At 39.6% G+C, this 72,089-nt stretch overlaps 3 protein-coding genes and 1 long non-coding RNA gene across 4 annotated transcripts; 1 reads left to right on the forward strand and 3 right to left on the reverse strand.

Moving 5' to 3' along the window:
• Positions 1 to 2,268: 2,268 nt before the first annotated feature.
• Positions 2,269 to 2,799, forward strand: LOC138890093 (uncharacterized). Its single transcript, XM_070173448.1, has one exon. It carries the CDS (start codon positions 2,269 to 2,271, stop codon positions 2,797 to 2,799), a length of 531 nt encoding a protein of 176 aa, XP_070029549.1.
• A 17,144-nt stretch (positions 2,800 to 19,943) lies between these two features.
• LOC138890094 (putative F-box/LRR-repeat protein At5g02700) lies at positions 19,944 to 21,176 on the reverse strand. The gene is made up of 4 exons (XM_070173449.1): positions 21,171 to 21,176; positions 20,894 to 21,036; positions 20,463 to 20,650; positions 19,944 to 20,362 (listed from the first exon to the last, which is right to left on the reverse strand). Exons 1-4 carry the CDS (start codon positions 21,174 to 21,176, stop codon positions 19,944 to 19,946), a joined length of 756 nt encoding a protein of 251 aa, XP_070029550.1.
• Positions 21,177 to 31,727: 10,551 nt separating this feature from the next.
• LOC104240992 (uncharacterized) lies at positions 31,728 to 33,437 on the reverse strand. The gene is made up of 3 exons (XR_011406613.1): positions 33,252 to 33,437; positions 32,701 to 32,862; positions 31,728 to 32,306 (listed from the first exon to the last, which is right to left on the reverse strand). It is a non-coding gene; the product is annotated as an uncharacterized lncRNA (long non-coding RNA).
• A 5,004-nt stretch (positions 33,438 to 38,441) lies between these two features.
• Positions 38,442 to 39,547, reverse strand: LOC138890095 (putative F-box/LRR-repeat protein At5g02700). The gene is made up of 2 exons (XM_070173450.1): positions 39,365 to 39,547; positions 38,442 to 38,777 (listed from the first exon to the last, which is right to left on the reverse strand). Exons 1-2 carry the CDS (start codon positions 39,545 to 39,547, stop codon positions 38,442 to 38,444), a joined length of 519 nt encoding a protein of 172 aa, XP_070029551.1.
• Between the last annotated feature and the right edge of the window lie 32,542 nt (positions 39,548 to 72,089).

The following is a 72,089-nucleotide window of genomic DNA, read 5'->3' on the forward strand; positions in this document are numbered from 1 at the left end:
TTATAGTGAAGTTAGTGGGCAAACGTATGTTGCACCACTACTTGAAGAAGAAAATCCAGGATTTATGGAGGCCAACGGAAGATTTCCAAATGATTGATCTGGGAGACGACTACTACATAATAAAGTTTAAAAATAAAAAAAACATGGAGAAGGCTATTCAACAAGGGCCTTAGTTCATTAATGATCATTTCCTCGCCATCACTAAATGGAAACCAAATTTTGTGGCATCAAAAGAGAGACTAACAACAACGACAGTATGTGTTAGGCTCCCACAACTGCCTACAGAGTTTTATAATGGCAAATACTTGAAAAAATTGGCAATGCAATTGGTCGCTTATTAAGGATTGATGTTTGTACTTCAACCACACTAAGGGGTCGATATGCAAGACTTTGTGTTGAACTCCCTCTAGAAATCCCAGTCCAAACATTCCTATACGTTGGACAACATAAACAACACATTCACTATGAAGTAGATAACTTCCTATGCACTAACTGTGGCAGACTAGGCCGAACAACAAAACAATGTTCATTTATTAAACTGGATGCTAAGGCCAGTAAGGAAACAACAAAGGAACAAGCAACAACCTCAATACTGAAAACAAATTCTGTGATATCTTACTTACTTTACTTCACACGATTAGAAATCATGCCTATAGGAAATGCAATAATCTAGTTTAAGTTACAGCATACTCACATCTGTTTGCTTAGAAATCATGTCTATAGACTTAATCAATTTTCACAATCTCCTAGTTAATATGCATGTCTTTAGGAAGTAATAAACAAACCCAATCGCTAAAGGTAGAACTCACGCTTATAGGGATAACTGTCATTTGTGCCCAAGTGCTAAAACTAGAACCTGCCTAATGCCTTGTCAATTACCATTAGAAAGCATGACTATAGGAGTAAGTAAAAATTCTGAGCTTTTCTGTTGTCAACTGTCATTAGATAACCTGTCTATAGGTTCAAATGCTCTAATTGAGATCAATAGGCAATTACAGGATCACTTAGGAATTACTGTCAGCATGTTTACATTACAAAATTACCTAGAGATACTTTGCATAAACTGTCGGCATATTTAAAATCCAGAGTCACGTAGAAATCATATAGGATCTAATATCCTTAACTAATTAAACCGTCAATATGCTAACATGTTTTACGTGCATCTGTTGCCTTATGTGTGGAGGCTAAATTGAGCATTTATCTGCTTTTGAATGAAAAGTCCAATATGTTTTGTATGTCTCTTAGTTTTATAATTTTGAGCAACCTAGGTTGAGTCTAGAACCATCAAAAAATAGAGGTCCCAATGCCTCCAGTACCATAGGTAAGGGACAGGTAGTGCATGCACATGACACGAGTTAGAATTGATTAAAGCGCTTTAGGTAAAAACTCAAAGATAGTAATCGGGTAGAAGGAGATGATAGTCGGTGCCCACTAAATAATATGAGTAACACCTCTGGATCGGAAAAGTTACGAAGTATTATTTATGTTGCACGGGGTGATCCTATAGGCTAAAAAACTTAGGACCCCCACCCCTATTAAATAATTCCTCCGCTTTTCATTATTAGACTAATTCACATAAGTTAAGGTCGGGCAAGACCCACTGTTGTGGACCTTGAGGGGTGCCTAACACCTTCCCCTCGAGGTAATTTGATCCCTTAGCCTATCTCTGGTGATGCTAACTAGTATAATCTGAGTTATTTGCAATAGGTTCCCTAACACACATTAATCCGTTAGGTGGAGAATCTCCCAATAACCAACCCCTTTCCCTTCTCAAAAGAAGTTGTCAAATGTCGAAACCCGATTTCGCGAGAAAAAAGGGGCACGACACAAACATCTAATTAATTTGTTAACTTCCCACTCAAATCAATAATTAACCAATTATCCATACAACTAAGAATTATCCCAAATTACTTAAAATACTAATCACTTTTAACACATTTTATATACCTTACTATCATGGTCATGTGGTACCTTGTATGACACTATTCCATAAATACGAGGTATTATAGCTTGGACAGTATTTTATCTCAAAATATCAAACTTCGTCGAAACTCATATTTTTCGATTCGCTTACGTTCTCACCTTCACGAATTTACTTATCACTTGTTTGAAATAGTATAATACTTCTTATAACCTCAAAATAATCTCATTCCTGAGCTTACGTCGATTAAGTTACGACGAAACTTTAACGTACAAAAATGCGGGATGTAATATCTCATTTTCAAGCTTACATCAATTTACTTATGGCGTACTTTCACGTACGGAAACATGGGATGTAACAATAATAATTTTATTCCTTTCTCTATTCCACTTAGATGTCCACACATTAACCACCTAGCATATGTTGATGACATAGTAATCTTTTCTGGTGGTAATAGCAACTCTATTACTCTCATCATGAATATTCTTCATAGTTATGAAAAAAGCTTTGGTCAAAAGGTTAACAAGGATAAAGGTTTTTTCTTAACTACTACTAAAACTGTTGTTGTTATAATTAATATATTTAGAGAATGCACTGATTTTATGGACAAGGAATTTCCTTTCACCTATTTGGGATGCCCCATTTATATTGGAAGAAAAAAGACTGTCTACTTTAATGGCATGGTTAATAGTATTGTCAAGAAGCTTAATAGCTGGCATGGAAAATTGCTTTCATATGGAGGTAAAGTCATTCTCATCAAGAATGTGCTTCAAGTCCTCCCTACTTATTCTCTTTGTGCTATGTGTCCTCCAAAAGCCACTTTTAAACTTATTGACAAATATTTGCCTATTTCTTTTGGGGATAGGCAAAATACATAGTTTACCCATCAACCTTGCAGCAAAATTCCTGTTATACACCTCTCTTTTACGGTAAACCTTTTACACACTCAACCTTTCAAAAGTGTGTCTAAGATACACCACTTATTTGCGTGACCAATTTTTTAGACAACATGAAATTCACGCCCTAACAGGGTCACAACACGTGTCATTTACTTTAAAAAGGAAAAAAATAGTATAAATTAAAATTATAATCCATCTTCTTCATCTTTCCATTTTCTATCTTAAGTACCATTGTTGCTACCACCATGGTTGTTTGTGAAAAAGTTTCCAACAATACCAAAATTCAACTACACTATCTAAACAACTAGCCAAAAATAATCGTGCAACAAATTGAGTTCAACAACTCAATAATCAACAAGACCCAATTGAATTTTCAAGCTTTTTTCGATACCCCAATAATGGTGGATTCTAGATTTTTTTACCAAACCTTTAATACTAATGTTAAGGCTTTTATATCTTTCACAAATAAATAATTTTCACAATATTTGGACAATAAACCAACAAAATCCGCTCAATTTTAGATCAAAATCGATATTTTCTTTCAAAAATTCTATTTGGTGGGAAATGTTTGTAGGAAAAGGTTACCTCACTGAGGGCCTTTTCAAACTGAATGTAATGGTTGTTGAAAATAATAATCAAATTTCAACTCTGTCTTACTTAGTCAAATGAATTATGGCATATACGTTTGGGTCATGTTAATTATAAAACCTTGCGAAAAATGATTAATTTGGAAGTATTGCCTAAATTTGAATGCGACAAATCAAAATGTCAAATATGTGTGGAATCTAAGTATGTTAAACATCCTTATAAGTCAGTTGAAAGGAATTCAGATCCTTTAGGCTTAATTCACACAAATATTTGCGAAATAAAGTCAATACCATCTCGCGGTGGAAAGAAGTATTTCATAACTTTTATTGACGATAGTACTCAATATTGCTATGTTTACTTATATAATAGTAAAGATGAAGCAATAGACGCATTCAAGCAATATAAAAATGAAGTTAAAATGCAACTTAACAAGAAAATCAAAATGATAAGAAGTGATAGGGGTGGTGAATACAAATCTCCTTTTGAACAAATATGCTTAGATTATGGAATTATTCATCAAACAACGGCCCCTTACATGCCCCAATCCAATGGGATTACAGAAAGAAAGAATCGTTCATTAAAGGAGATGTTGAACGCATTATTGATAAGTTCTGGTTTGCCACAGAACTTGTGGGGGGAAGCCGTTCTTATGGCTAGCCGAATACTAAATCGAGTACCCTATAGAAAAACACAATCCATTCCATATGAAAAATGGAAAGGAAGGAAGCCCAACTTGAATTATTTTAAAGTGTGAGGGTGTTTTGCAAAAGTGCAAGTTCCTACACCCAAAAGGATAAAAATAGGACCAAAAACTATTGATTGTGTTTTCATGGGATATGCGACTAATAGTAAAGCATATCGATTTCTGGTTCATAAATCAGAAAATCCCGACATTTATAATAATACGGTTATAGAATCAGATAATGGTGAGTTCTTTGAAAATATATATCCGTATAAAAAGAAATGTGAGTCGATTGGTGAAGGATCAAAACGACCTCAGAAGAAACAAAAGAAGGTACAATTAATCATGAGGATTCAAGACGTAGTAAATGTCAAAGAACATCTACTTCATTTGGACCAGATTTTGTGACTTTCTTATTGGAAAATGAGCCTCAAACATTTAAAGAAGTGATGTATTCTTCGGAATTATTGTTTTTGAAAGAGGCAGTCAATAGTGAAATAGAATCCATACTTAACAGCCATACATGGGAATTGGTTGATCTTCCTCTTGGAAATAAACTGTTGGGTTCTAAATGGATCTTTAAGAGGAAAATGAAAGATGATGGTACTATTGACAAATTTAAGGCAAGACTTGTGGTCAAAGGGTATAGACAAAGAGAAGGTCTTGGCTATTTCAATACATACTCTCCAGTTACAAGAATTATGTCCATACGAACGTTAGTAGCGTTAGCTGAAATTTATGGTCTTGAAATTCATCAAATGGATGTTAAGACAGCCTTCTTAAATGGAGAGTTAGAGGAAGAAATTTACATGGAACAACCTGAAGGGTTTGTGGTTCCAGGTAAAGAAAAGAAGGTATGTAGACTTGTTAAGTCCCTTTACGGACTAAAACAAGCACCCAAACAATGGCATGCAAAATTTAACCAAATAATGTTGTCAAATGATTTTAAAATAAATGAATGTGATAAGTGTGTGTACATTAAAAGTGTTCCAAATCACATAGTCATTGTTTGCTTATATGTAGATGATATGCTGATAATGAGTAATGACATTGCCAACATAAATGCGACTAAGCGCATGTTAACTGGCAAGTTTGATATGAAAGATTTGGGAGTTGCTGATTTAATTCTGGAAATTAAGATCCATAAGACTTCTCAAGGTCTGGCATTGTCACAATCTCATTATATTAAGATGGTACTTGAAAAATTCAAGCACTTGGGCTTTAAAGTTGCAAAGACTCCAATTGACGTAAATCTTGCATTAGCAAAGAACAAAGTCCAAAGCATATCACAATTGGATTATGCTCGCGTGTTGGGTTTCTTAATGTACATCATGAATTGTACACGACCAGATATAGCTTGTGCTATAAGTAAATTGAGTCGATATATGAGCAATCCATGTCAATCTCATTGGATGGCTATGAAACGAGTTTTGGGGTATTTAGTACATACCCAGGACTTTGCTTTGCACTGCAGTAAATATCCTGAGGTCATTGAGGGATACTATGATGCAATTTGGATCACCGGATCAACTGATTTCAAGTCCACAAGTGGATATGTATTCACTATTGGTGGATGAGCGGTAACTTGGAAGTCGTCCAAACAAACTTGTATTGCCCGTTCTACAATAGAGGTTGAATTTATAGCCTTAGGTAAAGTCGGTGAAGAAGTTGAATGGCTCCAAAATTTCTTGGAAGATATTCCATTTTGGCTAAACCGTTGGCACCGATATGCATACATTGCGATAGTCAAGTGACAATTGGAAGGGCTAGGAGCGTTATGTATAATGGTAAATCTCGTCATATACAACGAAGACATAAAACCGTTAGGCAATTACTCTCTATTGGAATTATCACGATTGATTATGTAAAGTCAAGTGATAATGTGTCGGATCCACTTACAAAAGGCCTAACTAAAGGTAGTTGAGAAATCATCAAGGGGAATAGGACTGTGGCCGAGAACAAGTCATAGTGGCGGTAACTCTACCTAGAAGACTGGAGATCCTATAATCTAGGTTCAAGGAGATCAAACAAAGTCATTAATGACGGTTCAATATTGTCAACTAAACTTTTGGTCCATTCTCATGATGAGACAATGTTCAAGTACCAAGGATAAAACATTAAGGCTTTTTAATGATTTCTAAATTTGATACGGGGTATATCAAATAATGTATCTACGGGATGACACGTTTAGGAATCACCTATGTAAGTGTGAAGTGTTAGTCGCTTCAAGGAGAACTTTGTAAGGCCAGTTCTCTACGCACTTATGAAACCAGGCAGTGTTCATAGCTGAAATAGATACAACAATGAGAAACAAAGACGGTTAAGGGTTGGTTGTGTGACTTATAGTTGTCTAGGTATACACCAAAGTTCGACAGTTCAAAGATATCAAATCTACCGATTGACTGAGTATATCTGACATAAATTCACTACGGAAAGTTCAAAGGGAAACCTACTTATCCAGATGCAATTAATCCTTGCTTGCGAATCACACAGTTTTTCATGCATATTTCCGTGATATAGCCATTCCTCATTCATGTGGGGGATTGTTGGGATTTTAAGTATGTTAATACTTAAAAAAAGGTGAATGGGAAATGGAGGGAAAATGAACTATTTGAGTTTCATTTGAGATTCCCTCCATGATGAAGGAACATTGTCCCATATTGGAAGAGGAAGAGGTTTTTTTATGAGAATATAAGAAATTGCTCTTCTTCTAGATCTTAAAGAGTTGAGAAGAAGGCAAGCTTTGTGCCATCGTCGTCGTCACTCGCTCGGCTTAGCTTCAGATTCGGATTCGGATTCGGATTTGGATTTAATTTTGATTTGGATTTGGTCAAATGATCGATTGATTGATTAATTTTTTAGACCAAATTTATTTGTTAATAGTAAAATATTAACAAAAATATTATTAAATATTAATTTTAATAACAGAATATTAATATTAAATCCAATCTATTTTTCAATTGTGTAACTGAAAATTAAACTACCCTCTTCAATTTTCCCTCTTTTTCCTCTTTATTGTTGAGTAAATAGCCATTTATGTTATGGCATTTATGTTGTGGCCATTTTGTATAAACAGCCATTCTGAAGAGTTACACCTCTTCAGATTTCAGCCAAACTTTGGCTATAAATACACGACTATGCTGCTCAAAATTTCCATATAATTTTCTGAGTTTCTCCTCCTTCTTCTGCATACTTTAACATCAAACAAAGCAACAGTAAGTGTGATTTGCTACCGAACTTTGTGTTCGCTGAAACACTGGGGTTTGAAGTACCACTACACTAGTGTGTAATTCGTTCTATCCTGGGAGTAAATAATCTACAACTTTGGGTACTAGAATTGTATTAAATTCCTTAAGGAAATACTGTGAATTCAGTGAGCTCAAATTGATTTTTATTTCTTTACATTTTCTATTTATATATTATTCTTCTTTGTTTTTCCAGAATTATTTTACAAATACAGTATATTAACAGTTATTAGTTACATAGACAAGTTCAAGATTTTCACCAGAAGTAAATTAAAACAAAATATAAGGTAACATTTTCGATATACTGCAACAGAAACTACATTTCATCTAGTCACGGAAAGCTCCCGCCTGGCTAATAATCACAGAATTCGTAGAGGATCTTGGGCAACCTACCAATTTCTCGGTCAATCGAAATAAATATTGAGACACACAGTTCATTGAACAACTCTTGCACTTTCTTCTACTTGATATAATTACGAACTACTCCAAAACCATTGCATTCGTGAGTAGAAATTCTGAAAGTTTGAAAAGTTCATCATCCTCCCAATCATAATCCCATTCAAGATGCCCTTTCAAACACATCCCTGAGGAGCTAACAACCTTAATATTCTTGAGGTTGGGAAACTCGCAGCTTGATAACAAATGAATATTATCTCCTTTGGCCAAATATCCTCTCTCAAAGCCGCAATGGTAATGATCCAACTGGAGACAGAATATAGTCGGGATCAAATGCAGGTCTCTACAATCTACAGTCAAATCAAACTTGTATTGCACAAAAGTCACAAAACATAAATGCTTGGTACAAAACAACTACTGACCATTCAGTCTTTAATGATTTCCTCTCAGGAAAAGCTAAAAATGAAAGTTTTTGAGTTGTTCAGCAATCCTTTTACTTTCCGAGACCGTTTACACACTAAAAAAGAGCAACACTAATCTTATTAACGTGAATTTTTTAGTGAAAAATGTTTCTTAGTGATAATCAAAGATAAAATTGCATCTCTTCAGAGAATTAGACTGTTTTAATGTAGGGAAAAGAAGGGGCCATGTAAAATCTTCATAAAATAAAAGTGCAAAAGTTGGAGGACGTTACATCGATAGTTGCCATAGTTATGTTGAGCATCTCCACATGAGGCGAGGCTCGCAACAAGATAGCTGCTCTACAAAAATAAAACCTTGTGATACGCAAATCTACAGTTAGACATTTACATTTCAGTTCTGGAAGCGGTCGCCCCCCTTCAAACTACAACATGACCTGATGCAGTAATCCCACTGAAACTAGTAAAGGATAGAGAAACCAACAACAATCAAAAAAGGAAGTAACCCTATGTAGACAGAAAATTTGACCATCTAATACTTTTGCTAAATGATGAAAGAAATACCCGACTTTAGAATAGTTTACATAAAGATTGCAAAAAGTCACAAGAGTTTATAGTTGAACCAGTAATCTTTCTATAATTATAAGATCCTTGTTGCATATAACAATGGGAAAGTATATGAAAGAACTACCAAGACAATATTTGATAGAGGAATAGCAAATAAATAATGGAAAAGAAAGGATCTAAGACCCAATTTGAATAACTATGACAATAATTAGTATATGAACCTTTCTAATGAAATAACATATGCTATTTTTAAGGACCAATGGGCAAAATAGGAAAAGTCTCAAACTTATTTTTCAAGAAAAATTATCAGAACATGTGTAACGACTCGATCGGTTGTTTTGAGCTCTAGCATATCGTTCAGCAGTTTGGCGCTATGAGCAGCTTCACTTCAGGTGTTATGACTTGTACGCATGGTCGGAATTGAATTCCGGGGAATTCGGAGTTGATTTGGAAAGGGAATTCTCATTTCGGAAGCTTTAAGTTGAAAGAATTGACTAAAATTGAATTTTAGAGTAAACGACCTCGGAATCGGGATCTGAAGGTTCCAATAGGTTCGTATGATGATTTCGGACTTGGGCGTATGTCCGGATCGGGTTTTGGATGACCCGAGAGTGTTTTGGCACCTATTGTGGAAGTTAGCATTTCGGAAGAAATTTCATAAGTTTGGGTTGAAGTGTATTTCAGTGTTATCGATGTCTGTTTGGGATTCTGAGTCTAGGAGTAGCTCTGTATGGTTATTATGGAGTTGGGAGTGCGATCAGAAGTGAATTCGGAGGTCCGTAGGTCATTTTGAAGTAATTTGGCTAAAGATAGAAATTTGAAGGTTTTTGAGAAGTTTGACCGAGAGTTTGACTTTTTGATATCGGGGTCGGATTCCAATTATGTAAGTTGGACCAGGTCCGTAATATCTATTATGACTTGTGTACAAAATTTGAGGTCAATCGGACGTGATTGGATGGGTTTCAGCATCGAATGTAAAAGTTTGAAGTTTCAAAGTTCATAAAGTTTGGATTAGAGTACGATTCATGATTTTGACGTTGTTTGATGTAATTTGAGGCCTCGAGCGAGTTTGTATCATGTTTTGGGACATGTTGGTATAATTGGTTAAGGTCCCGAGGGCCTCGGGTGGATTTCGGAAGGTTAACATAATGAATTTCGGACCAAAGAGTTGCTGAAATTTTCTGCAGAAAGCTGTTTTGACAACAACTAGTGCAATCACTGGGCTAAATTTGGAAGCTTATATCTCAAAATGTATAAGGAATCTGAAAATTTGCAAAACATAAAAGTTATTTTTCTTGCATTCGAATTTCCATAAAGTTAAACCATTCATGATTTGGACATTTTATCATAAAGTTATGATCGATTGAATACGGCTGGTGGAGCAGTTTGATAGAATTTTATGATGCATGGAGCCGACTTTAGAAGCTTATATCTCGGGATATATAAAGAGTTATATGGTGTGCAACCTATCAAAAGAAATATCTTTGAGTCTAGTTTCTAAATATTCAAACTGTTTTTCATTTGGATATTTTCACAAGGAGTTATGGGTATTTTAACAAAAGGTGTACAGCAGGGGGGAAATTGTAATAGGATATACAACCTGCACAGTGCAAGGTACAACTCGATAAAGCCTGGGCAGATTGTTTTAAACACGAGTTTTTGGCTCATTTCTTTCAATCCTTTCATTTGGCTTGGATGATTTTGGAGAGCTCAAGGACGAATTTTCACCAAGCAACACTAGGTAAGTGATTTCTTCCTATTTTTGAGTTAAATATGTGATCTTACATAGATTTAGACATGGAAAAATAGTATAAATTTGGAATTTTTGGGGAAGGCCTAGAATTTGGAATTTGGACTTTTACCTTGAATTTGAGCATGAAAATGATAGCAAATTATATATTTGAGTTAGCAAAGCTATGGGTAGAATTTATTTTCGAGAAATTTCAGAATCCGGGCACGTGGGCCCGAGGGCATTTTGGTCAACTTTTGGACCGGAGTTGGGAACTTATATAATTTGAATTTTTACAAGTATTAGAGTGAATTTTTGTTGGTTTTCCCGTTTTTTAATAGTTTTGGAGCATTGTGCATCAATTGGAGTCGTTGGAAGGGCTTGGAAGCCGGTTATGGAAATTTCGAAGCGAGGTGAGTCTCCTTTCTAACCTTGTAAGAGGGAATTGTCCCCATAGGTGAGTTAATTGTTTATGTGCTCCTATTTGTGGGGGTTACGTATACACGAGGTGACGAGAGTCCGTGCGTAGCTACTATTATGCTATTGTCCGGGTAGTCTAGGACACAAAAGTATGTTGTACTTGGAAATATTTGTAATCCTATTGACGGTTTGAATTGCCTAAATCACATCGGATTAGTAAGTGAATTTATAAAATATTGAGCTTCATTTTCTTGAATTGTAAAAAGAGAATTGGATTTTCCTTGGATAGTTGTTCCCTGATGAAGTCTTGACTAACTGTTTGAATATATGATTCTATGTGTACTGCGTCGCATATATGATTCGCGAGTAGGGTATTTGTTTATTTTATGTTGACCGCGTCGCATGGATGATTCGCAAGCGGGGTAATAGATGCATCTATAGTTAGGGTCGTTCGACCCTCGGTACTGCACATTTTACATTTCTATTGAATCGATCTGTACGACCTTGGCATGATATGCGCATGCTTGTATTGCTTGCCTGATTATTTTAAATGTTGATATTTGTCTTTCCTAGCCACATAAAAATTGATAAAGGTAATGAAAAGAAAATCCTTGGAAATCCTTTATTATTTGAGAAGTTGTTTACCTGTTTTCCGACTTTATGAGTTTAATTTTGCTCTATGAAATCCATGAATTTATCACACTTTTACTATATTATCATTGGACCACTAGTAAGTGTCGAAGTCGACCTATCGTCTCTACTTCTTCGAGATTAGACGGGATACTCATTGGGAAACACGTTGTTTTCGTACTCATACTACACTTGTTGTGCATTTTTGTTGCATAGGTTCATATGTGGCTGGTGGCTTAGCAGTATAGCGGCATGGTTGATACGGAGACTTAGGCGAGCTGCATTTATCGAGACGACCCCCAGCCAGCAGAGTCCCCTTTAGAGTATTTTACTATTTTTTTTCTTTGCTGTCCACTTTGTATCCCGTACAGTTACTGTATTTTATTTCATTCCCTAGTAAATGTTCATGCACTGGTGACACCGGATTCTGGGATGATTATGGGGTATCTTGTATTAATTTCTTAACATTCATGTGTGATTTGAAACGAATAACTTTGACTGGTGGAAATTGAAGGAAAAATCATAGTTTTCGAAATTATTAAAACGAGGATTTAATTAAGTATTTTGGTTGGCTTGCCTGACAGCGGTGTCTAGCGCCATCAAGACCCTTAGTGTATTGTGGGTCGTGACAACATGGTATTAGAGTACTAGGTTCCCTTAGGTCTCACGAGTCATGAGCAAGTCTAGTAGAGTCTCGCGAATCGGTATGGAGACGTCTGTACTTATCTTTCGGGAGGCTACAGGGCTTTTAGGAGCACTTCCCTTCTTGATTTCCTCATCGCGCGACTTGATTCCTTGAGGCTTATGCCCTTGTTTCCTTCCTACTCAATCTTACGCGACGCGAACCGCTTGTTATAAATCGAGAATTGAAGAATTGTAATGGTACTACAGATGTGATGCGGGATGTTTCTCCTAGTAAAATTTGGTGAGCTATTGTCGTCGCCTTGCAGAAGGATTTTTCTATCGCTTCAGCTCGATAATTGTGCTTCTAAGAGCTTGGAGGCTATTCACAGGTTGCTATGATGCTCGCGATTGGTTATCGCATAGTATTGACTTGATGGTAGGAGACTTGCTATGTGTTGGGGCGGTGAATGAGTTGAAAGGAAATCTACTCAGTGCACGATTCAGAGATATGATATTTCACTTCTAGTGGAGGAAAAGCGATTGGCCTATGAATGTCCAGATTTGGGGTGATGGAGTAATGAGACTTGGTAATTTCAAGCATGGTGGAATTTTTAACTGTGATGTAGTGTCATCGTCCTCGATTGTATGTGTTATGTTCGTCGGTGTTATGGTATTCTGCAATTCGCCCTTGCGGTAGGATATTGTGAAATAATATTGGAGAAACGACGGTTGGATATCATGGGGTGCGGTGGTTTAGGATTGAATCGGTGTTTCTAATGTCGACAGCTCGAGAAAGATGATCTTCGGAAAGGTTTAAAGTTAGTAGCGATTTGTGGGTTCAAGTGCTACGAAGATAAATTTTATTAAGGCAACAACTGAGTAGCAAAGGATGAGGAAGGACATGTGGGGAGTGTCAGGCGGTGGTTAAAATTTCTAAAAGGCTAGGTATAAGAAGCAAAGGTCGAGTGGTCACTTAGAGTGGTGAGTTCCGCCAAAGTGGGAGAGTGGAAGAGTTGCATATGGGCTTTGTGTTAGGATGAATACACACTTTAAGGAGAGTTTGGAACGACTTGGGAATTTTAGTGATTGATGATTGGGGTCTACGGATCTAATTTAAAGTATGGGCTATTATGCGGCAAGAGATTTGATATAACGGAAATGAGCTACTTGAAATAAAGAAGGATACAACGTAACTTTGAATTGGAAGGATGTTACCGCACGTTTAATTGATGTCCACGATGGGTGAATGGACTTGTGCAGTTAGAGAGTGAGCTCGGACTCAGGATGGATTATTGATGTTGTAGTGATTGTACCCCGTGCAGCAAGGTTGGAAGATGTCGGCATGTAAATTCCAAAGGCGGGTTATCTCCAGTGAGCATATCGACGGTCACATGGTTGGCGAAGCTTCTGCGAAGAATTCTATTGGTTATACAGCAAAGAGAACGATCGTGCGAATGTGGTTGATGATTCAGAGTATAAAAAGGGGTTTTACAAAAAGATTTCGAGAATTATAGCGGTTGATTGCGCAAGGTTATGTCAATAAGAGATAAAGAATCCTGATGAATTTCAGAGTTGTGTAATAGTGGCTTCAAGCTAAGTGGTAATTGGAGCAAAGGAATTGTTAAAGGTATGTGATGGTTGGCCTTATAGTCTTATGTTCAGACTTGGGGAAGGATTCAGGATTTATGCCTTATATAGATGCGGGTTTCAAGAGAAGTGATTTTGTTGGGTGCTTCGTCGAGAGGGTATTCATGTGCTAGAAGATTCATGGAGTTGATTAAATTCGGGGCCAAGTCAGAGCGAGTGGCTCTTAACAACGATCCTAGTGGATTTAAAGGGGCAAGGTGTGGTGCCTAATGATTGCGAGCCTATAGGTACGATTAAGAATCAAGCTTTGTAGCAACTTATGAGAAGAGGCACAGAATGTTCTATGATGTTTTGACTTGCAGTGTAGCATTTGGGAGGTATGAAATGGTTTGTGAAATTTGAGACAGCATGGTCTTGTGATTCAAGGTCACTCGGGATGAGTGCGGATGGAGTGTGTTATGTGTTGAATGGAGTTATTATTTTTTCTAAGGCAATTAAGAATTAATTTGGAAGAAGATAGATTGGTTAGCTATAGTTGAATTGGCATATTGGTGGTAGTGATCAGTTCCTTCAACATGATCAAGTTATGCAAGTGATTTGTGACGGCACGTGTGAGGCTTGTCGACCACCGTAATTGATGTTATTCAGAAGTATTCCATTGTTATGGCCTGCCATGTGTAGGTAGATCCCGGAAGGGCTATGGTTGCTTAGACCACTACTTAGAGATTAGCATATTCTACTATTATGAGAATTCACCTGTGTGTTGCGATGGTTCTTCTGAAATGAGTAAAGTGAAAAGTTTTTATATGATGTAGTGTTAATCTATTAGTGTTTCGTGAGTTATGATGAAAATCGTGTTCTGTCATATATTAGCATGTTGGGTGCAGTGAGTGGTATGTAATTTGAAGTGAGGATCAAGGTTGCAGTTCGGTGTTGCCAAGGATGTCACGAGCTCAGACGAGCAGGAAGGGAGTTTCGATATTTAAGGAAAGTTAGTATTGTCTTTGACGTCACCTGAGATCGGTGTTTTGTGAAAAGGGCTTTGCATCCTAGTTAAGGATTCTTGATCGCTTTTTAGCGTTAGTGAGGCTGGTGGTTTGGATGTATAGACCTATTATTTGTTATGAAAGGTTGTGGGAGCATGCCCCACGGGAAGGTGGTATAAGTGTGGCATGTAGTCACTTGATTGATTGAAGAGTTAAACCAAGTATGAAGATTGTGGTGATATCGTTAATTTGAGGATTTATGCCTGGAGGGCACTCATCTTATTGGGTTATGGACTGTGGAGGATTACCCCGGTTATGATGGTTGTTCTCGTGTGTTATGAGAAAAAAGGAGTTATTATGGACCTTCGAAAGGTTATTAGCCTAGTTTAGTGTGATCAGAATCAGCTTGAGGTCTATGGATGGATGTAAATGTGAATATGGGCTCTATATAAGGCCAGATGTGTTCATTTCAGCAATGCGCTCCTTTGGACAAGTAGCCGGGGTACTACTTCATCGTCAGCTATTTCATGTAATGATATATTGCGTTGTATGAGATGTGAGACAGATTGGTGAATTTCTTATGTGTTGAGGTTCCGCATAGAGATGATGTTATATGAGCAGGATGGCTCTCGAGATTCAGATCGAATATCGAACCTCAGTTATGCTTGAGTTTTGTAACCTATGGCACTATATGTCTCCCCAGGGATGGTATTATGCACATAGCGTGCTTGTGACCGATATTCGGTATTTTGTTGTAATGAGCAATTTAGCTCGATGTATATCTCCTTATGTGAATTCTATGTGTGGATCGGGTGGCACACCGCCATGGGTATGTTATTTGGATCGGGTTGCACGCCGCAACAGTGTGATGTTGAGTATAGTCTTCTATATGCTATTTTTGTATGTCTCGTTTCCTATTTTCTAAGGAAAGTCCATATTAATGCGTGAGTTGAGTAGTTCCTTCCAGAGTTCGTTTTCCTTTTGTCACATTCGAGTTCATAGCCTATTGGCACATTGTGGTATCATATGAGACTTTTGATCATGTCCGGGGTGGCTTATTGCCTGAGCGATTCATACTGGGTGAGACAAGCTCATTGGATTTAGGATCAGTGCAATCTGATTATATGAAGTATATTAAGGAGCTAAGACCATTATTTAGTTCAGAATGAGGTGATGGTTCTTGTCAGGAGTATATACCCAATGATTTGTTGATTCGGTAGTTGGGTATGAATTTCTACACACCTCTTCCGTCTTGGCGGTATTGTAAGAGTTAGATCAATACCTATGTAGGTCATGAGGTGTAATGGGAGCATCAGATTCGTGGAATTTCGACTAATTTGATCAGAGAATGTTATTGTGGTCTTGTGATTAAAGTGGTGCAAGGTGTGAATTTAACTAAGGTATGCAGTCATGTTTTGGTATTGCGGGTAGTTATTGATACGGTGGGCGTATGTTGGAACAGGCATGGCAGAGAATTCTGGATGTAGGAATTGGGCTCTAAGGCTTATTTGCTTAAGTGAAAAAGGATATCTTCAAATTGATTGAGCTAGGCTGCCCAGCTGAGTTATGGTAGCACGGGTAGGTGCTCGAGGTGTTAAACAGTGATTTCAGACAACTGCAACACAGTTCTTAGCACGTTCGAGGACGAACGTATGTTTAAGTGGGAGAGAATGTAACGACCTAACTGGTCGTTTTGAGCTCTAGCGCGTCGTTCAGTAGTTTGGGGCCATGAGCAGCTTCACTTCAGGTTTTATGACTTATACGCATGGCCGGAATTGAATTCTGGGGAATTCAGAGTTGATTTGAAAAGGGAATTCTCATTTCGGAAGCTTTAAGTTGAAAGAATTGACTAAGATTGTATTTTAGAGTAAACGACCTCTGAATTAGGATCTGAAGGTTCTAGTAGGTTCGTATGATGATTTTGGACTTGGGCGTATGCCCAGATCGGGTTTTGGATGACCCGGGAGCATTTTGGTGCCTATTCTGGAAGTTAGCATTTTGGAAGAAATTTCATAAGTTTGGGTTTAAGTGCATTTTAGTGTTATCGCTATCCGTTTGGGATTCCGAGTCTGGGAGTAGCTCCGTATGGTGATTCTGGATTTGGGAGCGCGATCGGAAGTGAATTCGGAGGTCCGTAGGTCATTTTGAAGTAATTTGGCTAAAAATAGAAATTTGAAGGTTTTTGAGAAGTTTGAGCGAGAGTTTGACTTTTTGATATCAGGGTTGAATTCCAATTCCGAAAGTTGGAGCAGGTCCGTAATATCGAATATGACTTGTGTGCAAAATTTGAGGTCAATTGGACGTGATTTGACGGGTTTCGACAACGAATGTAGAAGTTTGAAATTTTAAAGTTCATAAAGTTTAGATTGGAGTACGATTCATGATTTCGACGTTGTTTGATGTGATTTGAGGCCTCGAACAAGTTCGTATCATGTTTTGGGACATGTTGGTATAACTGGTTAAGGTCCCGAGGGCGTCACGTGGATTTTGAAAGGTTAACGAAATGAATTTCAGACCAAAAAGTTGCTGAAATTTTCTGCAGAAAGCTGTTTTGACATCAACTAGTGCAATTGCGGGGCAGAATTTGGAAGCTTCTATCTCGAAATATATAAGAAATCTGAAAATTTTGAAAACACATAATAGTTGTTGCCCTTGCATTCTAGTTTTCAGAAAGTTAAACCATTCATAATTTGGACATTTGATCAGAAAGTTATGATCGATTGAAGATGGCTGATGGAGCAGTTTCGACAGAAGATTCTGATGCATGGAGCCGACTTTAGAAGCTCATATCTCGGAATTTATAATAAGTTATATGGTGTTCAACCTATCAAATGAAATATCTTCGAGTCTAATTTTTAAATCTTCAAACCGTTTGTCATTTGGATATTCCCACAAGGAGTTATGGGCATTTTAACAAAAGGTGTACAGCAGGGAAAAATTGTAATAGGATGTACAACCTGCACAGCGCAAGGTACAACTCGATGAAGGCTGGGCAGATTGTTTTAAACACGAGTTTTGGTCCATTTCTTTCATTCCTTTCATTTGGCTTGGATGATTTTGGAGAGCTCAAGGAGGGATATTCACAAAGCAACACTAGGTAAGTGATTTCTTCCTATTTTTGAGTTAAATATGTGATCTTACATGGTTTTAGACATGGAAAATTAGTATAAATTTGGAATTTTTGTGGAAGACCTATAATTTGGAATTTTGGACTTTTACCTTGAATTTGAGCATGAAAATTAGAGCAAATTGTATATTTGAGTTAGTAAAGCTATGGGTAGAATTTATCTTCGAGAAATTTCGGAATCCGGGCACGTGGGCCCGAGGGCATTTTGGTCAACTTTTCGAGCGGAGTTGGAAACTTATATAATATGAATTGTTACAAGTATTAGAGTGAATTTTTATTGGTTTGCCCGTTGTTTGAATAGTTTTGGGGCGTTGTGCATCAATTGGAGTCGTTGGAAGGGCTTGGAAGCCGGTTATGAAAATTTCGGAGCGAGGTGAGTCTGCTTTCTAACCTTGTAAAAGGGAATTGTCCCCATGGGTGAGTTAATTGGTTATGTGCTCCTATTTGTGGGGCTACGTATGCACGAGGTGACGAGAGTCCGTGCGTAGTTACTATTATGTTATTGTCCGGGTAGTCTAGGACCCAAAAGCATGTTGTACTTGGAAATATTTGCAATCCTATTGACAGTTTGAATTGCTTAAATCACATCAGATTAGTAAGTGACTTTATAAAAGATTGAGCTTCATTTTCTTGAATTGTAAAAAGAGAATTGGATTTTCCCTGGATAGTTGTTCCTTGATGAAGTCTTGATTAACTGTTTGAATATGTGATTCTATGTGTACCTGCATCGCATGTATGATTCGCGAGCAGGGTGTTTGTTTATTTTATGTTGATCGCGTTGCATGGATGATTCGCGAGCGGAGTAATAGATGCATCTATGGTTCGGGCCGTTCGACCCTCGGCAGTGCACATTTTACATTTCTATTGGATCGGGTCGTACGACCTCAGCATGATATGTGCATGCTTGTATTGCTTGCCTGAGAATTTTAAATGTTGATATTTGCCTTTCCTGGCCACAGATAATTTGATAAAGGTAATGAAAAGCAAATCTTTGGAAATCCTTTATTATTTGAGAAGTTGTTTACCTGCTTTCCGGCTTTATGAGTTTAATTTGCTCTATGAAATCTATGAATGTCTCACACTTTTACTATATTATCATTGGACCACTAGTAAGTGTCGAAGTCGACCTATCGTCTCTACTTCTTCGAGATTAGACGGGATACTCATTGGGTACACGTTGTTTTCGTACTCATACTACACTTGCTGTGCATTTTTGTTGCACAGGTTCATATGTTGCTTGTGGCTTAGCGGCATAGCGGCATGGTTGATACGGAGACTTAGGCGAGCTGCATTTATCGAGACGACTCGCAACCAGCAGAGTCCCCTTCAGAGTATTTTACTGTTTTTTTATTTATTTTTGTCTACTTTGTATCCCGGACAGTTACTGTATTTTATTTCATGACCTAGTAAATGCTCATGCACTGGTGACACCGGGTTCTGGGATGATTATGGGGTATCTTGTATTAACTTCTTAAAATTCATATGTGATTTGAAACGATTAACTTTGACTGGTGAAATTTGAAGAAAAAATCATAGTTTTCGAAATTATTAAAACACGGATTTAATTAAGTATTTTGGTTGGCTTATCTGATAGCAATGTCCGACGCCATCACGACCCTTAGTGAATTTTGGGTCGTGAGAACATGGCATTTTTTGGAACACAGTCACATGGCCGTGCTCAAATAACGCTTAGATAGCACAACATGTTGGATCTCCTACATGGTCAAGCTGGCCGCTCTCAGATAGCTCTCAATTTGGGCAACTTCTTTCCTTGCTCTTCTCTCGTATTTTTTTTGCTACAAAAATTGTCTTATATGTTCATTTGGTCTTTGGACGAGTAAAAGGAGCAACTGACTGATTTCACGAGATCTTCAGAAACATCCTCCACACTACCCGAGATCATATCATAAAATGTGTAAAAGTGTTTGGGCAAAAGCTTGGTCCGGGATTCTCGGTTATCGGAATAAATGTACAAAATTTCTCAATTGTATCATATTCAAGATGCTATCTCTTTATGACATCTATATGCTAAAAAAAAGGACATAAGGTCATTTTAACGTAATACAAACCTCTGTGAACTAAGTTCGGATTGTTAACTCAGTTGCATAACTCAACTTTTGAAGTTAATCTTGGACGAGTGTCATAATAAGCTCATGCTCAACAGGAAAAGTTTCACGAGACATAAATCGAGCAAAACTAGTACAACAAGTTCGGAATGTAAGCTTAGCACTGACCACGGATGATACATTAACTAGCCTACACTTGAGATCATGCATATCTTCGGAGATCTCCAAATGCTGGATATACGGGGCAACAATTTCCAGAGAATGATCATCGCTGTCATTTGGCAACCAATATTCTTCGAACTTAAGTTTCTTTAAGTTTGAAGAATTCATTTCCAGACGACGAAACCCCTCAAATCTAGAAAATTCTAGAGTTTCCAAAACAGGACAACCTGATAGTAAGTTCACAATATCATCATCATATATCATAATATATTTCAACTTTAGGCTCTTTAAGGACTTCCAGTCTATGATCAAGCCTTTATCGAAATAACAGCAGCTCAGATCCAATGTTATCAACGAGGAGCAAATTAATGCAAATAGACTGAGGCAAATCGATGTTATCTTCCTCACTACAACCTGGCCACAACACAACATCTTCGACTTTTTTATCAACAGCGGTGCCAAGCCATCGGCTAATTGCAGACTCGTATTCACACAGGTATGTGAAATCCAGTTGTAATTTTTTTATTTTGGAACAAGTGGAATGATCTAATGCATAATCCACAAAGGAAATGAAGTTTTGTGCTTGCGATTCCTTTTCACACCTGAAAATGAAGTGATTAACTGAAGTCCATAGATATTGCCACCTTTTTGAGAGAACACATTGTCATGACCTATTAAGAAGAAGCAGCAGCTGGAATTCGAAATGGCAAATGGGAGTAGGCAATAACAGAAAATGGTAGAGGGAGTAATAGAAATTTGAATGAACGGCTAGGATTAGATTAAGCATTAATGAACGCCAAGGGCTACGATTTGGCCACGTCAACTGAAGGGTTGTTATAACCAACTTCAACAGAATGGGGAAGGCATCGTTCATTAGAGTATTTCCCTTCTCTCTCTCTCTCTTCGATTTCTTTCTCCTTCTCTCTTCTCTCTCTCTCTTTCTTATTCCTAACAGTTTCCTTCTTCTTCTCTTCTCTTCTTCAGGAATCTGCAGCCATGGAGTCTAGTTAGAGAGTAGTTAGTTTTCATACAGAATTGTAATCGTTTTTCTCTTATTAATATAAACAGAAAATTATCCCAAAAAAATCATTCGGTTTCTGCTATTGTTGTTTATTTCCTTACTTCCATTGAGTTCATTACAATTGGTATTAGAGCCTCGATTTTGCGACTGTGAAGGAGGTGATGGTTGAAGGAACTAGGCTGAAAGTTATGGATGATAAACTAGTTAGACACGAGGAGGTTCTGAATGAGGTTATGACCACTCAAGAGGAACTTCGCAGCACTTAGAATGGAATACAGGGCATACTGGAACTGATCCTAGAGTGACTGACTAATCTAGAAAGGGTTCCACAAAGAGCACAAGGGGAGAGACCTCAAGGTGATGGTCTACTGCCTATAGCAGGTCAGGAAATAAGGCAGCATCGACCTCCAACAGTACAAGCTCATGTGCCTAAGTGGGAGATACCTTACTTTGAAGGTCATGAGCCTAAAGGGTGGATAAGAAAGTGTGAGAGGTACTTCAATTTGTATAGAACTCTTGATAACTTGAAGGTGGAAGCAGCAGCTCTCTATTTGAATGCATTGGCAGATATTTGGTACGACTCATTAGTACTAAGTAAAGGTAAAGTAAGCTAGATTGAATTCAAAGAAGAATTGTTGATTCGATTTGGGGAGAAATTAATGGGAGACATAGTAGATGAATTCAACAAGTTAAGCCAAACTGGGACAGTGGATGAATTTTTGGGTAAGTTTGAGGACTTGAAGGCCCAAATGCTGATAAGGAATCCTAACTTGGATGAGTCACACTACATATTCAGTTTCATTGGGGCTCTGAAGGAAGAGATTAGGTTTGGGGTGAAGCTATTCAAACCTACAACTCTACGATTTGCTGTGGAACAAGCTAGGTTGCAGGAGAAGGCCATAGAAGTTGCTCTCAAGCGTACTAAAGTAGTAACAAAGCCTCTCTAATAACTGGCAATCCTAGTAGTACCAAAGCACCTACTGCAACTGCAGTTAAGCCAAATTCATTCAGGCTTAATCCTGAGGTATATGAGTATAGGAAGAGTAACCATTTTGAGTTACAAATGTGGTGAGAAATATACTCAAGGACATCAATGCAAGAAGAAGTAATTGAATAGCATGATAGGGACAACAAAGGTTCCTACTGAAACTGGTGAGATAGAGGAAGAACAAAGCTCTGCAGGGTTGATCATTGAAGGAGAAGTGGAACAAGCGATCATAGAGGCAGTATGTTTGAATGCCCTATCCGGTGATAACAAAAGGGTCAATACCATACTGGTGCGAGGTACCATAGGGAACAGGAAACTAACAGTGTTACTTGATTCTGGGAGTACTCACAATTTCATTAATGCCACCACAGTTAAGGAGTCAGGGTACGAAGCCCAACCCTGTCCACCAGTGAGAGTGACAGTAGCTGATGGAAACAATGTTATGTGCACTTCGATTTGCACGAGCTATCAATAAAAAAATGCAAGGCAGGCCCTTCCAAGAGAACTTACTGATTATTCCACTTTGGGGTTGTGACATGGTGATGGGAAATGACTGGATGAAGAAGCATAATCCAATCAAATTCGACCATGAGAAGATGTGTGTTACCATTGGTAAGAAGGGCAACAAGCTAATATTTCAGGGCATTACTGAGGAAGGGAAGTTGAACCTAATCACCAGTGGAACAATGGGCAAAATGCTAAGGAAAGGTCAGGCTCTAATAGGTCACCTGTTCATGATGAGTGCTGCAAAGGCAGAAGAGCAAGACCCAATTGGAGAGGCTATTGAGGAGGTACTACAACAATACTCAGATGTATTTGCTGAGCCTAAGGCCTTGCCCCCTGTCAGGACCTTAGACCATACCATACCATACCGTTGAAATTAGGGGCTATGCCAGTCAATTTGAGGCCCTATAGATACAACTATTACCAGAATGAGAAATTAGAAATACATGTCAAGGAGATGCTCACTAATGGCATCATACAGTATAGTCAATCACCCTTCTCTTCACCAGCCTTACTTATCAAGAAGAAAGATGGGACTTGGAGGTTCTATGTAGACTATAAGGGACTGAATGACATTACAATAAAGGATAAATACCCAATACCCATTGTGGATGATCTATTAGATGATCTTAGTGGGTCTGTGATGTTTTCCAAAGTAGATTTGAGGGTTGGTTACCATCAGATTAGAATGAAGGTGGAGTATGTGTACAAGACAGCATTCAAAACTCACATGGGCTACTACGAGTTCAAGGTGATGCCATTTGGGCTAACAAATGCCCCAGCCACCTTCCAAGCCTTGATGAACCAGGTTTTTCAACCTTTCCTTCGAAAATTTGTGTTAGTTTTCTTTGATGTAATACTTATATACATCTTATCTGAGAGGGAGCATGTAACTCATTTAAGTGTAGTTTTTGATACTCTAAGGAAACACTATTTATTTGCTAAAAGGTCTAAGTGTTCTTTTGGTAAGTTCAAAGTTGAATATTTGAGGCATATTATAACTGTAGAAGGAGTATCAACAAATCCCTCCAAAATAAAGGCCATGGTTGAGTGGCCTAAGCTCAACTCCATAAGAGCTTTGAGGGGATTTTTGGGACTGACTGGGTATTATATGAAGTATGTTGCCAACTATGGCATCACTTGTAGACCCTTGACTGACTTATTAAAAAAGGAAGCCTTTAAGTGGAATGAGGAAGTAGACTTAACCTTTGAAAAATTGAAGAAGGTTATGACTTCTACACCTGTGTTGGCATTACCTGACTACAACAAAGAGTTCGCAGTAGAGACTGATTCTAGCCAAATGGGCATTGGGGTTGTACTGATGCAGGAAGATAGACCAATAGCTTAATTTAGCAAGGTCTTAGCTCCAAGACACAGAGGTAAATCCATCTATGAAAAGGAGTATATGGATCTGCTGAATGCAGTGGAAAAGTGGAGACATTATTTACAGTACAAATATTTTGTGGTGAGAACTGACCATCACAGCTTGTAATATCTCCTAGAACAGAGGGTGACTACTGCTATACAGGAAAAGGGTCTGACCAAATTGCTTGGGTTGGACTATGAGGTGCATTATAAGAAGGGAGCTGAAAATAGGGTAGCTGATGCCCTTTCTAGACAGCAGGAAGATTCAGAAGTTCAAAGGAACCAACTCCAAGGAGCATTGCAGGCCATTAGTATATCAGTTCCTGCATGGGTGCAAGAAATAACACACAGTTATGAAGGGACCCTAAAGCTACATAAATCATTAGCCAAATGGATGTGACTCAGCAAGGACCCAACATATGGCACTACATTGCTAGCATACTCAGGAAGAAAGGGAAAATTTATATTGGTACCAATGGTGGACTCAGAACTCAGTTGATATCCACCTTTCATGATTCTCCTGTAAGTGGACACTCATGGTAGCTTGGAACTCTCATAAGACTATCATAAATATTTTATTGGCCTAGGATAAAACAGATGGTTATTGATCATGTGTCTAGTTGTGATGTTTGCCTCAAAAGCAAAGATGATCACATGGCCTACCCTGGGTTGTTGTAGCCTCTACCCATCCCTAACCAGGCTTGGAGCCACATCAGTATGGACTTCATAGAAGGGTTGCCCATATCCAAGAACAAAGAAGTGATCGTTGTAGTGGTTAATAGATTAAAAAAGTATGCACACTTCATAACACTTACTCACTCTTACACAGCAGTATCTGTAGCTGAGGTGTTTTGGAAGAAAATACATCGCTTACATGGTATTTCAGAGTCTGTAGTGATAGACAGAGACAAGGTGTTCCTAAGCCACTTTTGGTAAGCATTATTTAAACTCCTAGGGACACAACTTCATTATAGCACTGCCTATCACCCTTAGAGTGATGACCAAACTGAAATGGTCAATAGGTGTCTGGAGAACTTTCTTAGATGTATGACTGCTACTAGGCCAACATAGTGAAAACAATGGCTGACTGCTACAGAATGGTGGTATAACACCAATTTCCATACCAGCTTACAGTGCACCCCCTTAAAGAAGTATACTGATACTCACCCCCACAGTTGTCATTGGGCCCCTTATTGAAAACTGTGGTACCAGCTACTGAAGATACAATGATGCATAGACAACAGATGCAACAGCTATTAAAGGACAACCTCACTAAAGCACAAGAGAGGATGAAATACTATACCGACAAAAGAAGAATAGATAGGGAGTGTTAAGTTGGGTATTTGGTCTATTTGAAATTGCAACCCTATAGACAAAGAATTCTAGCATTGAGAAGAAACTTGAAGTTGAGCTCTAAGTACTATGGGCCCTACAAGATCCTGGCAAGAATTGGAAAAATGGCTTACAAACTGTATCTTCCTCCTGAATCTAAGGTCCACTCTGTGTTTCATGTATCTTTGCTCAAGAAGAAGGTAGGAGATAGAGTAGTAGTGCAGACCACACTACCAATCACTAGCGAGGATGGTAAGTTCCTGGTGAAACCAGTGGCAATTCTGCAGAGGCGGCTTATTAAGAGGAACAACTTTGCCGTGGTAAGGGTACTGGTGCAGTGGTCAAATTTTCCTCCAGAAGATGCCACTTGGGAAGATTATCACTACATCAAGGCAAGGTTTCCAGAATTTGATTCCAATACTTGAGGACAGGGATTGTTCGAAGGGGGAGAGTATGTCATGACCTATTAAGAAGAAGCAACAGCTGGGATTCGAAATGGCAAATGAGAGTAGGCAATAACAGAAAATGGGAAAGGGAATAACAGAAATTTGAATTAACGGCTAGGATTAGATTAGGCATTAATGAACTCCAAGGCATCGTTCAACAGGGTCCGATTTCTTTCTCCTTCTCTCTTCTCTCTCTCTTTCTTCTTCCTAACAGTTTCCTTCTTCTTCTCTTCTCTTCTTCAGGAATCTGCAGCCATGGAGTCTAGTTAGAGAGTTGTTAGTTTTCATCCAAAATTGTAATCATTTTTCTCTTATTAATATAAACAGAAAATTTCCCCAAAAATCATTCGATTTCTGCTATTGTTGTTTATTTCCTTACTTCTGCTATTGTTGTTTATTTCCTTACTTCCATTGAGTTCATTACACACATGTTGTGAATTCATCCTTAGTTGGCAGAAGAGTGAGAATCTGAAGTAGAAGGGGTTTCGGCAACTGACTAATTCGGTCGGAAGCCATGGCTGCAGAAAGGCTAGGGCTTGGATAGTTTTCCGGTGGTCTTTTTCCCCTTTTCTAACGAGAGGGGCATTCACTCGTTCCTCAGTGCACCACTTCGGGTTTTGTTGCTTTTTCCCCTACTTTGTTCCTCTTAAATTCCATTAATTTTGATGAACTACTACCGAATTAACACAGTTATTCATTGCTTTATCTCATACTTTATTCCTCTTAAATTCCATTAATTTTGATGAACTACTACCGAATTAACACAGTTACTATGTAGTAATTAACTGTGTTAATTCGGTAGTAGTTCATCAAAATTAGTGGAATAAAGTATGGGAAAAAGCAACAAAGCCCGAAGTGGTGCACTGAGGAACGAGTGAAGTAAGTATATAATCTATTCGTTCGTGCAAATATTAATATTCATTTGTGCAACGAATACAATCTTAAAAAAAAATTTTGTTGAGAGTGAACTCTAACTAATTGAGCTACAAGAGCTTGTTGCTCTTTTATTTCAGTTCAAAACAATTAATCTTTCATAAATTTGTTATAAAATTTAAATACATCTACAAATTTAAATTTACTAAAAATATTAAATATAAATAATAAATACAGTATAAATATTTGTTATGTCACCTAATTTTCCCACTAATCTACCATCTAGTCTACCAATTCCACTTTACTTGAGTACTTAACTAAAAGTACTACTCCTTTCTCTTTTATGCGTCATTTCACACGCTGCTATCAATTTGCAAGGTTCGAAAGCCACGTGTGGTTAGTATGGTAACAGTAAAAAATGAAGTGACGATTTGCTTGGGGAAAGTGATGCATAGTGAATTCAAGAAAAGAGTCTTTGCAGCTGCTTTATTTCATCCAGTTTTCAGAAATCAGAAACAAAAAGAAGAGAAAAAAATATGGAACCAAGAAGTAATTTGAGTGATTTAAATGAAGAGACAATAAATTCAAATCACAACATATACATGAAAATTATTGGCATGTGGTCAACCAATTGGTTTGTCGTTGTACAGAATTATTTGGAATTATTTTTTTAGTGAACTGATTGTTCTTAAGAGGAAAACATTTAAAATATAGTCTCACTTATTATTTCATAAAATTATATAGATTAATTTTAAGGAAAAGAAAACTATTTGAAGCCTAGTTTAATTTCTTTTAAGAAATCTTGTAGATACAGGCACCCCTTTTAGTTAAAGAAATTGTTGTCATTTTCAAGGATACTTATATATAATTTTTTACAACGGTTGAAAATGAATAAAAAATATTTTATTCATGAAATCTGTTGAAATGAGATTAGGAATCAGCTTGGAAGGGATATTATCAGAAAATATTTATGCAAAAGAATATTCCTCTTTTTTTGACATATTCACTAAAATTGAAAGAGGCAATATCAACGAAATTTTGACTGCGAAATTGATTGGTCATTTCTATGAATTATTTGCTTGGGAGCATTCCATAGGTTTGCCTTTTCTGAAAATCCCTTGTGAAAGAGGATTGGTTATTGCATTATTAAGAGACCCTTTTTTTTTTTTTTACTAATGAAAGAAGAGACTTTATATTAGATCATAGAAGTTTAGTTATTACATAACATAGGGATAGACCGTATAGTGATTTTTCTCAATCTGTCTTTAGTAAAAATTTGTAAAATAAAATCTACAGGTGTTTCCCAGTATATAGTGTTTTCTCCCTCCGTTATTGTCTGTTGCTTGGTGCTTCCATACTTTGCTAGAGCATCAGCTACAGAGTTGCCTTCCCGATATATATGGGTTATTTCTTCCATGCCAGCAACATCAAGAAGGAAACTGCAATCATGAAGAAGATGTGAGTAGCGTGTGTGTTCGTCTTAAAATAAGTTACATAATACCTGTGAATCTGTTTCCGCTATAGTGGAAAAGATATTTTTGTGAAGGAGAGCTCTAGTCTTGCTATTAATGCGAGTATTTCAGCATGAAGAGCAGATGTTGCAAATGCCTTCTGCGCAAACCCCGCTATCCAATTGCCATGGTGGTCTCTGATGAGTCCACCAGTGCCACTTGTTTGATTGTTTTTGTCATAAGCTCCATCAATGTTTAGCTTGTACTGGTTAGTAGGTGGGAGCCATCTTATTGGTATGTGAAGCCTAGGTTTTGATGGCACATTAATCGGGGCGAGTGAAATGAATTCAGCCATTTGTATCGTAATTTTTTTTGGCGTGTGATGGATGAAGTGTGGTTGAAGAGGTTTGAGTTCCTATTAATCCAAATGTTCGAAAAAGGTGAACGACAGTAGGGTAGCAGAGTTCAGAGTTTTTAATGAGGCATTTGTTGTGTGGATGGCAATGTCTTTGTGACATGCATCCTTTATCAAGTGGCCAAAGTTTTGTAGTTGAGGTCTTTGTAGATTGAACAATGTCGATAAGTGCTAGGACTTTTTGCATGAGAAGATTATGTGGTATATGTCCTCTACTACGGTTGGGTAGAATTGACAAAGGTTTGTTTGGAATATATATATATATATATATATATATTTTTTTTTTTAAACAGAAAATCTTTAGTAGATAGTTTGTGGTGTACAAGAAGCCACATGAAATATTTCAGCTTGTTCAAACCATTGTTTCTACAGAAGGTTTACTTGATATTTCAATTTTCACCAGCGTTTACTTCTAAATTTCGGCTATGTTGCATTTAAATATTGTGTTGGTTGCTAGCACTGTGTAATTGAAATTAGTGCTTCTCAAAATACTTAACTTACTTCTTTTTATATAGCAAGAATGGTAAACTTAAACTGGGTTGCTCTGATGGTAAGCAACCCTCACTTCCAACCGAGAGGTTGTGAGTTCGAGTCTCCCCAAGAGCAAGGTGGGAAGTTCTTGGAGGGAAGGATGCCGGGGTCTATTTGGAAACAGTCTCTCTACCCTAGGGTAGGGGTAAGGTCTGCGTACACACTACCCTCCCCAGACAAGTTTGTTGGTAAACTTAAACATAAATTGGAAAAATAATCAACTAATATGAGCGTCTGGAATTATTTTGGTTTCTCCTTATGAAAATCACATTCAAATCTCCATTTTCCATCTTAACTGATTGGAGTTGTATTTCATTTAAGATTATTAGTTTCATTTACACTCTTACTCTCATTTTAGTTGAGCAAAGACACAATTAGTGAGTGACACAAAATACTACAACTTTTAAATTTATCAGTCCTAAACAAGCTTTGATTAGTTATATGAATTCTCTATGATCATGTTTCTCCAATTAAATTCGTCTAACGCCATGCTTTTATTTTATATGGGCATCTATCTCCTAATTGTGTTGAAAACTATTAGAGGGATCGGTCTATCCTCAAAATCTGATAATAATTGAATTTGTAAGTGGTTTTAAGGATATATGGATTAACTTGACACAAAGCGATAAATTAAGTTGTAATTGAAATAAACAATGATAAAGTAAATTCAAACCACACGAGTGGGATAATTTCAGTCTTGGAAGGTCAGCCACCCTCGAACTGGATGCCCCTTGATCAATATCAAGATACAATAGAGTAAGAGCTTAAAGAGAGAAATAATAATGTATTGTTTTGGAATGCGTGTTACAATGTGTTAAACGAATTATCAAACCCCCTTTATATAATGGCGGAGTTCTACTTTAGGTACAATTCTATAAAAGGTAAAATTCCCTTGGTTTGCTGATTGCCGGTTCCTTATTGGTACGTGCCGAGATTCCCGCCGTAATATCCGACCGGTCACGGATATTTCGTTTTTCTGTTGGTTATGCTAACAATCTTCGAGCTTGTTCGGCGTTAGGAACGATTCCGGGATCACGGACTCAATATTCTCGAAGACAGGCATTCTGACTCCAGGTTATAGTCTGGTGGGACTTGGGGTCGATTTTCAGTGCTTCATGTTCCGAGCCTGATCTACCATGTCGTAGATGAGCCTGATTTCGACCGTAAACAGGATCAAATCGAAAGAGGCTCATATCTTGAATGTTAATGTAGAGTTCTCTTTAACAATGATTCATGTAATTGTTGAGAATTTCATTATAGGAGGGTCTCCATGAAAGATCTTACAGCATATGTGATCTTCAAAATTAGTTTCAGCTCACGTCTAAATAAAGGTCTTACATTATTTTTCACATGTAATTTCAACAAATTTCACTTATATTCACCGCGTCCGGCCTTTTTCCTATTCCCGTGCATAGCGAGAGCGTAGTGCACCGGACTATCCTTTTTAACTTTCTGGGTTAAATATTAGAGATGGAGACTATCTTCACTCAAATGTTATCATCTAAGTATCACAAGAAAATGGAAAATTAGCTTTAACTTGCATCAGGTGAGGGAAGTTCTTCTAAAAATCAAATCTAACCAAAGTACAGTCATATGGTAGCCGGAGGTCATCTTTAAAATTGCTGTATCCAACTAGTAACCAAATGGCAAACTAACTCTAGTTGCTCAAATTCTTGTACAATATTGCATGGATATGTAGTTATTGAGGGTTAATATCTCCAGCCTCCAAGTTTGTTCGATTTATAGACATGGTCTTGATGGAAGTCATTATTAGAAAATTTATCATATTTCGACGGATTTCCAGGTGTCTTTTTAACCTTTTTTGTTTTGTATAAGTTCCAATTGGGGATCTAGAAATGCTCAATAGAGGCTTAGCTCGAGGAATTTTAAGGTTCTATGGTGGTGAACTGGTGATAATATATCTTATATATGGTAAATTTTCAAATGCTGCTGAACTCTAGAAAAAAAACTTGCTCCTTGACTGTTCCTGGTGAAAAGAAAGAAACTGAAGTCACACCTATAGAAGAGATGTTATGCCTATCTATAGTAAGAATATATTGAAGTGTATTATTTAGCCCTACTCGAACTCTTTCAAATGGCATTTTATTGACAAGAGGTGGTTGCTCATGTGACCAGCACCCTCCACCTACAACTCCAGAGTCGTGGGTTCGAGTCACCAAAAGAGCAACAACTTCAATAAAGGGAATCAAAGGGGAGGGGAATGATAATAATAAGAAAAATGGCATTTATCAAAAAAAGTTGTTGCTCCAAAAAAAATTTGGCAACCCCTAGTAAGCTGTTCCAAACGCTCAGAATTTGTATGAGGAATTAACGTTACAGGGAAATCAAGCAATTAGCTCTAATCAAACGGTCTTATTATGAGTTTAAACCTCAAGTAAAAAAGGAAGGCCGCGGCTATAAATTATTTGCTTAAACAAACAGTAGGACCCCTTCTACACCAAGGGCTTTGTTCTAACGGTAAGAGTACAACCGGTGATGTGTAGATTATAAGCACGTCACGAGTTTGATATATGCTGTAGACAAAAACCTGGTATTTAAATAAAAAATTATTAGTCGAGTTTCAAAGTATGTGCCGCTATCCTTGGGAGATTTCTTGGTTATCCCAATAAAACAAAACAATAGGACCTCTTCTTTCCAAGCAAAATACCAAAAAGAGAACCTTCTTCCTGTTATAAAATCTTGATGCTATCGACAAAGGAAGCAAAATACAGTATTTCATGAGCCTAATTATCTGGAAATATGCGACTTGTAGGTTTGCTATCTTTGACAGTTCCAGAAAAAAGTTGAATGAAAATTCCAAAAACACATGCAATGTTTAGAGTGCAACAAACAAAGGCTTCGTGGAAACCAAGCATCCACAACATTTGGTATGCCACAAGTTCAAATTATATCTGCACTCTGCAGTAAATCGAAAGCTAGAATCTAAGGTAACATTTCTAGTATTCCACTACAAAACCACTTCCAGTATAGTCACACTCTTCGTAAGTAATCACCAAATTCTTAGATGATCTTGGGCTGTCTAACAATTTCTTAGCAGATTGTGATAAATATTGGGAGACACAGCTCTCTGAACAATTCCAACTCTTTGCTATGATAACAAACTTCTTCAAAACCACTGCATTCTTTAGTAGAAATTCTGAAAGTTGGAAAAGCTTATGTTCAGAACACTTGTTCCAACACTCCCCTGTGCAGCCGATGATCTTAACATTCTTGAGATTGGAAAACACAATGTTCGAAATCCAACTCTGCAAATTGATATTATCTCCTTTGCCAAAACAGCTTAGCTCAAGTTCGCAGTGCTAATCAGTCAACTGGAACAAAGAATATAATCAGGACCGAATGCAGATCTGTAGCCTAGTAGGAATATTTCACATAAGATAAAATAAAATGATTTCATAGTAGTAATGCCTGATAAAGGAGCAATTCTCAAAACCCATGAATCTAGAACAGTTCTCAGCAAATAATTATAATAGCTAATATCTATGAGAAATGCTCAAGCACTACATAACCAAGCTAGAAGAGGTTCAGTTAGTCACCAATCCTTTTCCTTTCTTGAGCCCGTTTACCAGATAAAAAGCAACTATGCTTATTTGCATTCTCCTTAAAAACACTTTCATTCTTTCCTTTTTTCTTTTTGGGGGTTTGGAGTGCTAAAAAGTTAAAATGAATATAAAAAGAAGAGCATAAATTGAGAGAAATACCGACCCCAACTCCCAAGTGTATGTTCAGCGTCTCCAAAAGAGGCGAGGTCCGCAAAAGGCTAGCTACTCCATACAAGTTATACTTTGTCACATCCATCTCTAGCGTTAGACATTTGCATCTCAATTCTGGAAGCGGCACTCCTTCGAGTTGCAACATGAACACGACCTGGAGAAATAATCCCAATGAAATTAGTAAAGGATAGAGAGCAACATCAAAGAGTAGATAGGAGGATCATAAAAGGCCACTAAAGAAATAACAATGTACAAAATGCTAGTTCCTAAAACAATCTATTGTCAGTAAAGAAATATCCAACTTCATAGAGGAGATAGGAAGATCATAAAAGGCCACAAAAGACGAAGACAAGATCATTCTACAAGCATAGAAAGATTGCCTTATAATTATTCACCAAAAAAACTTTTTTCACTGAGATTCTCAAGTATCCAAAAATTCATAATTGTATTAGATTCTAAAGGCTCTTCTCCTTCTCAAGCTTACACCTTGCAATTCTTTGCTAAATCAAATAGAGAATAAGGTCTTTCGACAAAAATACAAACCTCAGCTAACCAACTTCCAATGCTTAGCTCAGTCACACAACTCAACTTTTGAAGATAGTCCAGAACAAGGTTTCCGGAAACTTGATGATAATCACGACAACTTTCTTCCTCAACATCATCTTCATCCTGGAATTCAGTGATACATGTAATTTCAAAAGTGAGGCTGGCAGTAACCAAAGAGGAGACATTTACTAGCCTACACTGGAGATGTCCAAGATGTACGACCCAAAAAAAAAAGTGAAACATTGAAAAAGATGAAAAAGAAGCCAAATTGGGTGGCTTTGAAAATTTAATGGGCTGCTGGAAAAAAAAACATGGGCGGCTGATTTGGTTACAACTTTGCCTATAAAAGGGCGCTTTGTTTCGGTTAAAAACACACCAAAATAAAGAGAGAAGCAACATATAGTTAGTGAGAGTAATCCACAGATTATTGTCTATGAGATAATTAGTGAGTGGTAGTAATATTGTAGTGAAGTGTGTTAAATAAAGAGTGTTATTTCTTTCAAAGTTGTAGTAGTTTCTTGAAACTACTAAGTTGCAATATTATAGTGATAATATTGCTCCACTCGGGTATTGTATTTTACCCCGCTAAAATATTTGGTGTCATTGTTACTCTCTTGTGTTAGTATTATTTGTTGTGGATATTATTTCAGGGCGGGATTATTTATTTTATCCCAACAACATGGTATCAGAGCCATGGAAAATAATGGTCCGCTATCTTTTCAGTACCCCTGTCTCACAAAAGATAATTATGAGAAATGGTGTCTACGTATGAAAGTCATTCTTGGCTCCCAGGATGTGTGGGAAATTATAGACAGAGGGTATGAAAACCAGATAATGAGGAAGCTCTGCCTCAAACTGAAAAAGAAGTCTTGGCAAAGACAAGGAAGAAGGATCAACAAGTCTTCACGCTCATCCACCAATGTTTGGATGATGCCATGTTTGAGAAGGTGGCAGATGCTACCACCTCAAAGGAAGCTTGGGGGATTTTACAAAATTCTCTTCAAGGAGTTGACAAGGTGAAAAAGGTAAAACTTCAAACTCTAAGGGCTGATTTTGAAGCTTTAAAAATGAAAGAATCCGAATGCATTTCGGATTATTTTTCAAAAGTGAAGGCTATTGTAAATCAACTCAGAAGATACGGGGAGGACATAGAAGATGTCCGTGTGGTAGAAAAGATCCTTCGCACTTTAACACCTAAATTTGATTTTGTGGTGTGTGCTATTGAGGAGTCTAAAGATTTAGACTCTATGATGGTGGAGCAATTGGAAGGTTCTTTACAGGCCCACGAAGAAAAGATCAAAAGGATACAAGAAGTGCCATTGGAGCAACTTCTTAAAACTCAGGCATCCTTCAAGGATTATGGAGGTGAAACAAGCTATCGAGGAAATGGACGAGGACGAGGCCGAGGTCGAGGAGGTCATGGAAGAGGAAGAAGTAATGGTAACAACTTCAACAATGAAGTTAAAATCCACCAAACATTCAGAGGTCGTGGTCGTGGACAAAGAGGAGGAAGAGGACGTGGATACTACCAAGAAAATAATGGACAAAGGTATGACAAATCAAAAATTGAATGTTATAATTGTCATAAATTTGGCCATTACTCTTGGGAATGTCGTAGCAATGTTGAAGAAAAGGCTAACCTTGTTGACGACAAGAAAGAAGAAAATGAGTCAACGTTGTTGATGGCACTCAAGGAAGAAGACAGAGATGATTGCAGCTCGTGGTATTTGGACAATGGAGCAAGCAATCATATGTGTGGATGCAAAGAGAAGTTTGTGGAGATCAATAAAACAGTGAGAGGTAATGTGTCCTTTGGAGATACCTCAAAGGTTCAAATCGAAGGGATAGGTACGATTCTGATCTCCTGTAAAGATGGTAGTCACAAGTTAATTCAAGATGTTTATTATGTGCCAAAATTAAAAAGTAATATTTTAAGTTTGGGCCAACTTCTTGAAAAGGAATATGACATCCACATGAAAAATATGCATCTTTGGCTTAGAGATTCAAGTGGAATTCTAATTGCTAAAGTGCATATGGCAAAGAATAGATTGTTTTCTCTGAATCTTAAAACAATTGATGCAAAGTGTTTGAAGGCTAATGTGCAAGATGAATCATGGTGTTGGCACATGCGATTTGGGCACTTAAATTTTGAAGCGCTCAAATCAATGGGAGAAAAGAACATGGTACATGGGATACCATCAATCAACCATCCAAATCAATTGTGTGAAGCTTGTCTTCTTGGGAAACATGCAAGGAGGAGTTTTCCAAAGGAGGCCATGTCAAGATCAACCAAGCTGCTCCAACTTGTCCACACTGATGTGTGTGGACCAATCAATCCACCTTCTTTTGGTAAAAGAAAATACTTTCTACTTTTCATTGATGACTTTAGTAGAAAGACTTGGGTTTATTTCTTGAACCAAAAATCTGAAGCTTTTGCTGATTTTAAAAATTTCAAAGTACTTGTAGAGAAAGAAAGTGGCTATGAAATTAAAGCTCTAAGGTCCGATAGAGGAGAGGAATTCACCTCAAATGAATTTAATGACTTCTGTCAACTTCATGGAGTTCGTCTCCCTCTAACGGTACCTTATTCACCTCAACAAAATGGTGTTGCAGAGAGAAAGAATCGAACGATTCTTAATATGGCTAGATATATGTTGAAAGCTAAAAGTATGCCTAAGGAATTTTGGGGCGAAGCTGTTTCTTGTGCAATTTATTTGAATAACAGGTCTCGAACAAGAAATGTTAGAGATCAAACCCCTCAAGAAGCATGGAGTGGAATAAAGCCAAGTGTCAAGCACTTAAGAATCTTTGGGAGCATAGCCTATGCTCATGTGCCACATCAAGGGAGAGCGAAGCTTGGCGATCGAAGTGTCAAGCATGTGTTTGTTGGCTATGATACGAGTTCAAAAGGCTACAAGCTATACAACCCAAGCAGCGTCAAGGTAGTGGTAAGTCGTGATGTTGAATTTGATGAAGAATTGGCATGGAATTGGGAAGTTGAGGAAGAAACTTCATATGATTTTCTTCCATACTTTGGTGATGAAGAAGAACCAGAGACCGTGGAACCTGTCCAGGACACAAATCCACCTCCTTCTCAAACAAACGTTGCATTTCCCTTTTCTCAAGAAGGTCCAAATGAATAGCCGCAAAGTACAAGAAGCATTCAAGAGCTCTATGAGGACACAGAAGAAGTTACTAATTTTGATTTTTTATGTTGTCTCTTTGCTGACAGTGAACCAATGAACTTTGATGAAGCTGTTACAAAAAAAAGGTGGAGACAAGCCATGGAGGAGGAGATCAAGTCAATAGAGAAGAACAACACTTGGGAGTTAACAACTCTTCCCAAGGGTCATCGAGCAATAGGAGTGAAATGGGTATACAAAAAAAAGAAGAATGTTGATGGAGATGTGGAGAAATACAAGGCACGAGTTATGGCTAAAGGCTACAAGCAAAGGCAAGGCATTGACTATGAAGAAGTCTATGCACCTGTTGCCCGCATGGAGACGATTCGTTTGCTGATCTCTTTGGCAGCGCAAATGAAGTGGAAGATTCATCAACTAGATGTCAAGTCAGTCTTGAATGGATATCTTGAAGAAGAAGTCTATGTTGAACAACCATTGGTCTTCGTGGTCAAAAACCATGAAGATAAAGTGTTGCGGTTGAAGAAAGCTTTATATGGATTAAAGCAAGCCCCACGAGCATGGAATAGTTGCATCGACAAGTATTTTCAAGACAGTGGGTTTACTCGTTATCTCCATGAATATGCTCTTTACCTTAAAGTTCATACTAATGGAGATATCTTACTTGTTTGTCTTTATGTTGATGATCTTATTTTTACGGGTAATAAACCAAGTTTGTTTGAAGCTTTCAAGAAAGATATGTCCCGTGAGTTCGAGATGACAGATGTAGGGCCCATGTCATATTACCTGGGCCTAGAAGTGAAGCAGATGGAGGATGGAATTTTTATCTCTCAAGAAAGTTATACAAAGGAGATATTGAAGAAGTTCAACATGCTCGATTGCAACCCCGTGAACACACCGATGGAAAGTGGGACAAAATTGTCCAAGTTTGATGAAGGAGAAAAAGTGGATCCCACATTCTTCAAAAGTCTTGTGGGAAGTTTGAGGTACTTGACTTGTACCAGACCATATATACTTTTTGTAGTTGGATAGTAAGTCGCTTAATGGAGGCTCCTACCTCTACTCACTTGAAGGTCACTAGAAGAATTCTTCGTTACCTAGAAAGTACGATCTACTTTGGGTTATTTTATTATTATTCTAATGATTTCAACCTTATGGGATTTTGTGATAGTGATTATGCGGGAGATACTGATGATAGAAAAAGTACAACTGGTTTTGTATTTTTCTTGGGTGATTGTGTTATTTCTTGGAGTTCAAAGAAACAGTCCATTGTTACTCAAGGAGCTCAATTTGCCACAAATGGAAGCTACAGAGATTTGTATTGATAACAAATCAGCGCAGGCACTCGCAAAGAATCCAGTGTATCATGATCGAAGCAAGCATATAGATATAAGGTATCACTTCATCAGAGAATGCATTGCGAAGAAGGAAGTCAAGCTCAAATATGTGAAGTCTCATGATCATGTTGCAGATGTCTTCACAAAGGCTCTCCAGTTTGAAGATTTTCAAAGATTGAGATCAAGACTTGGAATGAAGAAGAAAAATCAAAATTAAGGGAGAGATTTGTAGGACCCAAAAAAAGTGAAACATTGAAAAAGATGAAAAAGAAGTCAAATTGGGTGGCTTCGAAAATTTAATGGGCTGCTGAAAAAAAAAACATGGGTGGCTGATTTGAATGAAAAAATTTCCAAGTTGGGCGGTTGATTTGGTTACAACTTTGCCTATAAAAGGGCACTTTGTTTCGGTTAAAAACACACCAAAATAAAGTGAGAAGCAACATATAGTTAGTGAGAGTAATCCACAGATTATTGTATGTGAGATAATTAGTGAGTGGTAGTAATATTGTAGTAAAGTGTGTTAAATAAAGAGTGTTATTTCTTTCAAAGTTGTAGTAGTTTCTTGACACTACTAAGTTGCAATATTATAGTGATAATATTGCTCCACTCGGGTATTGTATTTTACCCCGCTAAAATATTTGGTGTCATTGTTACTCTCTTGTATTATTATTATTTGCTGTGGATATTATTCCTGAACGGGATTATTTATTTTATCCCAACACAAGATCACCTGAAATCTCCAAATGTTGAATGTGTGGGGCAATAATCTCCAAAGACTCCTCATTTCCGTGATAATGTGGCTTCATATGGCCTGCCAACGTTAGTCTCTTTAAATTTGGAGAAGTGATTTCAACACGACGAAAACCCCCAAAGAGTAATTTCACCTCCAAAGCAGGACAACCTGATAGTAAATTCACAATATCGTCATCGTCTAACTCTATAGTGTCCAGCTTTAGGCTCTTTAGAGAGTTCCAAGCTATGACTAGTCTGTTGGGAATAAACTCCGTAAAAATAATATTCACGGTATTAGTGATAAACGCGGACCACTAAGTTATGGTTAAATCAGTAAGAATAAAAATACAGCAAAAATAACACCAAGATTTTACGTGGAAACCCTTCTGAATAAGGGAAAAACCACGACCAAGAAGAGCAACTGATATCACTATAGCGAGGATTTTACACTGTGTAGTAATGAGTACGAATACTCCTAAGACTACTACACCCTCAAAAGAAAATATACTCTTTTGTTTTTTCACCTCACTACAATATCTCTCACACCCTATTTTTCTTCACAGACTATTTTTTTATAATCTGTGGAATACCTTGCTCTCTCTGTTTTCTCTCTTTGTTGGTGTAACAAAATGAGAGTTGAAGCTCTCCTTTTATAGCCAAAACCTCACTCTCTAAAGCCTACAATATTTGACAATTGCACACCTTTTTCACAATTTCAACAAGGTTGGCTACCAAACCAAACCAAGTGAACAAAATTGGATACCAAATCATTTGAATGAGATGGACACCATATCAATCTCCCCCTCCGATCTCATTCATCTAGAGGAGTTAGCACTGTCTTCTAGTCTGAGTGCATGCCGACAAGTTCTTTGCATAGCTCGATCTTGTCTCTTGGTACCACCTTGGTAAACATATCAGCAGGATTTTCACTTGTGTGAATCTTTTTGACCTGAAGTGATTCGTTCTCCACTTGCTCACAAATCCAATGATATTTGACGTCAATATGTTTTGTTCTCGCATGGTACATAGAGTTTTTGCTCAGGTCTATTGCACTCTGACTGTTGCAATAGACAACATACTCCATCTATCGCAATCCAAGTTCTTGAAGAAATCTCTTGAGCCATATCATCTCTTTGCCTGCTTCAGTAGCCGCAATATACTCCGCTTCAGTTGTAGACAGTGCGACACACTTCTACAACTTCGACTGCCATGATGTAGCTCCCCTTGAAAAAGTAAACAAATATCCTGTAGTGGATTTTCTGTTATCAAGGTCACCTGCCATATCAGAAATTGTATAGCCCTTCAAAATTGGATTTGATCCTCCAAAACATAAGCATTCATGTGAGCTTCCTCTTAGATGCCTGAGTATCCACTTTACAGCTTCCCAATGCTCTTTTCCTGGATTTTCAAAAAATCTGTTAACAACACCGACTGCATGAGCAATATCTGGTCGAGTGCATACTATTGCATACATCAAACTTCCGACGACAGAGGAATAAGGAATCTTGGCCATTCTCTCTTTTTCCTTTGTTGTTGTAGGACACATCTTCTTACTCAACTTCAGATGACCAGGAAGGGATGTGCGAACCAACTTAGCACTTTTCATATTGAAACGTTCCAATACACGTTCTATGTACTTCTCCTGTGACAAGTAAAGCATTCTTTCGTTTCTCGAACGAGTAATTCTCATGTCCAAAATCTGCTTAGCATGACCCAAGTCTTTCATTGCAAAAGACTTATTCAATTGTTTCTTCAACTCGTCAATCTTGGAAGCATTCCTACCCACAATCAACATATCATCCACATATAGCAAGAGGATGATAAAGTCATCATTAGAAAATCTTTGTACAAACACACAGTGATCTAAAGAAGTCTTCTTGTAGCTTTGCTCCCCCATAACAGACTCAAACTTCTTGTACCACTGTCTGGGAGCTTGCTTTAATCCATATAGACTCTTCTTAAGTTTGCATACAAAATTTCTTTACCTTTTGCCTTGAAGCCTTCAGGTTGTTCCATATAAATCTCCTCTTCTAAGTCACCATGAAGAAAAGCAGTCTTCACATCCATCTGCTCAATCTCCAAATCAAGACTAGCAGTCAAACCAAGAACTATCCGAATGGAGGACCTTTTCACGATAGGAGAAAATATTTCGTCAAAGTCAATACTTTTCCTTTGACCAAATCCCTTGACAACCAATCTAGCTTTGTATCTGGGCTTCAAACTATGTTCTTCAGCTTTAACTTTGAACACACACTTGTTTTTCAAAGCTCTCATGCCCTTAAGCAATTTCACCAACTCATAAGTATGGTTCTCATGCAGAGATTTCATCTCATCTTGCATGGATTCAATCCATTGATCCTTGTGCTCATCCTCTATGGCCTCCGCATAACATTCAGGTTCTCCCCCATCAGTGAGTAGTACATACTCATTGGATGAATAACGGGAGGAATGAGTACGAGGTCTAGAACACCTCCTCAATGGAATATCTAACTCGTCCACAACTTCGTGAGTAGGAGCATCTGCCTCATCAACATTAGCATTGTTATCACTATCACCATCAATATGTTGATCTGGAATATGGTTCAGGGCATCACCATCATCATTGAGCCCACCAACGCCATCCGCATTTGTATGAGGAACTTGATCAAGATTAACTAAACTTTCAGAACTTGGAGATTTTAGCTTCTCCGCTTTGTTAATATCTTCAATGGTTTGATCTTCCACGAAGATAACATCACGGCTTCTCACGACCTTCTTCTCAATTGGATCATATAGCTTGTAACCAAACTCATCAAGGCCATAACCAATGAAGATGCACTGCTTTGTCTTGGCAGTTAATTTTGACCTCTCATCTTTAGGCACATGTACAAAAGCTTTGCAACCAAACACTTTCAAGTGGTCATAAGAAACATCCTTGCCATACCAAACTCTATTTGGAACATCACTTTGCAGAGCAACTGCAGGGTATAGATTAATAACATGTGCGGCGGTCAATAAAGCCTCACCCCAAAAGGAATTCGGCAACTTTGCTTTAGAAAGCAAACATCTGACTCTTGCCATCAAGGTCCCGTTCATCCTTTCTGCTAAACCATTAAGCTGGGGAGTCTTAGGAGGAGTCTTCTGGTGTCCGATACCCTGTTGCTTGCAGTATTCGTCAAACGGTCCACAATATTCACCATTGTTATCAGTACGAATACACTTCAGCTTCTTTGTGGTTTCTCTTTCAACTGAAGCCTGAAACTGCTTAAAGACACTCAACACTTGGTCTTTAGTCTTCAATATGTAGACCCAAAGTTTCCTCGAGCAATCATCAATAAAGGTAGCAAAATAAAGTGCACCACCCAAAGTCCTTGTCTTCATTGGACCATATAAATCTGAATGCACCAACTCAAGCAACTCTGTCTTTCTTGAAGGAGGATGAGACTGGAATGAAACTCTTTTTTATTTTCCATCCAAGCAGTGCTCATATTTTTCTAATTTTGCACTTTCAAAATTTGACAACAATTTCTTCTTGGCCAGAACATTTAGTCATTTCTCGCTAATGCTGCTAAGCCTCTTATGCCATAATGGTGGAGAGTTATGGTTCTCAACGGCATTCACCATATCAACACAGGTAGAGGTCGTAGTCCAGTATAGACCATGACACTTTTCCCCACGAGCCACAATTATAAATCCCTTAGTGAGCTTCCACTTTCCAGCACCATTGGTACTGACATATCCCTTATCATCCAAAACACCAATAGAGATCAAGTGCAAACGAACATCAGGTGCATGCTTTACATTGTTTAAAACTAGTTTAGTTCCAGTACTAGTTTCCAAACAAATCGTTCCAACACCAACCACCCTAGATACAGTCTCATTACTCATACTCAAAGTTCCAAAGTCACCCTAAGTATAGGATGAGAAAAATTCCTTCCTTGATGTCACATGAGATGTGGCACCACTGTCCACAACCGAGCTTGACTCATCACAAGCAATATTTATCAAATTCGCATCAAGGACGGTAACAAGATTTTCTGTAGTGACAGTAACAAGATCTTCTGTAGTGACGGTGGCCATACGATTGCCATCTTTTTCTGTTCTTCCTTGTCTCTATTTTTCTTTTTCAAAATCCGACAGAACTTCTTTGTGTGCCCTTTCTTCCCGCAATGATAGCACTAAATATCTTTAAGTCTGCTTCTAGATTTGCTTTTATTATGTTCTCTATTTTGAGAACCCCGATTCTTGCTTCTCCCCCTAGAGTCAGTCACCAAGACATCTGATGAGGAGGAACCTTGAGATTTTCTTCTCATCTCTTCATTTAAAAGGCTTCTCTTGGCAAGATCCATAGAGATCACACCATCCGGAGCAGAATTTGATAATGAAGTTCTAAGAATTTCCCAAGAATCTGGTAGGGAACAAGTAGAAATAGACCTTGAATTTTTTCATCAAATTTAATGGCCATAGCAGATAACTGGTTCATGATCCCCTGAAAATTATTCAGATGATCTGTCATCGCGGAACCATCATGGTATTTTAAACCAATATCTACTTTATCATAAACATCTTGTTGTTTCCAGTTTTCCGAGCATACAAACTTTCAAGGTGCTCCCATAGGGTCCGAGCATGTGTTTCCCCAGAAATATGGTTCAAAATATTATCGTCAACCCACTGTCTAATAAAGCCGCAAACCTGCATGTGTAACAAATTCCACTCTTCATCTGATTTATTATCAGGCTTTATAGTGGTGAAGACAGGTTGATGAAAATTCTTGACATAGAGCAAATCTTCCATTTTGCCCTTCCAAATGGCATAGTTTGTGCCATTCAAAGTAACCATTCTACTAGTGTTGGCTTCCATCGTTTATCACTAATACAAATACTATTTATTATGAGACCAAAGTAATTCTTTTCTGATGTGGAAGTTCAGACTGTGCTGCAACCACAGAGCATACTCAGACAGAACCTTGGCTCTGATACCACTTGTTGGGAATAAACCCCGTAAAAATAATATTCACGGTATTAGTGATAAACGCGGACCACTAAGTTATGGTTAAATCAGCAAGAATAAAAATGCAGCAAAAATGACACCAATATTTTACGTGGAAACCCTTCTGAATAAGGGAAAAACCACGGCCAAGAAGAGCAATTGATATCACTATAGGGAGGATTTTACACTGTGTAGTAACGAGTACGAATACTCCTAAGACCACTACACCCTCAAAAGAAAAAAATATTTTTTTGCTTTTTCATCTCACTACAATATCTCTCACTCTCTATTTTTCTTTACAGACTATTTTCTTATAGTCTATGGAATAACTTGCTCTCTCTCTCTTTTCTCTCTTTGTTGGAGTAATGAAATGAGAGTTGAAGCTCTCCTTTTATAGCCAAAACCTCATTCTTTAAAGCCTACAATATTTGATAATTTGCACACCATTTTTACAATTTCAACAAGGTTGGCTACCAAACCAAACCAAGTCAATAAAATTGGCTACCAAATCATTCTAATTCAACAAGATTGGCTACCAAACTAAACAAAGTTAACAAAATTGGCTACCAAATCATTTGAATGAGAAGAAACCATATCATAGTCCTTTATCAAACACCCAATGGCTCAACTCCAATGTTCTCAACGACGAAGAAGTGTAGATAGATAGAGGCAATACGTAAGTGAAATCCCAATCAAGTGAACACAAAACAACATTTTCCACTTTTCTTTCCGCAGCAAAACTAATCCATCGGTTGATTTCCAACTCACAGTTCCATCGAATTGTATAATCTAAATCAAGTTGGAATTAGTTAAAACATGATCCACAAAGGATATGAATTTTTGTGCTCTCTTGCGGCTTCCCTCAGTCTTAACAAAAAGGAAGTTATAAATTGAATGCCAGAGATAACGCCACCATTTAGAGAGAAAAGAACAAGATTTTTAAATTTCTTTAGTACGAGAACGACATAATACATTTAATACACTTGCATCCTCGCAAATTCGCAATATAAATATTGGAGTTTTTATTATTTATCTAGTTTTAGTATATGCGTGGCACGTGTACTTAGCGTTAATCAATAAAACATGAGTATACTAAGAATATGTAAATCAAGTTATCAAATGCTAAGTTTTAAAATGTCTATATTAAATTAATATTTTAAAATAAGTAACTTTGTACCTAGAAAAGTATAGGGAGTTGTTATTTATTTAAATGAATACCAAAGAAAGAAAATTAATTAATGTCAACTCACTTAGAGTGTATTTTGTCTTCTAATGTTTTATTCTTATTATTTTTAACATTTGTATTTTTAACAGCTTGACTCTTACTACTCTCTTCATTCCAATTTACGTGAAACTGTTTAATTGAGCACAGAGTTTAAGAAAAAATGAAGACTTTTGGAATTTGTGATCTTAAACAAGTCAAAAAGGGACCCATAGTATTTGTATGGTTATAAAAATTTCTCATTAAGGATAGAATTGTAAGTTTAAGCTAAATTATTACCAAATTTAGAAAGAATCATTCTTTTTGGAACAGACCAAAAAAGAAATAGGTTCACATAAACTGGAACGGAGGGAGTACAAAATTATGAGTAATCGATTTTATTATAAATTTTGAAAAGAATGACTTGGATTTTTCGCAAATTAGTTAAATCAAAGACATTTTTGGTTAATTAGGACTGTTCTTAACATTAAAAAGAATTTCTTTTTGTTGATTGAAATATTAATATTAGCTCATCCAAAGTTTAAATATTTAACTGTAATTATAATCTTTATCCTATAAGAATTCTACATTTAGTGTAATAAAAAATCGCTATGACATCACTTGTGGACTTTTATGTTAGTACAACCATTAGTGTTTGAATATCACCAACACTTCTCTTTCTTTTATTTTCTTAAAATTAAAATATTTTCTTATTTAAGCTTGGTACTTCAATTTTAAAAAATTAGAATTGATTGAAATTACTACGTTTATGATTGCTAGATATTTATTTGATTGAAATTACTACGTTTGTGATTGCTAGATATTTATTCTTACTCCCAACTATAATTTAATAACAAAAGTTTTGTTGACATATATTAAAATTCTAAATATGAAAAAAAATAATTCAATGAGCATTTTATTATTTAAAAGAAATACTCGTAAATCTTGAAAAAGTACTCCTAAAACTAAGGATAAAAGAGAGAAAAATAAGGACACATACACCAAGAAAAGGAAAATAAGGACTACTAAACCCTATATATTTATAACAAAAAAATACTCGTAAACCCAATATAAAATACTCGTGAAATGCTTGGAATTCAATACCTTAATCTAAATATAGTTTATATGAAGGACTCCAATTAAATAACATGATTTTTTAGATCAAAGTTCTAAGAGTTAGGAAAATAATTAAGCGATTATTCCTAAACTAGTGAATTTGACCGCGCTTTGCGTAGTTATAAAAATAGCAATAAATTAATATCTTTATAAACTTAGTAGAAATTGAATAAATAATAATTTTCTTGTATATGCATATAATTTTTAATTCTTTTATATTGATTAAATAGAAAAGGTAAAAATTTTACTGAATTAGAATATTTTACTGCATATTTCATCTTCAAACCTCTTTTCTAAAATAAAATAAAAATAAAAGGAATCTTTAAGAAACCTTTTGTGACGATCCGGCCGGTTGTCTTAAGAATTTATGCCCTGATCCTCTATTAACTGCTTTTTTCGAGTTTATTTCTGCTATTTTGATTTGCTGGGACGTTCGGTTTTGAGTTTCAGAGAGTTTTGGGACACTTAGTCCCTAAATGAGAGCTTAAGTGTTGGAAAGTTGACCGTAGTCGGAACAGTGTGAAGATGACCTCAGAATAAAAATCTGATGGTTCCGTTAGCTTCTGTTGGGAGATTTCGGGCTAAGGGGCATGTTTGGATTGTGTTTAGTAGGTTCGTAGCTAATTTAGGGTTGAAATGCCGAAAGTTGAATTTTTTAAGTTTCCGGTTCGATAGTGAGATTTTGATCTGAGGGTCGGAATGGAATTCCAGAAGTTGAAGTAGCTTCGTAGTGTTGAATGTGACGTGTGTGCAAAATGTCAAGTCATTCAGACGAGGTTTGATAGACTTTTTGATCGAAAGCGTATTTTTAGAGTTTTTGGAATTCTTAGGCTTGAATCTGATGAAAACTAGGTATTTTGATGTTGTTTTGAGCGTCCCGAAGGTTGGAACAAGTTTTAATGATGTTTTAGGATTGGTTGGCAGGTTTGGTTGAGGTCCCGGGGGCCTCGGGTATGTTTCAGATGCTTAACGGGTCATTTTGGAACTTGTTAGAACTGCTGGTATCTGGTTTCCTTAATCGTTTCGCGCCCTTCCCTCCGCGTTCGCGTAGTATAATTTCGGAGTATGATTTATTTATTCTTCACGATCGCATGTTTTGGCTCGCGATCGCGGATGTCTTCCCCCTCCTCCTTCGTGTTCGCATCCCTCCATTCGCGTTCGCGTAGTAGAACTAGGAGTCGGGGGTACTGTGACCATTTCTCATTCGCGTTCGCATTGTCCTGTCCGCAAACGCGTAAGCTTGCCCTTTTCCTCTTCCGCATTTGCGTGCTTCATCACGCGTTCGCATAGCCCAATTCAAGAGTATCAGATTTTCCTCTTCGCGATCGCACATTATTTTATGCGATCGCAATGTACAAACATCTGGGCAGAATATAAAATTTCAAAATCGAGGGTTTAGCCATTTTTATCAAAACTTAAGCTTGGGAGCTCGGATTTGAGCGAGATTTTTAGGGATTTTTAGAGATATCGATTGAGTAACGATTCTTAACTCTTTTTTGCTTGTAACCCATTAATACAAGCATGAATTCATCCTTTAATTTCAGATTGGAGATGAAAATTAGGGAAAAGTTGGAAGAAAGTTCTTAGACCTAAAATTCGACTTTTGATTGGACATTTGACCTTAGATTTGGATAATTTTGGTATGTATGAACTCGGGAGAGTGTGAGGATTCTGAAAATATAAATTTTACCCAATTCCGAGACGTGGGCCCGAGGGGCGTTTTGGTCATTTTACCTAATTTTGCGTATTAGCTTAGAATTTCTTTGTAGAATCAGTTACTTGAAGTGTTATTTACATTATGCAATTGAATTGAATAGATTTGGGCCATTTGGAGTCGAGTACTCATGGCAAGAGCGTGGTTTCGGGTTGATTTTGAGTCGGTTCGAGGTAAGTGGCTTGCCTAACCTTGTGTGGGGGATGATCGCACCCTACTCCACACTACTAAAAAGTAGGAAGAGATGGTCGCAATAGCTTTTACCCAATTTGTGGGTCGGAATCGATTTTCACAGAGAGCTAGGAATGGAGTCGAGTACCTATTTAGGTTGGAATTGCGTATTTATTCCAAATATCACTTCTAATAATTTTTGGGTTTTCTTTATAATCTACTATTATCAAACTAAAAATTATAATTGCTACTAGATTAACTACAAGTAAATTGCTACAAGTTGTATCTAATAGTTTAAAAGGCACTAGGGTAGTGGCATCCTCCTAGGTAGCCAATTGACGGGTAATTGAACCTAAGGCATGATTGACATGATTGGAGAATATGCGATAACCGTTGCACAATTTTACCTACTCTCACACCTCTCGGTAGAGAGAGTAATTTTGCCCAATTGACTTTCTCAAGACTAATAGAGTAGGCAAAATTGCTCAAGCAATTGGGGTTCAAGTCGGGTATTACTCTATCGAGGTTTAACCATTTAATCGGGACTATCAATTCTCTTGAGTCCATCCCAATTCCTTGTTGGGTCCATTTCGAGACTTAGGCTCTCTTTCTCAAGAAGAACCCCAAGTCAACTTAGCACAAACTAGTGTTTGCAACCACTAATTCATAGATTATATCATGAAATTGACTCAAATAACAAACACTCATAGTCAATCTAACCTTAAATCATAACACCCATCAATTACCCACACTAGGGTTGAGCCACAACCCTAGCTAATGGGTCTACTACTCATGCTTGAAGAAAAACAATTGAGAAATAAATGAAGATAAAGACATATTAATTAATTGTTAAGGTAAATACAAGGATTCAATGATAAAAACTAAGTAAAAATGCCCAAAATGGCTAAGAAAAGTCTTCTCACGAGCGCAACTAACGTCTGGTAATATCTGATGCCCTAAAAATGGAAAAAGGTTCTATTTATATTAAGTTGGAAAAACTGGACAAAATTGCCCCTGCGGGGTTAGTGCGGACCGCACAAAATTGTGTGCGACCGCACTAGGATCTTGAACTTGCAATCTTGACTCTCTGAACCAAGGCTCCGCGGACCGCACAAAATGGACTGCGGCCGCAGAGGCTTCTAGCGTGGTCCGCACAAACTCGACCGCGGACCGCACATGCTTGAACCTCTGAACTTGGCATCTCTCTGAACCTTGTCTCTGCGGACCACACAGAATGGGAGTGCAACCGCAGAGGTTCACCGCGGACCGCACAAAGTGTAGTGCGGCCGCATTGCTTCGAAGCCTGAAATGCTGAGTCTCTGAACCTCTCTAGTGCGAACCGCACAAAGTGTAGTGCGGCCGCACTAGACCTGTTTTTCCTGAGTTTGTCTTATCTTTGGTACTTGTGCATGTTTCACTCCTTTTGAGCTGATCTTTGACATCTTGTCACTTTGTTGATCAAACCTGCAATCAAGCACAACTTATGAGCCTTTCGGGACTATTTTGTATGAATTTATAATCAAAGCGCAAGCAAGAAGGAGCATTAAATGCGTTAAAATCCCTAGTTATCAGGGGAACTTTCCCCTTAGGATTTGGTATATTTGGTAATTGAAATGCCTTGTACGTGAGGTGACGAGTGCGTACTTGTGCTAGTTATTGGAAATCCGGTTTTCATTAAGTAATTATCAATATGTTTCCTTTCCTGTTTTTATTACTCGCACTATTAAGCCTGTTGTTAGCTTAGGAAAGCATGTCTAAGTGATTTAATTGCTTTATTTGCTCAAATTGCCTTACTTGAATTCTGTGCAGCATGCTAGGCTAGAATTACTTGTTGCCTTAATATGAGATTTGCCATTTCTGAATATTTTCCTGTTGTTGCTATGTATTTACATTGGGACTACGGATGTGGGATTCCGGTAGCTCCCCCTTGTCTGTTTATTTGGGACTACGGATGTGGGATTCTGGTAGATCCCCCTTGTCTGTTTATTTGGGACTACGGATGTGGGATTTCGGTAGATCCCCCTGCATAGTTATATGGAACTACGGGACTGCACCCGGTAGATTCCCCTAGTACTGGGTATTTACATTTGGGGACTATGGAACGGGATTCCGATAAATCCCCGGTGCATTATGAGTTGGACTACGGGACAACACCCAGGAGATCCACTGGACATTTGCATTTGGGGGCTACAGGACGGCATCCTGGTAGATCCCTGATTGCTATCTCTGTGTTGATCTGTGTTCCCTCGGTGATTATTTTGCCTGTGTTCTAGTTGTTGTTGCTCTTTCTATTCTATGTTATTTCTTATTGTTGCACTTAATTATACTGTCTTATTCTACATTGTTATACCTTATATTTTATTTAACCTCAGTAAGGCCCTGACCTTCCTCGTCACTACCCGACCGAGGTTAGGCTTGGCACTTACTGAGTAACGTTGTGGTGTACTCATCCTTGAGGCGAGGCGCTTCTATAGAGACTTCGAGGTATATCCTCCGCGTCCGCAGACCGAGGAGTCACTTTCTATCTTTCTATAATAGTATAGCCCTTCAGTCCTCTTTTGGTTAGACATTTCTGGAGTTAGATCTTCTTATGTATCTCTTAGCTTGTGATTCATGGGTTTCCGAGTTTTGGAAATATGTATTGGTTTTGAGAATTAATATTGTGTATGCCGAGCGGCACTTTTAAACGCTGTTTTATTACTCTATTTCTGGTTTAAATTATTTTCTTCCGCAAATTTGGTTTATCTTCCGCATTTTAGGCTTACCTAGTCGTAGAGATCAGGTGTCGTCATGATGGTTCAAGAAGGGCGAACCGGGGTCATGACAAGTTGGTATTAGATCTCTAGGTTCATAGGAGCCATGGATCACAAGCTGGTTTATTAGAGTCTCGGTGATCGGTACGGAGACGTCTATATTTATCTACGAGAAGCTATGTAACTGTTAGGAAAAATTACACTTAATTGATTTCCTTGTCGTGCGATATTTTGACATCATAATTCTAAACTTCTGTCTTCTATTCTCTCACAGATGGTGAGAACACGTGCTACCCGAGATGATCAGGCACCCGCGCCCCTACAATAGCCGTCAGAGGTCGGGGTCAGGGTAGAGACCGAGGACGCACACGTAGTGCAGCTAGAGCACCTGTGCAAGCTGCCGTCGAGGTACCACCATCAGTTCCAGCCGGAGTCCAGGAACCTAACACGCCTACTACTACTCCAGCTCTTTAGGAGACTCTGGCACAGTTCATGAGCATGTACACCACTCTAGCTCAGGCAGGGTTGCTTCCCCTTGCTGCAGCTACATCTTAGGCCGGGGGAGGAGCACAGACTCCCACCGCCCGCACTCCTGAGCAGCGAGTGCATGTTGAGAAGGTCCCTGAGATTATTCCTATACCGCTTGCAGTGCCAGTTCATCCCGAGGGCAGGGCAGCGGCTTCCGAGGAGGATTAGCTGAGGCTTGAGAGGTTCAAGATGTACAAGCCTCTTGTATTCAGCGGTCTAGCATCGGAGAATGCTCTGGGATTTCTAGATGAGAGTTACCGCATTCTCCGTACCATGGGTATATCAGGATCGAGCGGAGTTTGCTTCACTACCTTCCAACTTCAGGGAGCCGCCTATGAGTTAGACACTCCGGATGAGGCTGCTTCACTGACTTGGACTCAGTTTTCAGATCTGTTCCTGAGAGAGTATGTTCCTCAAAGCCTCAGGGACGCATGGCGTGCAGAGTTTGAGCATTTGCGCTAGGGTGATATGACTGTCTCAGAGTATTCTGTTTGTTACACTAGTTTGTCTAGGCATGCACCAGCCTTGGTTTCTACTATTTACGAGAGGGTTCGTCGGTTTATTGAGGGCCTTATTCCCAGCATCAGGTCTAGCATGGCTCGTGAGTTGGAGATGGATATTTCTTATCAGCAGGTGGTGAGCATTGCTAGGTGGATTGAGGGTATACATGCTAGGGAGAGAGAGGAGAGGGAGGCCAAGAGGTCTCGAGAGTCGGGCCATTTCTCTAGTGCTTGTGCCCTAGCAACCGGTCGTCATGGTAGGGGTTATATGAATTGCCCTATTCATTCAGCTCTTCCAGCATCCAGTGGCATTCCAACTCCTCCTAGACCTCAGGAGCCTTATATGCACCATCGGTATCTAGCGCGCCTCCTGTGTGGGGTGCTTCCAAAGGTCAGTCCAGCAGACCTGGTCCAAGCCAGTCACAACCACCACGTACTCCCAGAGCTTGTTTTGAGTGTGGTGACACACGTCATATGGTGAGGGATTGACCCAAACTTGGGAGGGGTGCACCTCCATAGATTTCTCAGACATAGCATGCCCCATAGAGTTCTCAGGCTATGGTTACAGCTCCAGTTGCTACCCCACCTGCTCAGCCAGCCAAAGGTGGAGGTGGGAGAGGTAGAGGTCGCCCTAGAGGTGGAGGCCAGGACTGATACTATGCCCTTCCTGCCCGTACGGATTCTGTCATCACAGGTATTATACTAGTTTGTCACAGAGATGCATCGGTTCTATTCAATCCAGGCTCCACTTATTCTTATATGTTTTCTTATTTTGCTCCGCATTCGGGTGTATATCTGGATTCTTTGAGTTCCCCTGTTTATGTTTCTACTCCTGTGGGAGATTCTCTTATTGTGGACTGTGTTTATCGGTCATGTTTGGTTTCTCTTAGTGGTTTTGAGACCAGAGCCAATTTATTATTGCTCAGCATGGTAGATTTTGACATTATCTTTGTATGGACTTGTTGTCGCCCCGTTATGCTATTCTTGATTGTCACGCCAAAACCGTGACGCTAGCTATGCCGGGTGTACCTCGTGTTGAGTGGAGGGTTACTTTAGATCACACTCCCAGTAGAGTTATTTCTTTTCTTAAGGCTCCGTGTATGGTTTAGAAGGGGCGTGACGCGTATGTAGCTTATGTGAGAGATGTTAGTATTGATACCCCATCAATTAATTTAGTTCCATTAGTACGGGATTTTCCCGATGTGTTTCCAGCTGATCTTCCAGGCATGCCACCTGATAGAGATATTAATTTTGGCATTAATCTGTTGCCAAGCACTCAGCCCATTTCTATTCCTTTGTATCTTATGGCTCCTCCCGAGTTGAAGGAGTTGAAGGATTAGTTACAGGAATTTCTTGACAAGGGTTTTATTCGGCCCAGTGTATGACCTTGGGGTGCTCCTGTCTTGTTTGTGAAGAAAAAGGATGGTTCTATGCGTATGTGTATTGATTATCGCTAGTTAAACAAGGTTACAGTGAAGAACCGTTATCCATTTCCTCGTATTGATGATCTGTTTGACCAGCTTCAGTGCGCACGAGTGTTTTCTAAGATTGATTTGCGCTCAGGTTACCATCAGTTGAAGATTCAGGAACCAGATATACCGAAGACTGCTTTCAGGACTCGGTATGGTCATTACGAGTTCCTTGTCTTGTCATTAGGGCTGACCAATGCCCCAACAGCCTTTATGCATTTGACGCATAGTGTATTTCGGCCGTATCTCGACTTGTTCATCATTGTCTTTATTGATGATATTCTGGTGTATTCCCGGAGTCGGGAAGATCATAAGCAGCACCTGAGGATTGTGCTTCAAACTCTGAGAGAGAAGAAGTTATATGCTAAGTTCTCGAAATGTGAGTTTTAGTTGGATTCAGTGGCATTCTTAGGCCACGTGGTATTGAGTAAGGGTATTCAAGTGGATCCGAAGAAGATAGAGGTCATGTAGAGTTGGCCCAGACCATCCTCAGCTACCGAGATCCGTAGTTCCTTGGCTTGGCGGGCTACTACCATCGTTTTATGGAAAGGTTTTCATCGATTGTAGCCCCTATGACCAGGTTGACCCAGAAGGGTGCTCCGTTCCAATGGACGGATGGGTGTGAGGCGAGCTTTCAGAAGCTCAAGACAATTTTGACTACAGCCCCAATTTTTATACTGCCTACAGATTCAGGGTCTTATACGGTCTATTGTGATGCCTCGAGGATTGGCCTCGGAGCGGTGTTGATGCAGGAAGGTAGGGTGATTGCCTACGCGTCTAGACAGTTGAAGATACATGAGAAAGGTTACCCTGTTCACGCCCGGAAGATTTGGCGCCATTATTTATAAGGGGTTCCCTATGAGATTTATACTAACCATTGGAGCTTGCAGCACCTGTTCAAGCAAAAGGATCTAAATTTGCGTCATATGAGGTGGTTAGAGTTGCTGAAGGACTATGATATCACTATTTTGTATCACTCGAGCAAGGCTAATGTGGTGGCCGATGCTTTGAGTCACCGGGTAGAGAGTTTGGGGAGTTTGTCTTATTTACCAGCACGGAGAGGCCTATGGCAATGGATGTTCAGGCCTTAGCCAGCCTGTTTGTGAGATTGGATCTTTCGGAGCCCAGTCGGGTTCTAGCTTGTGTGGTTTCTCGGTCTTCCTTATTTGATCGTATCAGGAAACGTCAGTATGATGACCCTCATTTGCTTGTCCTCAAGGACAAGGTTCAGCACGGTGATGCCAGAGATGTGACTATTGGTGATGATGGGGTATTGAGGATGCAAGGTCAAATTTGTGTACCCAATGTCAATGGGATTCGAGAGTTTATTCTAGAGGAGGCCCATAGTTCATAGTATCCCATCCATCCGAGTGTCGCGAATATGTATCAGGATTTGAGGCAGCACTACTGGTGGAGGCGGATGAAGAAGGATATAGTTAGATTTGTAAGCTCGGTGCTTCAACTGTCAGCAGGTGAAGTATGAGCATCAGAGACCGGGTGGGTTGCTTCAGCAGATAGAGATTTCGGAGTGGAAGTGGGAGCGGATCACCATGGACTTTATAGTTGGGCTCCCACGGACTTTGAGAAAGTTCGACGTTATTTGGGTGATTGTGGATCAGCTGAAAGTCCGCTCATTTCATTCCTATGTGTACTACTTATTCTTCGGAGCAGTTGGCAGAGATTTATATCCAGGAGATTATTCATTTGTATGGTATTCCAGTGTCCATCATTTCGGATAGAGGTACACAGTTCACATCACGGTTCTGGAGGGTCGTTCAGCAGGAGTTGGGTACTCGGGTGGAGTTGAGTACAACATTTCACCCTCAGACGGACGGATAGTCCGAGCACACTATTCAGATTCTTGAGGATATGCTCCACGCGTGTGTGATTGAGTTTGGAGGGTCTTGGGATCAGTTCTTGCCATTGGCGGAGTTTGCTTACAACAACAGTTATCAGTCCAACATTCAGATGGCACCGTATGAGGTTTTATAACATAGACGGTGTAGATCCCCGATGGGTTGGTTTGAGCCAATGAGACTAGATTATTGGGCACAGACTTGGTCCAGAATGCTTTGGAGAAGGTCAAGGTGATTCAGGATAGACTCCGTACAGCCCAGTCCAGACAAAAGAGTTACGTGGATCAAAAGGTTCGTGATGTTTCTTATATGGTTGGAGAGCGGGTTCTGCTTCGGGTTTCGCCTATGAAGGGCATTATGAGATTTGGGAAGAAAGGAAAGTTGAGTGTGAGGTTTATTGGCCCTTTTAAGATATTGAGCCGTGTTGGGGAGGTTGCTTATGAGATTGCCTTACCTCCCAGCTTGGCAGGAGTTCATCTGGTATTTCATGTTTCGATACTCCGGAGGTATCACGGTGACCCGTCACACGTGATGGATTTTAGTTCAGTCCAGTTGGAAAAGGATTTATCTTATGCTGAGGAGCCAGTGGCAATATTGGACAGGTAGGTTAGAAAGCTGAGGTCAAAGAACATTCCATCGGTAAAGGTTCAATGGCGGGGTCAACCGGTCGAGGAGGCGACCTGGGAGACCGAGCAGGATATGCACAGCCGTTACCCTCATCTTTTCACTACTTCATATTGATACCCAATTTTTCCTTGTGAATTTTTATGCTCAAAATACTTTCAGAATAGCATGTATATACATATACAAGCATCCCCAAAGGCTTTGGTATTTTTCCCAAATTTTTAAAACCAATTTATGACCTATTTTGCACTATAAAATCCAATAATTATTCCCAAAACTTGTCGTTTTGGTGAATAATTTATTTTATTCTCACATTTACACAAAAAAAAAATTTACATGATTTTTACATAATTTTACAAGTCCATTTGGTATTTTAAGCTAAAATTGCATAAAATTGCAATTTTAGCCTATTTCTCGATTTAGTAGCATTTTTAATCACAAAATCATTTCTAATATTTTTAAATTAATATTTATGCATTTTTTATTAACTCAGTATTTTTAATTTGATTTTCTAGTACCATTTACTATTTTTATAAATTCAAAATGGGGAAAATTGGCTATTTAAATTGTAGCCTCTTTACTTTCAATTATAGCCTAAATTAAACCCAAATCCCAGCCCAAATTAAACCCAATTATACGACCCAATTTCAACAACTACCCGACCCAAACCCTATTAAATAAACCCGCCCAAATCCTTTCTTTAATCATGGCCGTTGATTATTCTAATCAACGGGCCTCATCCGCCTTGCCTTAATTAAACTCCCAAGCCTCCCTAACCCTAATCATTTCTCTTTAGCAGCCGCCCTTGTATCCCCTTTGTCTCTCAAATGCTCCCAAGCCCCTCCGAAACCCTAGCCTATTTCACCGGTCTTCGACCTTATTCCACCGGAAATCATGGCCTCTCATACCCTGAGCAGCATGTACCTACCCCCACATACCCCTATGCTCCTTTTTCTCGAGGTTTCAGAATCCGACTTTGAAGACCCCGGCTCAGAATCTTTCCGATTCAAGTTCTATGGCCCTTTCCGGCTCATCTCCGGCGAGTCCTAGCCCTGTGAGTCCATCTCCGACTCAGGACCAGTCCATTGCAGGCCTTTCTTACTTTCTAGGGTTTTCTCTGAAACCCTAAGCCCTCGAAGTTTTCTTTGTTTCTCTCTAAGATCTACTTCAGATCCGTGTTATTTTCTAAGATTTTAAAGTATTTTCCACATCTTTTCGATTTTTGGCTTTCAAAACTGTTCATCTTCTTAAAACTTAGGGTTTCCGTGATCTTTTACTTGTTTTACTACTATTTTTTTATATTTTTACTTTGCTAAGTGTTTTAATATGGTTTTATGTGTATTTTCTTTACTGTATTTTCCTAGGGTTTCTAAGGATTCCTTTTACTGTGTTTGCTTCCATGAACTGTCTGTGTTCTTTGGGTTTTCTTGAGTTTATTTTGACTGATCTTCTATGCGTCGTCTTTGCATGTGAGTTGTGGGGAGAAACCCTAAATTTTGGGGGGTTTTCCAACTAGCTGTGCACGATTGTTTGATTCTTGTGCTGCTTCTTGTCTGATTCCAAAACCCTAAACTCGTCTCATGTTTCTGATTCTTGCTAAGCTTTGCAAGACCTCTTGATTTTCGCATGTCTATGTTTTTCTATTTGATCACATGACTGCACTGTTCGTTTAATTCTAGCCTCGCATGTTTAAATTTATACACTCTTTAAAATCAGACCTTTTCCTCTCTAAACAACCCTAATTTTTGGGATTGATTTCTATTCTCTCCCTGTTTGATTTGGACCTGTTTTCTGACTTAATTCATTATTTTCGAATCTTTGATTCCTGATTTACTATGTGATTGATTGATTTTACCTTTACCTTATTTATCTAACCGTGTATTTTTAAAAGGCTTCTCCTATTTACCCTTTATTGCACCATGTGTTACTGATTTTCTTTCTTTAAATACAACTATGTCCTCCCAGCTACCAAATTTCCCGAACTACATTGACCTGATTCCTGTTCAGCCCAGGATATGTAGGAAACCTCTGAAGCAAAGGTTCGGTCAAATCTTTTTCAAAAAATGCTTCACACGGAGTATTCGGACGGGCAAAAATCGCTCGCTTTATCTTTGCGCGAAAACCCTTCGTGTCTTCGTGCAAAGAGGGGCAGCTGTAAGCACGTGATTTTTGCTTCACGGACAATCGCTCCAAAAGAAAATAAAAATAGTGGCAAAAGGCTTCGCTGTACAATTTTTCGATCTTTCCGTGACATGTGTTGTTAGTCGTTTGTGAGTCTGTCCATTTTGCATCTAGTCATTATCAAACAAAAATACAAAAAATATATGTGGCGTTAAAAGAAAATTCAAAAAATATAAATATATGTGCATCGTCCGTTTTAGGTTGTGATTTAACTTACTTGGTATGATAATTATGTTGAAATGCCATATTGTTATTTGTTTTAATTTCATTTGTTTTATTAGTTATTTTTATTTTTCTTTAAGTTGGAAAACAAAAGAAAGTTGAAATCAATTTGGGCCCAAAAAAATAAGACAAAAACAGGCCCAAACCAACGATCTGACCCGGTCCAGACCAGGCCTGCCCAGGCACCTCCTGAAACGACGTCGTTTCAGGCAAATCAATCTGAGCCGTCCATCCCAGCCTATCCAACGGTTCAGGACCTCTTTCAGCGACCCATGTTCAAACCCGACCCAAATAACCAGCCTGACCCAACCCCTCACTTAAACCAAACGACCCCATTTAACTACCAAACGACCCCGTCTCATTTCTCAGCATCAGATCCAAGCCGTTGAGATCATCTGATCTAACGGCTCAGATCCAATCCCATAGACCATATATAAACCTTCTCTTACACCCACGCCCCCTATACCAACACCCCACCCCTTCGTCCCCAAGCTCAAAGCCGGACCTCCCATTAGAAACCCTAGCCGCCCCCGTCTCCCTCGCCATTAAAGCCGGCGGCATGGACGCCGGTGGCCACCTCCTGAACACCCTAAGCCCCCCTCACTCTCCTGAACATGGATCTGTTACTCCCTAGACTCGAATCACTTTCCTTCGACTCGAATCTTCATTTGAAGATTTGAGTCGAACCTGGACCTATGCCAAACCACCCCATCTTCATACCAGACACTCCCCTGACCTTCCTCGTGACCAAACCAAGCTTGGTTTGGTCCGAATCTACCCACAACTCCCTAAAAATCAGATCTGGAAATCCAGACTTTAGAACACATGCACCTGGGGAATCCGGCCGGTTTGGACATGGGTTTGAGGTCTAATAGACCTTAATCAAGGTGTTCTCATGTGAGAACACCCTGATTAAAGTTTGTTCGGCCTCAAAAGTTCGAGGTTGAATCAGATTTGGGTCTGTTTGATTTAAACATTTTCGGTAAGTTTTCCTTTCTTTTGTGATTAGTTTTGATTAAGTGGTCAGCATGTTTCGTTGTGTTTGTTTGGTTGTTATTTTGTTATTTTTTTGGATTTCTTTCATCTCTGTAAAGACCTTTTATTTGGTCAATTGTTTTCTGTGTATGATTTGAATGTATTCTGTGATGAACATGTTCGATTAGATTAGTCGTCAAATGAATAAACTTATATAGGTTCCCAGTAATTGAACACAAAATTGTCTGATGCCCTTTAGGTCCCTGAACATATTGTTTATGTGAGCGACTGATTATTACCTGCTATAATTAGTATAGTCGACTCGATAAATGTCGTTGATTAGTTTCTATAACTAATGAATCAAACGAGCTAATAATGTCGCATGACTAATTGAACTTTGCCACTGATTGAAGGCCCCAGCATTGTTTGAAATAGTTTGTTTGCATTGAAAAATGACTGAAAGGTTCAGTCTAGGCAGTCTTGAATTTGAACTTTCATCAGTTCAAAAATGCCCTGATGCTGCAAAGGGTCAAGACAGTGATAACCAGGGTTTGACAGGGGTAGTCTGGGGTTTGAAAAGAACAAAAATGATTAGTTTAAATGAGCTGACAAGTAGGGTACTAATTTAGGATTAAACTAATACCAATGGGGAGCAAGACATAAGAGTATGGGGCTTAAAATGAATAAATAAAACGAGCCCATAACTCTTGATTAAACAAAGACCAGGCGTGGGGAACAAAGGGGCTGGCACCAAAGATGCTTAGGCATGGGCTTAAAGGGTATGGGCATTCTGCCAATTGGCAGGGCAGGCAGCTCAGCTGTACTGGTTCATTTGGCCTATAAATAGGCCATTTGATAACTTAAACGGGGCTGGACATTTTCTTAGTCTTCAGAAAAGAAAAACAAGAAACATAAAGTCTGAGAATATTGTAACCAAACACTGTCTGAAAATTACATAAGAGTTTATGTTGGTTTAGCTGTCTTGGCCAATTACTGTTAGTTGCTTGTTTGAGCTGCTTGTGGTTGTTGAATTGCTGGGGTGTTTACATTGAATACTCTGCTGTCTCCGCTGGTTCATACTCTGTTTCTGGGATTGTTGTTTGTTGCTCGACTACTCGGGAGCTTCATCTTTGTGGGTTGATTTTGTTGCTGTGTTGTTGCTGTGTATCTGCTGTTGCTGTGTTTACTGCATACTGCCTAGCTGATCATTCCTTCCTTCTTTGTCCTCCATACCAGGTACACAATTAATACCACAAATGTAACTGGAAGTTTGAGCATGAATGCAAAAGAGAAGACCTGCAGATTGTTTTTATATATATACATGAACTGTTACTCTAAATGTCATGAAATAGTTACATTTTTGTTTGGACAGTAGAAGCAGCCTACATACTAAGTATATCAATGTAGGTTAACGAATGCTAGCCTTGTATGTATGCTGCTAGGTGAAAAATATGCCCAGTGTAATAAGTTGTATTTCAGGCTTAGTCTGATGGTGTAGTATATTCTCTAATGTAGGCTAAATAGGAAAGCTATCCGTTTTAGTTAAAGTTCTTTCTCCTTTTGCCATGTTGTCACATAAATTGATAAACTCATTTCACAGAACAAAGAATCAGTTCAGGGCCTCAACCTCATGAAGGTCGAGCCCAAATCGAAGCAAACCCAGTAGGCCCGCGTCGAACAGGCAGAGGCCCAGGTCTGGCCTATCACGCATGGGCTGGATTTGGGCCTATAATTGTTTGTTCGGCTGACTGTACATACAGCCTCATTTCTGAAATTTTTTTGTAGCTTTTCTGAATGTCATTACAAACAACTTGCAAGCATTTAATTAATTAGGACTATTTTTAACCTCAACTAGTAGAGACAAATGTGACAAGAAACGTAGTTGCTATAGGATATCCTGTTAAAATAAAGACGAGATGAGCTTCGACAAACAGAAACGCACAAGATGCGGGGCCCTCGTTAAACGTATATTATCAAAGCATTTAGTTTCCAGGACGGGTTGTTTAGTAAATTTCACAACCCTCCTAAAATAACAATACGTTAGACTCTTTAGGACGCGCCTTAATAAATCTTACCTTCTTAAACCCGGGTGCACATTTATGTGACCCAAATCCAATTCTCAACGGAGTCGAAATGTGTTTCTAATCACGGGTACATTGATTGTGGCGTGGTTCGAGGTGCGTGTCCATGACGTTGCAAATTCATTTTTAAAAAAAATATAATAAAATAATAATAATGAGATGAGCCTCGCCAAATAAAATACAAATTGCGGGGCCCTCAGTAAATATTTTCTTTAAAAAATTATTTGGACTTCGGGATGGACCGTTTAGTAAAATTCCACGGTTTTACCCAAAATAAATACGCTAGTCGCTTTAGGCGCGCCTTTAATCATTTAATTTCCTTAAACTCGGGTGCACATTGATGTGACCCAAATCCAAACCTCAACGGAGTCAAAGTGTGTCGACGACCACGGGTACATTGATTGTAACGCGGCTCGAGATACATTCTCACAACGTTGCAATTCTTGATAAAAACAGTAAATGATAAAAGCGGTTAAAAGTTAAATTTTGCACGTAAGTTCACACTTGTATAAAATCAGATAATCAAGCCGAATATAACAGTTGAGCGACCGTGCTAGAACCACGGAACTCGGGAATGCCTAACACCTTCTCCCGGGTTAACAGAATTCCTTATCTAGATTTCTGGTACGCAGACTGTAATATAGAGTCATTATTTTCCTCGATTCGGGATTAAAATTGGTGACTTGGGACACCCTAAACCTCCCAAGTGGCGACTCTGAAATAAATAAACCAATCTCGTTTCGATTGTCCTTAAATTGGAAAAAACTCCCTTGTACCTCCTCGGGTACGGAAGAAGGAGGTGTGACAGCTCTGGCGACTCTGCTGGGGATTAGACCCAGAACCACTGGTTCAGGGATAAGAATTCGAGCTTAGAATAATTGTTATTATTTGGCTTTATTTATTATCTGATTTTATTATTATTTGTTTTAGCCTAAATGTGCAAAATGCTACTTTTACCGCTTTGATATTATTTGAACTGTATATAAACTGTGCCGAAACCCTTCTCTTCTTACCTCTGGGGATGTGCTTACTGGTTGAGACTCCCTATTCTGTTAGTGTCGTACCCTAAATAAAAGAGGCTCGGAAAGTTTCTAAGCCGGCTGGCCTTTTGGTTCCCGGAAAGGAGCTCCTTCCTCAACTCGAGTTGTCCGCTCGGGTACACTGTCTAGAACACCGACCCAGGTTTTGAACATAGAATAACGTGACTTCATGCCGGATCCCTAGTAGGAACGCTTATTTGCATCATGTTGCATATGACTTAGGGGACTCAACACAGGGGTTGGGTCCGTCTAGGACTAGCAACCTGATATGAAAAGACCATTCTGATGCATCCTATTGTTGTCCGTGCATTTATTTGTCTCATGCCCGCATGCTGACCGGTGTTTGAATGTTTGGAATATTGTGAAAAAAAAGAGTGAAATAACGGTTAGGAATTGATTGTTTATTGTTGAAAAAAAAATACTGTCAAAACTCTGCCAAAATTTTGAAAAAAAAGTCGTTGTTCTGTTTTTCAAAAAAAAAAAAAATATCAATAGAAATATAGAGTTGTCTTGTTTTTAAAATGGTTTTTTTTATGAAAATAATAATAAAAAGAGTCTTGTGTTGTCTTTACTTTTATTATTTGTTGCAAATATATGTATATATATATATATATATATGAAAAATTCAAAAGTTTTGCTTTACTTCAAAATGTATATATATCTTTATTTGTGGCAAAATATTTGTCTTGCTAAAGGTCTAGAAAAGTCCTTTCAGGCTCCCAGTTTTCGAAACAAAAATCCAAAATATTTTCCGTTATTGACTTCTTTGGAAAGTTTTTATATATATACGAAAATTCAAAATTCACAAAAAATCGCATATATTTTTGTTTTTATCAGGATAAGTGTCGTTTGTTAAAATCTTATTAATAAATGTGCAGAATGAGCACGATTCCGAATGAACCCTTTTCAATCATGAATAAAATTCCCCTCCAATTGCGGCTCTGGTGGAATGATTTGGGCAAAGAAGGGCATGACGAAATCAAGAAGTATCTGAAAGGCCTCACGAGTTTGTTGGATATCAGGCCACGAGGAGATATCATAAGGGCACTAGTCCCCCACTGGGATCCTGCGCACAATGTCTTCCGTTTCTCAGATTTTGAACTTACCCCAACTTTAGAAGAAATAGCAGGGTATATCGGCAGCACTGAGACTCCTTTGAGGCACAAATATCTGATTGCTCCAAGAGCTGTAGCAATACACCGGTTCCTGGACTCTTTAAAGATAGTCAGAACAATTCATAACCCTGACTTGGCAAAAGGTTTTTGCAGCATGAGTTTCGTATATCAAAGATATGGTCACATAGGAGGATTCGACAAGCCAGAAAACCAGTTGTGCAGCAAAGGTAATCGCCAAAAGTGGGAAGAACATAGACGGATTGCTTTCATGATAGCTTTCTTAGGACTACTAGTATTCCCAAGAAAAGACGGGAATATTGACATAAAGATAGCAGGGGTCGTCAGTACGTTGCTCACACAGAGTGATAGTACGTTGGCGCCCATGATAGTATCTGATATATTCCGGGCACTCACTTCTTGCAAAGCCGGAGGAAGCTTTTTCGAGGGTTGCAATTTGTTGTTGCAAATGTGGATGACCGAACACCTATGTCACCGAGCCCAGTTTCTGAGCCATGGATCCGCTGGAAAGACCTGCATAGAGGAGTTCTATACCAGAGTTAATGAAACCTACCTACCAGAAGGAGTCACAGCATGGACCTCATATTTCCATACCCTCAACGCCAGTCAAATACAGTGGGCGCTAGGATGGTTACCGATCGACGAAGTCATATACATGCCAGCAGCCAGGCCCCATTTTCTCTTAATGGGACTTAAGAGCATTCAACCATACGCACCACATCGGGTTTTAAGGCAACTTGGGAGGTATCAGATAGTGCCGAAAAACGAGGATCTGAGCATCCAGGTAATCGAGATCAGTCCCGACGGCCAGTTTCCTGAAGCAAGGGTTCGTCAAATTTGGAGCCAATGTCAATACTTAGAAGCAAATACTTGTGTAATGAATCGGGCAAAAGGGGAAGTTTCGCCCGGGTATCAGGCCTGGTACAAAGGGGAGACATCATCTGGAAGACCGACCAAAAGACCTCACCTGCAAGAATTTGCCAAATCTTCACAAGAACAGTGGGGCTGGTTGGCCAAAGAGCAGGAATATCTTGTCAAAGCAGGCAAACTGAAGCAACAAGTTCAGGATATGAAGTTTGAGTGCCAATTACAGTCTGCTGCCCACAAGGGAGAAAAGAACCAGTTAATCAGAGAAGGCGAGATCCTCAAAGCTCAGATCCGGAGAATGAAAAAAGAGGCTAATAGCCAGCTAAGAAGCCAGGCAGATAAAAGATTGATAGCAGGGTTAAAGGATCAGATTGCGGAATGCCGGGAAGATTTGGAAAAAGCCAGGGACAGCACAGCGAAATTGCGAACCAAGTGGGCAAAGGGTGCGATAGCTCGGAGGCAGCGCCTGCAACGAGTCATAAGGGATTATGAACTGAGCATCGGGACATTAAGGGAAACGAATGCCTCTCTTCAAGAGAGGATCTTCAAGCAAACACGAGATGCCCAAGCCGACAGAAGGCAATGTTACGAGGCAATGACCAGAATGGAAAGGAAGATGGAGATGTTCCAAGACCGGCTTGCCAGCAATGCACAAACACTAGGATTGAAGAACCGACAGATAAGGCAGTTGTTCGCGGAAAGGGACAACATTCGGGGAAAGATCGACGAGATCGGGCATTACATCTACATGAGATGCCTGGCATGCGAGCAAAAGCCTCGAAAGACCCTCCTTGTTTCCATCATGGGTTGCGTCCACCGAATCATGAATGAGCTGAAAAACCTGCAGAGGGACCTCACACCTAGGGCCGCGGAAAGGCCGAATGATGCCTCGCGGGTCCCTAAGTTGGAAAATTAATCTTTGGTTGAGTCCTGTTTATTTGGCTTTGTCGCTTTTCCATATGTTGTTTTCCTTTCTTTTAGTCAAAACGGGTTAAGAACTGTGGAGTCTGTACTATTGCTATCCCTTGCTTGAAGTAATTTGTAATAGCAAAATTTTGGGAATGAATTTAATGATTTCACAAGAATTGTGCGTTTCTTTACTTTAAGGCAGAACTACGCCTGGTCTGATTCACGCGGGGACGTGATACGTAGGCAATCCCCATAAGATTCGACCGCTTTTAATAAATAAAGAAAAGAAAGTGTAAATAAAATAAAACGCAGAGTTTCGCAAAATACTTTAAAAGAGACGAATGAACAAGCCGGGATGACGCATGTGGTTTGAAGCAAAGCATGTAGAAACGGTTAACTGCCTAGGTGCATTGCATCCTCTATGTGTTATGATCAAATCTGTTAAGCTCTAACACTAACAAAGTTTGTTGTTGTCTGATACCAGACAGTTAGTTGTTAAAGAATTCTGGCAACACATTCATACCAAACCAGATCCAAAGGACCGGTAGCAACAAGCATGACTACTTCTGAGAATAGTAATGAGGAAGAAAGGCCGATGAGCCAGTTGCTAAAAGAGGCAATGGAAAAGATTGAAAGGATGGGACTAGAGATGCATGCAATGCAGCTAGCCCTGGCCAAAACGCAAAAGAGCCCTGAGACACTGGGACACGTGCCGGAGTACCCTCACTCTGGCCCTTCCACAAGCCGCCCAAATCCCCTCTATCATCAAGAAAGAAGCCCTCATGATTCCCAAGCTCCACCACCCCATCAACCTCTCCCAACACCCAATATTCCCATTTTTGTGGGACCTGCATCAGCCCCTTTGCAGCGAACGACCAGTGAGCCATTGTTTCAGGCTCACGATACACAATACTATCCCCCTGAGCCTACATTCCACGCACCGGAACCACAGGCTTACAATCCCCATTTGGAAGTACCGGCAGAGGTTGAGAAGCCGGTTAAGGCCCCTGAACAGGATGAAGTGTTAAGAAAGTTCAAAAGCCTGGAGCAATCCTTCAGGAACTTGCACGGGCTGGGCAATCAAGTCAGCGTGGCATACAAAGATCTGTGCCCTTTCCCAGATGTCCAACTCCCGGCTGGGTTCAAGATGCCCAAGTTTGATTTATATGAAGGGCACGGTGATCCCATGGCACATTTGCGGGGATTCTGTAGCAAAATGAGAGGGGCAGGAGGCAAGGATGAGCTTTTGATAGCTTATTTCGGCCAAAGTCTGAGTGGATCTGCACTGGAATGGTATACCAGGCAAGATTTCAGCAGGTGGTACACGTGGGATGATCTGGCGCAGGCTTTTGCAGGTCATTTCCAGTACAACCTGGAGATAGTCCCTGACCGTCTCACGTTATTGAGAACTGGGAAGAAACCCGGGGAAAGTTTTCGCGAGTTCGGGTTCCGCTGGAGAGAACAAGCAGCTAGGGTCGATCCTCCCATGAGAGAGGGAGAGATGGTAGACTACTTTTTGCAGACATTGGATCCAACCTACTTTGGTCACTTGGTGACAACGGTTGGAAAATCTTTCAACGAGGTGGTCAAAATAGGGGTCATGATAGAAGAAGGTTTGAGGTCGGACAAGATCTTAAACTATTCGGCACTTAAGGCCACAACCCAGGCTATTCAAAGCGGCACGGGAGGTGCGCTAAGAAGAAAGAAAGAAGAGGTTGCCACGATCGAGGCAGGCAGTTGGTCCAGGGCTGGCAGGCCGCACTACAACCAACCCAGGCCTCACAGGTCAAACTACCCATACAACCCACCACAAAATTTCTATCCACCTCGAGAACCACATTGTTCCGTACACCAAGCCCAGGTATACACTCAGCCTCCGGTTCGCCCACAATGGCGCGCACCGGCTCCCCAGAACATATATGCACCACCACAAAACACTTACCCTCCACCAAGGGCATATAGAAATCCTTCAGGGGCAGGTTTCCGGGGAAATCCAGATGCCAGAAATGACAGGTTGCGGAAGCAAAGAACCTTCACCGAACTGGGAGAAACCTACACCGCTGTGTTCCACAAGCTGCGGCAATTGGGTTTGGTTAGTCCTGTCCATACTCGGGAACCAAATCCCCCGCCTCAGAATTTGGATCGTTCAATCAGTTGTGAATACTGTTCAGGGATGCTCGGGCACGATACCGAGAAGTGCTGGAAGTTAAGGCATGCCATACAGGATCTTATTGACACCAATAAGATCGAGGTCCAGACACCGGAGGCTCCTAACATCAACCAAAACCCACTGCCAGCGCACCACGAAACTCACATGATTGAGTTGGTGTGTGAGGGAGGAGAATTAAGAAAACCCTCACAAACAGTGATGATGATCCAAGCTGCCCCAAAAGAAGTCTTAACCAGTGGAGGAACAAATGTACAGTCGCAGGGAGAAGGCGTCAAGCCGGTAGTAATATGGGGGAAGAGCCCGTCCGTCATAGCAAGCAAACCCGAGCCAAGCAAGTTGGTAATACCAGGGATCCTGCCCACACCGGCAGTCATGTTGAAAGGGGTATGTGGAGAACGGGTGACCATAAAGCCGGTGGTCCAACTGCCAATGCTTGACAGCAGGGCTGTGCCCTGGAAATATGAAAAAGCAGTGGTGACGTACCAAGGAAAACAGGTGGAAGAAGTCAGTTGTGAAGCGCAAGGGCTGACTCGATCAGGTCGATGTTTTGCTCCGGTGGAGTTAAGAAAAACCAACCCAGTGGCAACCAAGAAGCCAGTGTCAGAAGAAGAGGCTGAAGACTTCCTGAGGAAGATGAAAGTGCAAGACTATTCTGTGGTTGAGCAGCTGAGAAAAACACCTGCCCAGATCTCACTATTGTCATTACTCCTCCATTCCGAGGAACATCGCCGGGCCCTGTTAAAGATATTGAACGAGGCCCATGTACCCAGTGAGATTTCTGTAAACCACCTGGAAACCATTGCCAGCAAGATTTTCGAGGTGAACAGGGTAACATTCTCAGATGATGACCTGCCGGTGGAAGGTACGGAGCATAACAAAGCTCTATACCTAGCTGTCAAATGTGAAGACTCGGTGGTAACTCGAGTATTGGTGGATAACGGCTCAAGCGCCAATATTTGTCCATTATCCACCCTGGACCAGTTAAAGATTGACCGTGGAAGAATCCGGGAGAATAGCATCTGTGTCCGGGGGTTTGACGGAAACGGAACAGCCACTGTGGGGGATGTTGTACTTGAACTGACCATTGGCCCGGTCCTGTTTACCATGGAATTCCAGGTGTTGGACGCCACGGTATCTTACAACTTGCTGTTAGGACGACCTTGGATTCATGCAGCTAAAGCGGTGCCTTCCACCCTACATCAGACAGTGAAGTTCGAGTGGGAAAGACAAGAGGTCGTGTTGCACGGCGAGGATACAACATGCACCATGGGCGGAACCATTGTGCCTTTCATAGAGACCACTGATGACAAGGGTCCCTGGGTCTACCAGATTCTCGATACAGGGTCGGCCAACAAAATTTCTGAAGGAGAAATCATCCCGCACCCTAGGGTGACTGCCGCAACAGTAATGATGGTATCAGAAATGCTGGGTAATGGGTTTGTGCCGGGAAAAGGCCTGGGAGTTGAACTTCAAGGGATAGTCCAACCTGTCTCCCTTCCTAAGAATCTGGAAACTTTCGGGTTGGGGTTCAAACCAACCGCAGCAGACAGGAAGCAAGCGCGAAAAATGAAGAAGAGAGTCTGGTCTCTGCCTAAACCAGTGCCACGCCTCTCAAGGTCTTTTGTTAAAGCTAGGGCCAAGGGATCAGCGATCCCAAAGGATTCGAGGACCTTTGATCGGCATAAGTGAAGACCTGGATCAGAGTTTTGAGAGACTATTCGCGGATGTCAGTATGGTGGAAGCTGGAGAGGGTTCCAGCAGAGCAGAGATACAATTTGTGGGGCCTGAGGCCAAGACCAACAATTGGACGGTTACTCCTCTTCCTGTCCGAGGGGAGTCTTGGTAGTAGGCTTTGATTAATGTTTTGTTTGTTTGTTTGATCGGATTATTCAAGGGTGTAATCCAAATTTTACTTTCGTTTTGTAAAAGTGTGAACCCTTTTATCCCGCAAATTTAATAAAGTTCTTTTCTTTTGTCTCATTTTAATTTTTTTCTTGTTCTTTTTCTTTCTGAACAGTTCTCTTTTTACTGGTTCTAATGACATGGCATGCACAGCGGATCTTCGACCTAGTCTAATAAATCAATCTGAAACCGACTCAATGATGCAAAAGGTCGTTTGTGACGATGAATCTGAATGTGACGAAGGTGAAGCCTTCGAAGAAATAAACAGAGAACTGTGCCAATTTGAAGAGAAACCCAAGCCTAACTTAAATGACACCGAGGCTGTGAATCTAGGAGACACTGATAACGTCCAAGAGACCAAAATTAGCATCCACATTGAGCCAAATGTCAGAGCAGAATTGATCAAAACTCTCAGGGAATTCAAAGATGTTTTTGCATGGTCATATGATGATATGCCTGGATTAAGCACCAATTTAGTGGTTCACAAACTACCCACTGACCCGGCATACCCTCCGGTCAAGCAAAAACTAAGGAAATTTAAAACAGAAATGAGTGTAAAGATCAAAGAAGAAGTGATTAAGCAGTTGCAATCGAAGGTCATTCGGGTCACTCGATATCCCGAGTGGTTGGCCAATGTGGTACCAGTCCCTAAGAAGGATGGAAAAATCAGGGTATGTGTCGACTACCGCAACCTCAACAAAGCAAGTCCCAAGGACAATTTTCCGCTACCCAACATTCATATCCTGATCGATAATTGCGCTGGGCGCGAGATCGGATCCTTTGTGGATTGTTATGCGGGTTATCATCAGATCCTAATGGACGAAGAGGATGCTGAGAAGACAGCGTTTATTACGCCATGGGGAACCTACTGCTATCGGGTAATGCCGTTCGGGTTAAAGAACGCTGGGGCAACGTACATGCGAGCAATGACTGCTGTGTTTCATGACATGATACACAAAGAAATAGAGGTGTACGTCGATGATGTGATCATCAAATCTTGGCGTCAGGAGGACCATGTTGCAGACCTAAGGAGATTTTTCCAAAGACTCCGGAGGTATGATATCAAGCTTAACCCGGCCAAATGCGCATTCGGGGTTCCATCAGGAAAGTTGCTAGGATTCATCGTCAGTCGACGGGGGATTGAGTTAGACCCATCCAAAATTGAATCCATCCGAGATTTGCCACCGCCAAGGAACAAAACAGAGGTAATGAGTTTGCTGGGTAGACTCAATTATATCAGCAGGTTCATCGCTCAACTCACAGCAACTTGTGAGCCCATATTTCGGCTGCTGAGAAAGGACGCTGCAGTAGGTTGGACAGCAGAGTGTCAGGAGGCTTTCGACCAAATCAAAGGGTATCTGTCTAATCCACCCGTATTGGTCCCGCCTAAGCCCGGGAAACCTCTAATCCTTTACCTGACGGTTTTAGAAAATTCATTTGGTTGTGTACTGGGGCAACATGATGACACAGGAAGGAAGGAGCAGGCCATCTACTATCTTAGCAAGAAATTCACAGTACATGAGGTCAAGTACACTCAACTCGAGAAAACGTGCTGCGCCCTAACTTGGGTAGCTCAGAAGTTGAAGCACTACCTGTCTTCATATACTACTTATCTCATATCCCGCTTGGACCCATTGAAGTATATCTTTCAGAAACCTATGCCCACGGGAAGGTTGGCAAAATGGCAAATTCTGCTCACAGAGTTTGATATCATCTATGTGACGAGGACGGCCATGAAAGCCCAGGCGCTGGCAGACCATTTGGCCGAGAATCCCGTTGATGAAAAATACGAGCCCTTAAGAACGTATTTTCCTGACGAAGAGGTGATGCATACGAATGAGTTGGAATTACCTGAGGAACCGGGTTGGAAGCTTTTCTTCGATGGAGCTGCGAACGCAAAAGGGGTTGGAATAGGAGCAGTACTCATTTCTGAAACAGGACGGCATTATCCTGTTACGGCTCAACTGCGCTTCTATTGCACCAACAATATGGCCGAATATGAGGCTTGCATTCTGGGTCTGCGCCTGGCTGCCGACATGGATGTCCAAGACGTCTTGGTCTTGGGAGACTCGGACCTCTTGATACATCAAATTCAGGGAGAATGGGAAACACGAGATCTAAAACTCGTACCATACCGACAATGCTTGCATGATCTGAGCAAGCAATTTCGATCGGTAAAGTTCAAACACATCCCGAGAGTTCACAATGAGGTTGCGGATGCCTTAGCCACCTTAGCATCAATGCTGCACCACCCTGACAAAATGTATGTTGATCCTCTGCACATCCAAGTCCGTGATCAGCACGCCTACTGCAATGCCATAGAAGAAGAAGCGGATGGCGAACCCTGGTTTCATGATATCAAGGAATACCTCAGGATGGGGATATATCCAGAACATGCCTCTGGAGACCAAAAAAGAGCCCTTCGGCGTTTGTCGAATGGTTTCTTCCTCAGTGGAGGAGTATTGTACAAAAGAACCCCGGATTTGGGATTGTTGAGATGCATAGATGCCGGGCAGGCAACGACGGTTATGGCGGAAGTACATGCCGGAGTTTGTGGGCCACACATGAGCGGATATATATTGGCAAGAAAGATCCTTCGAACAGGGTGTTATTGGCTAACCATGGAACACGACTGTATCACTTTCGTAAGGAAATGCCATCAGTGCCAGATACATGGAGATTTGATTCATTCTCCGCCAACAGAGTTACATACGATGTCAGCACCCTGGCCGTTTGTAGCATGGGGCATGGATGTCATTGGGCCCATCGAGCCAGCAGCGTCCAACGGTCATAGGTTCATTCTAGTGACCATTGATTACTTCACCAAATGGGTTGAGGCTAAAACCTTCAAATCAGTAACCAAGAAGGCAGTGGTGGACTTTGTTCACTCCCATATCATCTGCAGATTTGGGATCCCAAAAGTGATCATCACGGATAACGGTGCGAATCTTAATAGCAGCTTGATGAGAGAGGTATGCCAACAATTCAAGATTACACACCGCAATTCCACCCCATATCGTCCTAAGGCAAATGGAGCAGTCGAAGCAGCCAATAAGAATATCAAGAAGATACTGCGGAAGATGGTGGAAGGATCCAGACAATGGCACGAGAAATTACCCTTTGCCTTGTTGGGTTACCGCACTACCGTCCGGACTTCCATAGGCACAACTCCTTATTTGTTGGTGTATGGAACTGAGGCCGTGATACCAGCAGAGGTCGAAATTCCGTCCCTCCGAATTGTCGCTG

This window comes from Nicotiana sylvestris, chromosome 4, assembly GCF_000393655.2.
Source record: "Nicotiana sylvestris chromosome 4, ASM39365v2, whole genome shotgun sequence".
Lineage (NCBI taxonomy): Eukaryota > Viridiplantae > Streptophyta > Magnoliopsida > Solanales > Solanaceae > Nicotiana > Nicotiana sylvestris.

Coding starts and splice junctions, on each gene's coding strand:
- LOC138890093 (XM_070173448.1), top strand. CDS start 2,269: ATGGGATGTAACAATAATAATTTTATTCCTTTCTCTATTCCACTTAGA.
- LOC138890094 (XM_070173449.1), bottom strand. Junction 20,651..20,893: donor GCCTTCCCCATTCTGTTGAA/GTTGGTTATAAC, acceptor CTTCATTTTCAG/GTGTGAAAAGGAATCGCAAG. Junction 20,363..20,462: donor AGATGTTGTGTTGTGGCCAG/GTTGTAGTGAGG, acceptor ATTTCGATAAAG/GCTTGATCATAGACTGGAAG.
- LOC138890095 (XM_070173450.1), bottom strand. CDS start 39,547: ATGGAGTATGTTGTCTATTGCAACAGTCAGAGTGCAATAGACCTGAGC. Junction 38,778..39,364: donor CTGCTGATATGTTTACCAAG/GTGGTACCAAGA, acceptor ACCATAACTTAG/TGGTCCGCGTTTATCACTAA.